The 72,089-nt window shown below is 47.8% G+C and overlaps 1 protein-coding gene across 1 annotated transcript; it reads left to right on the top strand.

Moving 5' to 3' along the window:
• The first annotated feature begins 1,214 nt into the window (after nt 1–1,214).
• Nucleotides 1,215–56,312, top strand: LOC139055765 (nose resistant to fluoxetine protein 6-like). Its single transcript, XM_070533297.1, has 15 exons — nt 1,215–1,422; nt 4,983–5,194; nt 11,134–11,245; nt 14,011–14,095; nt 16,922–17,013; nt 23,062–23,241; nt 25,626–25,719; nt 26,183–26,269; nt 27,812–27,977; nt 31,511–31,593; nt 32,333–32,455; nt 33,429–33,549; nt 41,243–41,432; nt 52,673–52,815; nt 55,295–56,312. Exons 1-15 carry the CDS (start codon nt 1,215–1,217, stop codon nt 55,526–55,528), a joined length of 2,130 nt encoding a protein of 709 aa, XP_070389398.1. The 3' UTR covers nt 55,529–56,312.
• The last annotated feature ends 15,777 nt before the right edge of the window (nt 56,313–72,089 follow it).

The following is a 72,089-nucleotide window of genomic DNA, read 5'->3' on the forward strand; positions in this document are numbered from 1 at the left end:
TTGTAGGACGGACTCATTCAGGACTTGGTCTTTTTCCAGGTTCGCAGAAGAACAGAAGGTATTGCAAAAAAAGAGATGTCTGTATATTCCAAGAAGCTATTTGCGTTAACACTGTGGTGTAGATTTTGCGTTTCGGGACTGCTTGCAGTTTTGTCACGATTGCTTTGATTGCTTTTGATCCGCGTGTATTGATCAATCCCGCCAACGACAAAGTGTAGCTTTCACATGAGGAATTTATTCGAGTCTGCGCAGACCAGACCTATTCTGCAATTTTCGAACTCTTATTTTAGCATTTCGATTACAACACGCGTAATGGGGTCCACGAGCAACGAGCGTTTCACAATATTTTTCTCACCTGATGCTCGTGTGTGCGCCGTTCCCCACCAGTGCTGAAATGCCGTCTCGGCACGATTCCGTTTCACTGCACGAGGTGTAAAAAACAAAAGAAAGAAAGAAGCTGCGTGCAGGCAGCAGGTTTTACCCTGCAGTAGGGGAGACTTGCGTTCGAAAACGAGCGATTCTTGACCCGGCGGTAGTTCTTTCCCTTCGTGCTTATTTTTTTTTATATTCGCTACTCTGCACTAACTATTAATTTCGCCAGTCGTAGAGCGAGCGTCACAAGGTGCTTGAACACCGGAGAGATTACGGAAACCGTGCACATACTTTCTTTCTCAGGAATGCGAAAGGCTCCTCTGAACCACTCTCGTGTCTGCGCGACTTGACTACGCGCAGATTTTTTTTAAGGAAAGAGTTATCCACACCTCTTTCTGGTGTCCACTTACACCGTGACTACCTTCGCTGTGCCCACAAAGAGAAGCTGGCACGGTATTTGGCCACAGTCCTTCTGAATACCTATTGTTAGAGTTAAACTGAAGGGACATCTGCAAACGTTCAGTCCAGCGGCGTTGCTTAGTATCGTTCATTAGTTTCAAGCATAGAGAGAAACGTGCTTTTCTGTCCATGAGTGCCGAAGACATTCTAACAGGCTAGGCTGTCTACGTGGTGTGCCTGATTCAGTTCGAGCATCTATCAAGGCAGTGTTGTATGCTACGATGCTTTCCCTGCGGTTTTCCGAAACTCGCTTGCTGCAGGCGTCAGTCGAGAGACTTTTGCTCGCAGTGCTGTTGCTGTTAGCGTCAACGAGGCTGGCAGAAGCTTCGATAGCACTGCATGAAACAGCGAATGCTTCGAGCGCCGACAGATTGGAGACCACGATGCCGACGTCGACAACTGCTTTTCCGGAGGATCAGGGTAGGACTGACTACGGGCAAGTGATGCGCGGCTTGGTGGCTCGTGCTTTTGCCAGCATACCGACGTCCCTTCGGAGGAAGTTGCTGGAAGCCGACGTCCGGCCGGAGTGCATGGCGGGACTCTTGCGGACTCTGCGTGGCTTCCAGAACCTCGACCCATGGGCGCTGAAATGTGAGTGCTTGCGAAAATGCTACAGTCGCCCTCAATATAAATGGAAACAGGTAATTATCGTGATGCACGGCCTCAAATATAGCAGCTGCACATATATTAAGATTTCTTTCTTGAACAGTTACTCTCATTGGACACTTTTGCGGGGAGGCATGTGCGTTTAGCGGCAACGGGCGCTTAGAAAAATAATAATAAAATAAATTGTGTTTCCTTTCATGTTGGTGACGACTGTACGTTTCTTCATGATCAGGGCCTCCTACAGGCATCCGTGGCTTCTTTAAGTGCGAAGGAAGAAATCAGTTCTTTCGCAGTTTTCACGTTCCCTTGTCCAGTCCGTGCACGCTTGCTCCATTGTGCATGAATTTATATGCTTTCGCAGGTCCCTTTTGAGAAAGCTGGATATTTCAACGATGATATTCGGTTGTTTTTCAGGCTTCGTTTTTATTAGGCGGCAGTGTTGGCTATGTGGATATAGGAACTACCCCCGAAAAGAAACGACACCCAGCTGTCACGCTAGAGAATGAAATTTATTTCCTTAGAGGTTTATTGAATTCGGCTGGGAGAACGTGGAAACTGGAAAAAAATCTAAGTGGGCGAATTTGCTATAGAAAACTAGAGCCAAAGTGTAAAACCGTTCTGGCTATGCAGTTCTGTCACCCTCTCTTTCCATTGGGCTGTTTGATTTCTACGACATTCACCTACCAACTGGCCGAAGCCACCGGTCTGGTAGAAGAGCGAAAGACGGCATTCTCTTATACAACAGAAATTCATAAAACAAAGAAAGATGATGAGTCTTTCAATGCGGATCTTGAGAGACGCACAAGCGGTCCGCAACAAAACGTGTAGGTTTGGAACAAAGCCAGAACGCCCTGCAGGCGTTATACCTCAAAATTAGCATGCATTACAATTATCGTAACCAGTCGCAAATATGTCGATGGAGTCGCAAACATGTCCATAGACATATTTGCTGGGCCGACGTAAAGCTTTATTTGTATTTGTGATAACCTGTGACTATAGCGCCGGACTGGCATTTGGACAAGGACGGCTGGCGATATTGTCTCCTTGTAGAACCATTCGGCGTGAATCAGACACCATTCGGATCTGCTATTTCCAGAAAGGATAACTCTTGTGCGTAGCCGGAATTTCCAGATATTTCCCTAATTCATTGTTTCTTTTCTTTATATGAGTTCATAAATTTTTCTGTGTTAATGTTCGGTGATTCCCCGGCCGTGGTTGTTTAGTGGCTTTGTCGAGCAGCTTTGACTATAGTACTGTTCTTGCACATCTCTTTACCCCCTCTCTCTCTTCCCCTTCTCCCTTCCCCCAGCGTAGCGTAGCCAACCAGATTTTGACCGGTTAACATCCCTGCCTTCCTTTTATCGCTGTCTCTCTCGCTCTCTTTCTTGGAGTTACGCTCCTAAGCACGAGGTCGCGGGACGAAATCCTGGCTGTGGCGGCTGCATTTGGATGGGGGAAAATGCGAACATGCTCATGTGCGGTGCATTGGGTGCACGGTAAGGAACCCCAGATGGTCAAAATTAATTTTGAGTCCCCCACTACCACCTGACTCATAATCATGCCGTGGTTTTGGCACGTAAAACCTTCACTGACTGATTGAATAAACTATTGAAACGAGCAAGATGTGGTGGCTGAGCCTAGGCCTCCCACGTAGGGACGTCAAGATGTTGCCTCTTCGCCGTCTCGCAGGCTTGCTGGGTCACCCAGAGTTGGTCGTCAAGGCTGGAGCTATGCAGGGCAGCGTGCGATCTCGACGAGAGTGTCGTGGGGTTAGTGTCGGGGTATTGTTTTGTACAGTCCCAAAGCATGTGTGCAAGTGTGAGTGGCTGTGTCTTGCAGATATGGCACATGGGATTGGGGTAAATGTCTTGGTAGATCTTGTAACGGTGTAACGAAGGGTAAGTGTTGGTTTCTAGCAGGCGGTAAGTTGGAGCCTGCGCTCGGGATAGACTGTTATGTGCGCCGGGGAATGTTCTACGCTCTAAATAGAAGGATTTCACAGGATCATTGTAGCCTGTCAGGTGATCCCTACCGGTTGGGCAACCTCCCCGTCTCCCGCGCGGTTAAATAGGCCTCGCGCTAGGGACTAGGTAACCTCATGGAGGTTGGGGAGGTGCGGGTGGATGGTGCCTACATGAGCTGGGAACCACACTAGTGTAACCTGATGGTAGGTTGAGCAAGGAGCTTGTTGCAAGATTCGCAAGGCTTGGTGTGAGACGCGCCCGTTGATATAGTTGATAAATGCGAAATGCGAAATGAGAAATGATAAATAATAAATACCCCTCTACCTCTTCTAGTCTATCAACCGGGATTCTCAACATGTAATGCCAGTTAAACTGGCTGCTAAAATTATCCTTGTTGTGCCCACACACGCTGTGACAGTCTGGTGCTTTTTTTTCTTTCTTTCTTAAGGAAGTATTCCAGAATTACTTTTTTTCACGAGCACACAGAAAGAAGTGGCCGGACGGGCCCTACTCACACTATTTTTATTGAAACGTACACGCGTTTCATTTTTAAACCGTTCATGACTGCAGCAACAACAAATTGCACACAAAGAAAACTGCAGATGAAAGGGAGCGGACTGCTTAATGTGCCCTTTGTTTAATAGCGCAAATTCACTGGTACTCAGGAAGTCTCATGTGGTGCTCACGCATGTGTTGCCTCTCTCCGTGATAAAAAAGAAAGGATTCCGATAGCTCGGTTTGTAATCTGTCCTTACTTCTGGTTCGAATTTTTATTCCCTCGAGTCGTGGATCCCAGTTTTGATCGCTAGAATGTTTCCAAGAGCTGCAGTGGGCGAGTACATTTTGGGACGAGGCCGTGAAGTCCACTGATGATGTTTCGTGTTCTCTGGCACGGTCGTTGAAACAGCGCCCAGTTTCACAAGACATGAACTTTGCCAGTTCATTTGGGATATCCTAGGCCACACCCTAGGCACAACGTACGTACGGCTTTGTGTGCCTCCTTCCACAGCCGGAAGTCGGAGGGCCGTCACTGCGACTTGCTGAGAGGCGACACGTGCGTCAGCACCACTTCGGTCTCTCTTAGTGCCAGTGACAATATGCAGTTCGCTCACCTCAATTTACGGTTTTCTTCGTGTGTACTGGGTTTATCCTGCAGTCATGAATGCGCATGTGCTGAGCGCCTTCATTCTTGCTCAATGTAACTTGTGTAGGTTTGAATAAACATATTTAGAGTAGCACCTGCACTGTTATGTCTTTGTGCGTCCTGGTGAAAAATAGCAGCGCTGAATTACTTTCTTAAGAAAAAAAAAACACAAATCACCAACTACCGGCACAACCTGTTTTATTAAGCAAACATTGATAGTGTTTGGGTTAGCGCCGTAGGGGAGACCATCCCACACTCTTTTCTGTGGGGCTTGGGTGGGTTTACGGATGTTTGCAAATACTGTGTAAATAAGATGGCCAAGATTGGTACACCCGGCCCCCTCCCCTTTTCTTTTTTACTTGCCCATGCCAACGGCACAAAGCGTCCCTACAGACAGCTGTGTGTTCTCAGTGTAAATATAATTGTTCAATGCGCAGTGTTCGATGCCTCCGGCAAGTACCCCACGGGCCTCTTCTGGGGCACCCGCGCGGATATGGGAGCATTCGACGAGTGCCTCAGCATTGTACTACGCGACGGCTATGGGAACATGCTGTCGCGAGGGCAGTATTGCAACCTGATAATATACATCACGAACGGCTCAGCCGTGGAGGAGATGGTTCAGTCATTCTCGGATGTGTTGCACCCAAGGGTAAGTGAGACTGAGTTTTCTTTGTAGGATATTCCCCAGGACGACGTTATATGGAGTAATACGTTTTTTTTTAATCCGATGCAATTATTCGTCTAGTTGGAACTAAGGCCACAGCAAGGTCACGTGTAATGACGCGCCAATATTTTCTCCAAAAAACGCTGGCCAATTTGGTAGATATGGCAGCCTGAAATGCCGGCGGGCATAGCATACAAGCTGTACTTAGTGTTCGAATTAGGGCGACGCGCGGCAGCACGTCATGGACATGAGCGCATAAGTAAGATCCATGAGCAATATGTCGTCGTCGCTGTCATCATTTCATTGGCCTCATGACATTGTTTTCATACACTCGGTGTCATGTCGTCGTCATCTTCCCGCCATTTTACGTAATACACGAAACGTTCTTCAGCACGTTAGAGGCAATAGGGCTTGGCGACAAGATCTATTTCTGGATAACTAGCTATCTACAAACGAGAGTCGTTTCCATACTTACTGAGGATGGCCCAAACTCCCTGCATTGCAACAACCGTGTGGTCCCTCAGCGCGGAGTACTAAGCGTGACGCTCTTCAATCTAGCACTCATTGCACTCGCCGGCATCCTTCCATGCGAAGTTAGGCTCTCCATCTATGCCGACCATAATTGCATTTGGACGTCGGTTGTGACGCGACTTCATCTTCGCGAGCCGATTCAGAAAGCAGCCGCTTTAACATCATCCTACCTTCGGAAACAAGGACTTCAAATATCACGGGAAAAGTGCGCTGTGATAGCATTTACCTGGAAACCATTGTCTACTTACGTGACATCCAGCTACGCACAGCTGATCTCGCACAACATAACTGACAAATTTTCTTGTGTGGATATTGACAGAAATCTTTCCTGTACCCCTCATGTGGATGTTAAAAAAACATTTGAAGGGAATTTGCTAAATGTTTAACTTCCTAACAAGAGAGCCCTGGCGAGTGTCAATACACTCTATCTTGCAACTGTACACAGTCCTCTTTATTCTATTCGTGCGGTACAGCCTGCAGTTTATCTCCAACACCGGAAGAAATAACCTGAATACAATCCAAGGTATCCAAGCCCAAACCCTCATGATAGTTTTTGGTCTTCCGCGGAGCGCGTCAGCAACCGAAGTTAGTATAATCGCTCAAGGTTACACTATCAGAACGCACGTTACGTTACCATTGAAAAAATTCGTGTGTACATAAGAAACTTTGCTCGGACTCCTTCCCACCACCTCGGAGTTCTTCCAGTAGAAAAGCGCCAGGCTACAATCAGAACAACTGCCTTCGCGCGCCGTGCCTCTCTTACGTCAGGGCACGCACCTGTCAAAAGACCTTCGATTGCTCCATGGTGTGCAAGCCATACTAAAGTAATGATCACAATCCCAGGACCTCAGAAAAAGTCAGACATACCTTCACATGCACACAAGAAAGTTAGTTTACACTTCTTGTGCGGGAACTTCAGCGCCTGCACATGCGTTCTCATGCTCATGGTCACGCTCACATACTCATGGTTCAACTACATCAACCAGCTCCGGTGGCGCTTTAGTTATACCGACAACGGGAATATCCCAATGGTTGAAGGCTTACCGTATCACTACCTCTACAGCCGCAGAACCCTCAGCTGTCCGCGGTGCGCTTCATGGGATGAATACGAAGGGTCCTGGAAAATATTGCAGGTTGGCCTTGCAAAATACAGAGTCATTCGTCCAACATGGAACTCACAATCAATTGATGTGTAAGATCGGGGGACTATCCACCATTTGAGAGAAGGAGGTCATAATACCTCTTTTCCGTCGATAACGGGCCTTTGCTGTATCACTTGAAACGATAATGTAGACAAGGCAGCTGAGACGCCAAACTACATAGACCACTGCGTCCCCATTCCTCTTTCAAGAATAGATGCTGCGAGACAGCTTCGCATTCTAGCACGGACATTCTCATTAGCTGAGTGGAATACCGCGCATAGAAGGTGCACCTGAATGCACCAACTAAATCCTTGCCAGCAACTCGGACCTCCGGCCAGATTGAACCGACGCGAAGCGTTCAGGAAACTAGACGATCGTCGTATAAGTGAAAAGAAACTACTAGAATTCCATCTCCACCGATCATCGGCGCCGAAGGAAATGAAGGCACTTCTGTGCGTTCTGAGAAAGTCTGCGTAATGCGAGAGCCTTCGAGTATCTAGTGCTATCCGTGCCCGTATCTCTTTCTTTGTCTTCTCTCTCTCTCTCTCTCTCTCTCTCTCTCTCTCTCTCTCTATATATATATATATATATATATATGTTATAATACCGAAACCGATCGAGTTGTCCAGCGCTGTTTATTCCACAAAAGGCAACGCCCCCAGTCCACGCGCGAGGGAGTCGAAGAACAGGGAAGATGATGATGGCTATGTACAAATGAAAACGACGAAGTACGTTAATAGTGCTTACACTAACTTCCCACCGTTATGGAAGCGCCAGCCTGGCCGCAGATTAGAGGTTATCTAAACGGGGAGTGGAGGGCTTCATGCGCGAGGCGTGAACAATTTCGGAATTCCGGCGGCGCCGGTCAGTGACGGAGTGTACTGGGCGGACGAGATAGTTCACTGTAGATGTTTGCTGCACAACGGTGTATGGGCCAATGTAGCGTGGAAGGAACTTCTCACAGAGGCCTGGGGTGCGGACTGGAGTCCAAAGCAGGACTTGGTCTTCAGGGTGAAAACGTAGGTCACGGCGTTTGTTGTCGCAGTAACGCTTGCGCTCAGCTTGGGTAGCGTCTGTGCTTTGCCCGGCGATTTGACGGCAATGTGCAACTCGGGCAGCAAACTCTTCTGGAAGCGACGCGGTAGGCGAAGAAGGTGCGAAAAATAGTTCTCTGTCGAATATGGTGGAAGGAGATCGTCCATACACAAGGAAGAAAGCGCTGTAGCTGGTAGTCCGTTGAATAGCAGTATTATATACGAATGTCACAAAAGGAAGAATTTTATCCCAGTCAGTGTGGTCAGGACGGATGTACGTGGAAATCATGTCAGACAGCGTACGGTGGAAGCGCTCAGTAAGGCCATTGGTTTGCGGATGATAAGTAGAAGTAGATTTGTGGACGGTATTAGTGGCTCGAAGAACTTGCTCGAGAACTTGTGAAATGAACGCCTTGCCACGGTCACTGAGAAGAACGCCAGGAGCCCCATGGTGCAAGACGATGGCGCGCAAAAAAAAGCCGGCGGCCTCAGAAGCGGTGCCGGATCGCAGAGGGGCAGTCTCGGCATATCTTGTTAAATGGTCGACCGAAGTGACAATCCAACGGTGACCGGAGGGTGTCAACGGCAAGGGACCATCTAAATCAATGCCAACAAATTCAAAAGGTGTGTCCGGACAAGGGAGAGGTTGTAGTAAACCGGCAGGAGGGGATGTCGAGCGTTTGCGGTGCTGACATGACGCACAAGAGGCAATGTATTTGGCCACCGTTGAGGATAGGCCAGGCCAGAAGCAGCGGGTGTTTATGCGGTCGTAAGTCTTGTGGAAGCCTAAGTGGCCAGCCGATACATCGTTGTGAAGTGCCTCTAATACCCGCAAACTAAGGCAGCGAGGCAGAACTGGGACCCACCGGTGACCTGTTCGGTGGTAAAAGTAGCGGTGTAGCACGCCACCTTGAAGGCGGAATTGTCGAAGTTGGCGTCGCAAGCGGCTGTTGGGTGGTTCGGCGAGCCCACTAAGGCGATCCATGAGAGCTCGACAGTAGGAGTCGGCCCGCTGAAGTGACACGAAATCAGAGCGTGATGAAAGCGTAACTTGGTCCAGGGGCGTTATCGAGAGTTGGTGAGAGGCAGGCGTAGCATCGGAACGACGTGGTTGGGAAGACGAGGGCGAGTTACCTGGAGAGAGTGAGAGTGGGCAGCGAGACAATGCGTCTGCATCATGATGCCGTTTTCCAGACTTGTACGTCATAGTGAAGTCATATTCCTGCAAGCGGAGTATCCAGCGTCCTAAGCGTCCTGACATGTTTTTCATTGATGACAGCCAACACAGAGCATGATGGTCAGTGACGATGGTGAAGTGGCGGCCGTAAAGGTATGGGCGAAATTTCTGAATCGACCAAACGATAGCCAGGCACTCTTGCTCTGTAATGGTGTAGTTCTGCTCAGCTGGAGAAAGTGTTCGGCTGGCATATGCTATGATTTGCTCTTTAGATGCTGTATTACGTTGCAGAAGTACTGCGCCAATACCTTGTGCGCTTGCGTCAGTATGGAGTATGGTGGGGGCACGATTATCGAAGTGGCGAAGCACTGGTCCGGAAGTAAGATGCCGCTTAAGAGCTTGAAAAGCCAACTCGCAGTCGCTAGTCCACGTGAAAGAGGCACCGGTAACCAGTAGCTTGTGTAGAGGAGCTGCTATTGCTGCGAAGTTGCGTATAAACCTACGAAAATATGATGCCAAGCCGAGGAAACTACGTAGATCTTTCTGTTGCTGGGGGCGAGGAAAGTGAAGAACGGCACTAATCTTTTCAAGAGTGCTTACAATAGATATATTTATCCTCCCTTTTTTTATTCCCCTTCTCCTTTCCTCAACGTAGGGTACCCAACCGGACCTTTGACTGGTCAACGTCACTACAGTCCATTGATATTTCTCTTACTCTTTTGCTGTCACTGCGTTGTTATTTCGTCGTCGTCACTCCATCATGAAGCCATCGTCATTGTTCCAACATCGTCATGCTATTGTTGACAGCGGCTCGTCAGCAAAATGTCAGCGTCATGCTGTCGTGGTCGTTAACTAGTAGTCATTTTGTCGCAGCGATTGCCCTGTCGCCAGCCCTTTGCCGTCGTATCTTTGTTTTGGCACCGTCCTCATGATTCAACATTCGTCATCCCTTTGTCTTGATGCCGTGTTCACCACGCCTTCACCGTCGTACCGGTGTAATCATTTTAACAGCGTCATCCTACGGCATTGCTCCAGCGTCGGCATCATGGTGTCGTCACACTATCGTAGTCACTGAAGTTTGGTCATCTCATGGTTGTCCTAAAGTCGTTGTCGCAACATTGCGATCATACCTGAGTTGTAACCCCGCCATCATCACACCATCTTCATCACACCATCGTTGTCACTCCAGTGTAATTATTGCACTGGTCGTCATGCAATGGTGGTCACACCGTCGTCATGTACCATCACCGCCCCTCCTTGCACACATTTGCGTCGTCGATTAGTTGCATTAGTTTCTTGAGAGACATAAGTGCCAGGTTCTAGCGAATAGATGAAAATTATCTAGCATTTCCGCGCATAAAGTTACCATGTACAAAAAGATAATTTGTTTTTTTTTTCAGTGCGGGTTACTGATTGTTCAAAATGCTTCATTTTTTGTTGTGTAAATACGCATTCTATTGCACCGAAGATTCACGTGAAAATTTTTGCTAGCCAAGATACGCTCAGGTACAATTCCGCCCTCTCCTGAGTGGCCCCTTGGTTCGGTTTACAGAACCACATTCTGAGGCATTTAAGAACCATCTTTAAACTGAGAATAGCAGGTGGAGTTCAGGTAACATCTCATAAGGGGTGATGTGAGAGTAATATAAAAAACAGAAGCAGGTAAAATCTACGTCACCAGGATTTTTACAGACGAAATGTGAGATATCGGGAAGACTTGCCACAATGTTTAGACGACAGGCTGTAAGACAGGCGGCAGCATGAGTGAAAATGTTGTGCTACCTGATCGAGCTAAGTCTAACAACATATTGTCGGAGCTAGCTTCTCAGTTAAGAATATTAGATTAGAATAAATACCTCAACTAAGACATGAAACTTGTTTCTTCATCTTTTACCGTTGCTTCGGAGGTGATCGGTAATGTATAAGCCCACTTACTTTGTGCATCTATAATATATGGAAGCATGCGTCCATGCCGCACCAAGGTCCTGCCTTCATGTATGGGCCCTTGTTTGTCACAATAATTTTCTACCTTTTTTGCAGCTGCTATATTTCAAGAACTATTTTTCCTACACGAAGCTTCCTCTTGGACGCCTGGCAGTGTGCTCTTTAAACGACTGCAACCAACAAGACATGCAAGCCTTAGTGGCCATGGGTGCGTACAATACGTTGTCCTCTACGCGTCGATTATAAATGGGTGCTCATTTCGTTATCATCTCGCGCATCATTTCGTTAAATGTCCATAGCGACTGCTTCAGCGCGTCTTAGACATGGCTGAAGGAAGCCACAAACTAACGTTTTGTTTCATGCAGCAATAAATGCAGTCTGGGGTATATAATAGTTTCAGAAAAGTCATGAGTGAAAACAAAGAGACAGCATAGGTATGTCCATGCACTGCACAAGGGGCGTAGAAAGGTACAAGCGCCGCCAACCATATAAGTCGGCTGCTGCAAGGCGGGGTGACTCTACACTTGCCAGAGGGAAAAATTCATATGTGCGCCACGTTCATGTGTTTCCGTAAAGAGTGCACCACACTGTACATATGCCCTGTACTGACCGCAGCGTTCGCTGAATTAATGCTCAAGTTATGCCATGAGCATGAAAAAAAAAACATACGCTACGAGAAATGCGCTGCCGAATTTCAGAGCCCATACATATGTACCTATTACTGTGACCTGAACAGCCAAGTCTATCTTTGGTAGTTCCTTCAAGGTCAAGGTTTGTTATTACGAGCCTAGGGATTCTGCTGTTCTTTAGGCAACGGCAACGCTGAGGTAATGATAGCGAGCTGGCACAGATCTTCAATCTAGGAATCATAACGTTAGAATTTCTTTTAGCATCCACTGAAGCACCTATGCCCGGGCATATAAAATAAATGCTTGCAAAAAAAAAGAGAAAGAAAAAAGAATAGAAAAAACACGGGCCGCTTGCGTTAAGCGTTCTCTCCGTGGGCACATTGACCGACCAATGAAACATGAAGGCACTCCGTGCTTCTATAATTTGGCACAAAGCTTCCTTGAGACACGCCCGCTGCAAGTTTGTGTCGGGCACTGAACGTGACATTGTACTAATCGCTTGAGAATTGGCATGTTGACAAAAAATATAAATAAAAAGACCATTCAGACGTCCCCGGTGGGTGAAAATCTCAGAGGGGCATTCTCTAGCTGTGCACATGCACTTGAGTCTGCGACGCCAGCGTGAAATTATATACCCTCCTCAAGCGTTGGCCTCTAGAGCCTGTTTCGCTTCTACCGTGACGGCGTTGTTTTCATCGCCGAGCTGCTGCGAGAGCAGCGACAGCCGCGTACATGGTGTATCATGGTACAAGTAGGAGAATTTCATTACGGAAAATTTTCTCTTTCGGAGTCGGACGTGTAAGGAAGAGCACGAGAACCCATCTGATTTTATTACGATGCAATTCGGAGAACTGCATCGCGAACGCTCTGCGCGCCCTTCCTGTCACTGGTGCCTTTTTTGAAACGGTTCGTCACGCTGCCTCATTGTCCCAATTCGTAGCGTCGTTGCCATATTGTCACGTGGTGGTGACGTTAAGAACACAGTAGCAATACTGTGAAAGACAAAACTAACTTTCATTGGGCGAACCTGTGCCCACAAAACAGGCTACACTAATAGCACAACGATAGCGGCGAACACGGTCGGCGATCGTCGAAAATCTGATCAGTGGGTCAAGCGCGTCGGCTTTTATAGATCAGTCGTGGAATGTTCCAGACCAACCGATGGGACCCGCGTGCCTTCCACAAAGTTCTGCACTATTCGCGTCGCGCACACATGCAATCAGATTACACAAGTTGCCGTGAAAGACAGTGGAGGGAACCATCGATAACATTCCAGAAACCTCTTTTACATGTAGGCGCGTCCTGCGCTGCACGTTAACATTTGTTAGGCAGCCAAACGTGGTCGCCCGATAAAGATAAGTACACGTGTCAATATGGTGCCGGTGCCTCACCTCGCCCCTGTGCAGCGTCTTAAGCCCTACCATGACCCTCTGCCTCCATTTACATCGTAAGCCGTAAGGATGGCTGTAATATTGCCGGGAATAAATGCACGGAATTCTTTCACTTTAAGTATTTCTGGAATGTTTGCTCCGTTTTTATTAAAACGGAATAAGTTTTCATTTCATGTATGTCCGTTTCACGACGAAAGGCATGGAATATTTGTGAATAGTGAATTGTGAATTTTTGTTTGTTTCTTTACACTCGGCAAATATTAGAGGAAGAAGAGTATGACGTGGGCTAGTGCGTTAGCGCAAGTGGCGCACTCGTGTTTCGCGATTCGTGTTTGATTCAAACAGCCGCTACACGGACGCGTGTTAACTATTCTCGGAGTAATAAACTCCCTTTCCCACCCTTCTATCGCGAAGACTTTATTTCACAACTATCCTCACTTAGCAGTTGAGTGCAGCTACATCAGCTCAATGTAAGTGTATGCCGACATACCTTCATATGCGCAAGGCAATTACCCTTTGTTTAAAAAAAAAAGCCGTAGACCTGCTTTGTGGATGAGTCCATGTAACTCCGAGAATGGCTATATATACTTGTTGAGCTGACTCTATTGAGCTGAATTTATTCCCCATGTAGTGTGGTTATGCGTTATCGATGCATCTGTTTGAACAGAATTTGTAGCAACCATGAACTTTCGAAGCAGCAAGGTGACCTGTGTGCATGTCTGCTTGGTAAATTACGCAATGAGCCAGTATTGCTGAGTACCGGTGCTGTGTGATATTAACAGACTTTCCATTTCACGAAGTGTGTTTTCATACGCCTGAGGTTTTATAAATATGGACATGGAGTATGGCAGTATTAGTGGCGTGTTTGTCCCTAAGGTGGGGGTTTTCCAGTGCACAGCAATTCTCACAGTGCGTGGGATCGGCATAATTCTTTCTTTTTGTCAACGTTTTAGTGAAGCTCCGTTTCCTACGCCTCGAAGTGTCTGATTGCGTAACAGGGGAACCGGAACCATGGAGCAGAAGAGAAATAGGAATTTGGTAAGTCACTTTGACTGAACTTTACTTCATGTTATGCCCACATGGGGAGGGGGGGGGGCGGTTATAGAACACATAAGAATTGAATTAGGACTAAGTAACAGGAACTGGTTTGGTCGCCGCAGCTCTGAACTTATAAGCAAGTCAAGAAATAGCATTCAACTAAGTAGCCAATAAAATAATTCTCGTATAACTACAATATAATTTTAACGGTCGTTTGTGTGGGTACTCCGATCACTGGCAGTCTGTCATAGAGAAATTAGTGGCTTTGAGTGTGTCACGAAGTGCGTGTACCCCTCGGCGTCACCGCACCGCGGCCAAGAGATCCCGCCGCGGCGTGCGCGACTGTGGGGTCGGCATTACTTAGACCTCGCGGGCGACCGGTTCCTCACGCGGTAGCCGGTGCGGCGAGGGAGACAGAGAGTGTGTGCGTATCTGATGAACCGCGGCAAGCGGGCAGATTTTGTTGAACCGGCGAGGCGAGTGGCAGAAGTATCGGAGGCCAGCAAGTCCTGTCGCGGACACCAGTTGTGAAACATTGGTGGCTAACTTACCGCACTCTCCGTTCCGGAGGTGACGGGCTGCCAAAAAACCACCGCGCTAGCCTTTACGGATTGGTTCAACTTGCTGACCTGCCATAATGGCAGGTCAGGACTTCCTCATTCCTCTGGGCCATCTGCCTAGCGCAAGTGCCTTATCGAACGAATTGAAATTTTCGAAGTATATTACCTCAGGAAATTCGTGAAGGACGACTTGTCACAAGCTGCAAACATGATAGATTCGGATTGTAATTCGAATATACGATAAAACATATTTCTGCTAGGCAGTAACGCAAGGACAAGACCCTTTTCTAGCTACCGTTTGATGTCTGTCTGATTGGCAGTGACCGCTAGGTGGCGGTGCTGTTTTTTTAGTGCAGAACGAGCCCACGAAAAATTACGACCATCTAGAGGCTAACAGATTCGCGGTAAAAAAAAAAATCAGCGTTAGCATGAAAGCAATACACCGGGGCGGAAACGCGAATCGCCATGTCTGTGTGGCACCTGGTGGCGCAGTGCTCAAACAAAGATGTACCGGAACATTGTTCTGCCTGTGAGGAAATGTGTTGCATGAGGAAGGTGTTGATGGCCACTTACATCAGCTAAGTACCTTACATCAGCTAAGGTGAGCACTCTGCTACACCAGAGAGCAGTAGGATACCTACATGGTTCTTTCGAGCACCGGGCACCCAGCTCTGCGGTTGGCGAGCCCATCGCAAGCAAGCTATTATTCTAAAATGGCAACTATTTAGTGTATAGGGAGAGAAATACGCTCCCCAGCAACCATCGCGTCACACTAGTCGTGTTGTGCCGTAGCTGCTTAATATGACACCACTGTTTCTGGGACACCTATTTTGTTAATTACTTTTTTTCTTTATTATTCTTGCCTTACCAGTGTATCTCGGTTTTGGAACAGCTGTTCCTTGAGAGACCAACGTTTCCATTTTTCTACATTTTGGAGAACACGAATAATTCTACCACCGAACACAACAGTGTGCGAAAACATATTTTTCTTCGGATTTGATGTTCTTTCGTAACAAGTGAACGCTTTTTGTAACTCGTTAAACATTTCAATAAATTTATCTTTCCCAAACTAAACAGCGATCGGCCGTCGCCTGCAAAAATGTACAAGCCTTCACTACGCACCGCCCTTGATTCCAGATGAAAACGTAGAAGGTTAAATGAATTTTATTTGGAAATGAGAAAGGCAGCTACACACATGAGCTCGATAAACAAGCTGCGTTTCTTATAACGCCCGGTATCGAGAACACGCACCTACCAGTAAGTTGAGGGAACAAGAGAGAGAGAGAGAAGGGAAGACGGAAAGGCAGGGAGGTTAACCAGACTGAGTCCAGTTTGCTACCCTACACGTGGGGAGGGGAATGGGGAGTGAAAGAGAAAGAGAGAGAACTTAAGTGTAGGATGTCTATAGTCGGGTACTCAAGTCTGTTGCCCTCAGGTAGCGAAAAAGCGCTCGAACGGCTTTCTGGGCCAAATACTTCTGTATTCTTGGGACATTTCCGCTCCGAATGCGTGCGATTGGTAGATTTCTGGGGTCGGAAGCACATTGCTACCATTGTTTCACCCTCGTCTTTGGAAAATTGCAAATTACCGGTGTGTCAGAAGTAGCCACATTAAAGCACTTATATAGCCAAATGAGGGGGACACTCTTGATAGCTGTTTGCACGCGTTTTGTACTTTGACGTTGAGCTAGAGGGACAGGTAAATGTACTTACGTTCTTGAAGAACTATTTACAAGCAAACTGTGCCGAGAACAATGTGTGTAGTTGAAATAGTAGCTATCACTACAACTACAAATCTAGTTGATAGTGTAGCTGTATAGGCTGTGAAAGTGTCGGGGTGCTTTCGCTTTCAAAGTACGAGAAGCTGGTGGGTTTGCCTCAAAACAGTCTATACAGGGAATGAGTGCCGGGTAATCTAATTGCTCATCTTTTTCTTCTCAGAATAAATAAAATTACAATTGTACATCCTTCAAATGTTGTGTTTCACCACTCAAATGTTCAAGTCGTGTGGCATAGCACACGTAGTAACAGATAACATTTTTTAAGGACATGAAATACCATACATGCTGGCCATTATTTCCAACAACCACTCTGACTCAACTAGTTATTGCGGCTATAATGTTGCCTAATTTAGTTCCTTTATTTGAACTTTGTTACATTGTCCCAGCATAAAAGCTTCACTTCTTTGTTTTCGCTTACATCACGCTTTAAGAATCAAGCTGTCGTTTTCAAGCATTTAATTAAATATAGGATGCTTCCACTTGCAGGGTGTTTTTATGTATCCTACTCATCGCCGTCGCCGCTGGTACCTATGTCGACTGCTTCATGAACCAAGAGCCAAAGGGCAAGAAAAGCCGCAGTACGTGGAATCCATGTTTGTATATTTCACGATACAGTAGCGTGTGAGCACCTAAAAACACGTTTAAACGATGATGTTGCCGAACCTGATGCTTTCTTCTTGTGCGCTGTTTCCTCTACTGGATAGAAGGTTATTATAGTACCGTACAATAGAAGCCGGTTTGTATCGGTGCAACGATCGATTGTTCTCAACCTGGTCGTGCTGTAGGCAATGCCTCGAAGGAGGGAGAGGTGTAATAAGCGACATGATCAGATTCGGTTGTTTCAAGACATGACGCGCCCCCAGTGTCGGGTTTTTCTCTCGGATACTGTATAACAAACACAACTGTTTGTAATTGCTTATGAAGAAATTAAAAGAAAAATGACATGGAAATTGACAAGTGCTTTGTTTGTGTTGCCGTTACATTACTGTCTGGCAAAAGGAATGTCAAAACGAATATGGCGGGGTCGAAACGCGGATTAGTGCCGCTACGTCAGTGGCGCTCAAAGGGTTACTGAATCTAAGAGACCGGATGGATCTACAGGAGCCGTGAGTAAATTGATTCGTCCATCGGTTCATATTGTTACGTGTAGCTGTAGCCCAATGCTATATACAATTTTTTCAGAGGAAGCTAATGGAAGGCCAGAATGGCGTCGCTATATCAAGCGGGCCCACGTCATCTTCCTCCTCTTCAGTGCAGCCGCACTGTGGTGGCTGTTTCGTAGCATCTGCCCGGCAGTAGAAGCACCGTACCGGTGCTTAATCTACACATCCGCGGTGAAAAGTGTATGGTATGGCTTTAGTCTCGCCACGTGAACGATGTCACTTGCGGCCGACGCTGACGCTGAGAGGTCGGCGGTGACTTCATACGTGACATCGGTCACTTATCGCACCACGTGGTATGGGCCAGTGTAGCGCAACAGCAGCTTTTCAGAAAGGCCCACACATCGAATGAGTGACCAGAGAAGCACAAGAGAACCCGGAGGAAAGTGCACGTCGCGATGGTGGCAATCACAGAGGCGTCTCTGATGCTCCTGTGAGGCCTCGAGACGGGTTCGGGCGAGCTGGCACGCGTGGTCGGCGTTTGCGATCGCGTCGCGGGCGTATTCAGTGGCTGCACGTGTGGTCGAGGGCAACAAAGTGTCTAAGGGCAACGCGGGTTCTCGGCCATATAGGAGATAGAATGGTGAATAGCCGGCGGCGTCGTGACGCGATGAATTATACGCGAACGTCACATATGGTAGGTGAAGATCCCAGTCATGGTGGTCGGTCGCAACGTACTTCGAAAGCATGTCGGTGATGGTCCGGTTGAGGCGCTCCGTGAGGCCGTTGGTCTGTGGGTGGTAGGACGTGTTAACTTGTGCTTTGTCGAGCAGGAGCGGAGGATGTCCTCGACTACTGCCGACAGAAAGCTGCGGCCACGGTCAGTGAGTAATTGGCGCAGAGCACCGTGCACTAAAATGATGTCATAGAGCAGACAGGCAGCAACGTCAGTGCCACAACTTGTCGGAAGGGCTCTGGTGATTGCGTACCGTGTAGCATAATCAGTAGCGACGGCGACCCATTTATTTCCGGAGCCGAGAGAGGAAACGGTCCAAGCAGGTCTAGACCAATACGGAAAAAGGATTCCGGTGGGATGTCGATGGGCTGGAGACATCCAGCTGGAGGTGTGGAGGGCTTCTTCCGGCGCTGACAAGGCTCACAAGCACGGAGCGGACGAGACCCGGCCAAAAGAATCGACGTCGTACACGGTCGTATGTGCGCGAGACGCCCAAGTGTCCAGCCAAGGGAGCGCTGTGAAGTTGTTGGAGGACAGTCGAACGCAGGTGCGATGGAATTACGAGCAGAAGGTCAAGGCCGTGTGGATCGAGATCGCGGCGGTATAATGCCCCCTCCTTAAGGAGAAACATCCGGAGAGAGGCGTCGCCAGGCGTTGACTCCAGATGGCCGATGAGGGCTTGTAATGAGGGATCGCGGCATTGCTCGTTGCCAATTTCAAGCAATTGGGACACAGAGAAAACGCAAGCGATGGCGTCCGCATCAGCCGGTTCATCGACGGGGTAGCGGGACAAACAATCGGCATCCTGGTGCAAGCGTCCCGTCTTATATACAACGGAGAAGATATATTCTTGCAGGCGTAACGCCCAGCGAGCGAGTCGTCCCGTGGGGTCCTGAAGCGAGGATAACCAGCAGAGCGCGTGGTGATCAGTGATGACACAGAAGGGGCGTCCGTACAAGTATGGACGAAATTTCGCAACAGCCCATACAAGAGCGAGGCACTCGCGCTCTGTGATTGAAGAATTGCGCTCGGCGGGTGATAGAACTCGGCTGGAATAGGCTATAACACGATCATGTCCGCGCTGGCGTTGTGCTAACACTGCTCTTATGCCATGATTAGTGGCATCAGTTCTAACTTCCATTGAGGCACACGGGTCAAAGTGGGCCAGAATTGGAGGCGTGGTAAGGGGAGTAGTGAGCTGCGAAAAAGGTGCGGCATGGTCAGGTCCCCAAGAAAATGGAGCATCTTTTTTCAAGAAGTCGGTAAGAGGACGTGCGACGGTCGCAAAATCCTTCACAAAGCATCGGAAATAAGAGCACAACCCTACGAAACTTCGAACGTCCTTGGTAGACTTCGGAACAGGAAAGTTCGTAACGGCGCGAATTTTGTCCGGATCAGGTCTCACGCCTCGGGCGTCCACGAGGTGTCCAAGGACGGTGATTTGGCGGCGAGCGAAATCACATTTTGACGAGTTCAGCTGGTGACCGGCACGCCGGAACACGTAAACAATCGCTGAAAGACGGTCTAGATGTGTGTCAAAAGGGGGCGAATAAACGATGACGTCGTCGAGATAGCACAAACAGGTGGACCACTTGAACCCCTGAAGTAAAGAGATCCATCATTCGTTCGAAGGTTGCGGGCGCGTTACAGAGACCGAAAGGCATCACCTTGAACTGATAAAGGCCGTCAGGGGTAACAAATGCAGTGTTCTCTCTGTCCATGTCGTCGACGGATATCTGCCAGTAGCCGGACCATAAGTCGATAGACAGAAAATAGGTGACACCATACAGGCAGTCTAGAGCGTCATCAATACGTGGCAAAGGGTACACGTCCTTTTTTGTGATTTTGTTGAGGTGGCGATAATCTACGCAAAAACGCCACGTTCCATCCTTCTTCTTGACAAGTACGACGGGAGAAGCGCAGGGACTACAGGAAGGCTCGATAACGTCCTTTGCAAGCACCTTTTTGACTTCCTGTTGGATAACAGCTCGTTCGAACGCAGAAACACGATTTGGACGTCGGTGAATAGGGTTGTCATCGCCAGTGTTTATGCAATGGGTCACAACGGACGTTTGTCCTAAGGGTCGATTGTCAAAGTTAAAAATGTCACGATAGCCTTCAAGAACGCGGCAATGAGCTTCAGCTTAATCAGGTGTAAGGTCAAAGGAAACCATCTTCTCAATGTCGACGTCAGTAACGTGCGATGACGTCACGGCATGGGCTGAGCTTTAACGATTTCGCACTGTGAATGGCTCGACCTCATGATCCTGCAAAGCGCTAATTATAGCCAAGGAGAACCCCTGAGGCAGAACTTGCGCGGTTAGCGCGATATTGACAAGTGGAAGGCAGGTGCGGTTGCCAGTAATTGTCAGCTCAGTGTGCGGCACGGTAACACCATGTGTAAGTGTAACTGCCGGAATTGGTGCGACCACATAATTACCGTCAGGTACAGCTGGTGAGGACAACAAGTCGACGTGTGTTACAGAGTGGGGCGGTAGGCGAAAAAAATCCATGCAGCTCAAACTGCTTGGAGGCGGGTCCACAGGGTCGGCAAGAAGAGGCAAGTCAAGGCGATGTGAGCCGGCCGAACTGTCAATGAGGGCAGAATGATCGGCAAGGAAGTACAGACCGAGAATGAGTTCGTGAGGGCAATGCTCGATGATGGTGAAGAGAACGACGGTTTGTTTCTCAGCAATGGTGAGTCGGGCAAAGCACATGCCAACACTGGCGACAGTCCCTCCGTCGGCGACTCGTACAACTCGGTTTAGGGCGGGCGTCAGAACCTTCTTGAGCCGACGGCGGAGAGCAGCACTCATAATGGACACATGCGCCCCGGTGTCAATCAACGCGCACACAGGGACATTGTCGACGAGAATGTCCAAAAGATTCTTGTTCGTGGGTAATGTGAAGCGAGGATTTCGTGCCAATGTCGTCATTGCAGCTTCACCTCCAGAAGCTGCACTATCTAGTTTTCCGGTCGGGGGTGCGCCGAGTAGGTCGGAGAAGGAGCACGGCGTGACGACGGCGAACGAGATTGATGACGGGAGGGAGAAGGTGAGCGGGAGTAGGGGGGTCGTGTCAAAGGTGTCGCAGGGTCAGATGATGGAGCGGGCATAGAAGGGGTGAAGGAAAAGGATGTGCTAGAGGGGCGAAGGTGGTAATCAGAAGAATAGAGCGTCGGAGAAGTCCAGCGGCTGCGGCAATGGCGAGCGACTTGTCCAATGCGTTGGCAGTAAAAGCAGATCGGCTTGTCGTCCACGGTTCGCCATTCGGAGGGGTTGCGCTGTCCATAAGAGTAAGAAGAGCCTGGTGTGGAAGTGCATGGAGAGAGAGATTCCGAGCATACGGAACGAATGGATTGCAGGCCGACGTTGGACAACTCTTGACGGACGACGGCCTGTATCAAGGAGATTGTCACCGGGTAATCATCAGGTGATGGGAACGAAGGGGCCGCCGATTGTGCCGCTTCGACCTCACGACGAATGATGTGGGTCAAATTGTCACATCGCGACGGCTGGTGGAAGAGGTCGTCACAGGATGACGTAGCAGCTGTGTCGGGAAGTCACGTGATGTGCTGGTATACCCGGTGGCGTTTAGCCTGCTCGAGACGGCGGCACTCCTTGAGGATCGTATCGGTGCTGGCGACGTTCGGAAACACCAGTAAAGTGAAGGTGTCATCAGCAATGCATTTGAAGACGTGATTAACCATCTCGTCCTCAGACATGGTCGGGTCAGCCTTGGCACAAAGGGCCAAGTAGTCGAGAATGTACGACACGTAGGACTCGGTCCACGTCTGTTCACGTGTGGCAAGGGCTTTTTTGGCATTGACTTGGGGGCCGAACGGATTGCCAAAAAGGTCGCGCAGCTTCTCTTTGAAGAGATCCCAGCTCGAGATCTCGTCTTCGTGAGTCTGGAACCATGCAAGTGGAGCTCCGTCGAGGTAGAAAAGAACGTTCGCAAGCAAAATTGTCGGATCCCACCTGTGACTGGTGCTGACGCGTTCGTATAAGCGGAGCCAGTCGTCAACATCACGACTGCCGACTCCGTTGAAAACACCAGGATACCGAGGGGGGGAAATGGCGACGTAGGTCGGGGCTGCAGGCGGAGATGGTTGTGCAGATGAAGTGCTGCCAGCAGGAGCCGAAGTTGCACTGTCGCCGTTGCGACCGCTGCAAAGCTCCATGACGGCTACGGGGAACGTCCACCTCCACTAAATTAATGTTACGTGTAGCTGTAGCCCAATGCTATATAACATTTATTCAGAGGAAGCTAACGGAAGGCCACAATGGCGAGGCTTCTCTTGTCTTGCCTTGTGTCCCAGACAGTGGCGCGTACCCACTATGGGGGATTGGCCAAGAAGCAGGCGGTTTTCCATAAGGCTAGAAATATAGTGAAACTAGATTTGAATAGTGGAGCGTGGGATGATAGCTATATCAAGCGGGCCCACGTCGTCTTCCTCCTCTTCAGTGCAGCCACACTGAGGTGGCTGTTTCGTAGCAACATTTTGGTTCAGTCGTCTCTGTGGTACTAAGCGGTGTTAAAGCGACAGGAATTATCCAGTGAACGAGCATCATGTATCGCTCACTGCCGCCGAATCGCGATTCATTGCCGCTTGTGACGCGATTCTACAAACTCATCGGCCGGGCCACCCCTGCCTCGTGAATCCTGTTTTACTACCTCAAACCGATGGCTCGCGAAAGCATATATATGGCGCTGATCTGATTGTACAGTTACAAATGCATTTCGGTGCCGGCCTTGATGGAAATGTGCGCGCGCTACATTCTTTTCAGGTGCTCTGTTCGAATGCATCGCGGCTTTTTCAGCGACGTCCAACACCCGCATGCTGCTCAAGGTTGCCGACAAGAATAAGCCAGACCACTACGCCCTGCAGTTTCTGCACGGCATGCGCTTTTACGCAATCGTCCACGTAGCCCTCGGCCACTGCGCCTCGGTAGTGACAGACACGTGGTGTGAGTAGGCCATGCGTTCTTCGCTTTTGCTATCGTTTCTCTCTTCTGGTATTATTTACTTTATTTACGCTCCTACCAACGTCAGCCAGACAGCGTTGGCAACTGGTGACGTTGGTTGTTGATCGTAACTCGACTGAACCCTCGCTGAAGAAATGCTCGCGCTCCTGACGACTACGAACCCGCATGCGTGCGAGTGCATCTGCAGAGTGAGCAAGCGCGTTGTTATGGAAACTATCGCGCAATAAATCTATATCTATGCGGCTAATGCTGCAACGAGCGCATGTTTTGAAGTAATCCAATTTTCTGGGCTTCACCGACGATGATGGTGCTGTTCGCAAACGAGCTTGACAAGAATGATCGCGTGCGGAAGCACCCGGAACGCGTAGTTCAAGGTAGTAAACGAGAAGAGGGGCATATAAATAAAGGCCGGGAATTCCGCACTCTGAAAAAAGTCTGTGTTGGCGAGTTACAGCTTTTCCGCATCGGATATGCTTCAATCTCGCTTTCGTTGACCGATTCCGGAGCTTTTGCAAAATAAAGGCATAGGCCGAAATGTGACTGGGTACATGCCCCTGGCTGCCCTAATGTTTTTTGAATATATACATTCAATACGCTCCGACGAAGGCCGGCCCTCGGACCTAAATGTCAGTAAGACAGGTATGCCGTGACGTTCGTCTGTTTTCCTTTTTGAAAGTTATACCTTCGGGACTGGCGCGACATCCTTCGTTTTGTATGTATATATGAAAAACAAGGCGTGGGTTTACCCCAGGCGCCCGATTTAATTAATCATATTAGAATAAACCAGTAAACAAAGGCACCACGGACAAAATGCGGGAATAAATGAATAAAAGAAATTAAAAATAATGGCAGTGGAAGGGGAAAAAGGAACAGCTTGCTGCAAGGGGGGAACGACTTTACATCTTCGCATTACGAGTGCGATGCTTCTTATATCAGGCACGCACACAAAGGGGGCCCCGGCGCGGCCTCATTTGCATAGAAAGGTTACCTTGGGTTGCGCCCCCTGCCCTTCCCGGAAAGAGATACACACACACACACGCACGCACGCACGCACACACACACACACACACACACACACACACACACACACGCACGCACACACGCGCGCGCACGCACGCACGCACACACACACACACACACACGCACGCACGCATGCGCACGCATGCACGCGCACGCGATCCACGCAATCTCGCGCAGAAGTCCATAATTACAATAAAGTTTAATAATTTCTTTGGTTTTATTACGCTTTATGAATAACAGCGCTCACATTAAACGTAGGTTTTTTTCCTTTGCGCCAGAATTGAAACACCAGACGGCGAAACACATCTCGGCGTGTTCGCGCACAGCAGAGGTCAGTGTTTTCGCGTTCCAAGCACCCCGACAAGTGCACAAAAGAAGCTGTATTGCAAGACCTCAATTCAGGCAGCTTTTCTGGCGGGAACAAAATGCAACACCACTTCTGCAAGCCTCGCCGTATCTCTCACTCCAGCGTCCTGACAGCGAGTGTGCGCAGTCATCGAGTGAGGTATATTCGGCTTTGCTCGTGCGCGCGTGGCACCGTGCTTGTTAATTTAGTTCGTAAAGGAATCTTTACAAGTCTATACGACTGATGAAACTAATATCAGTACTTCGTATAGCTGCCTAATAATTGGCTATTGCATTCGATGCTTCGCCTTCGTGGTGGGACTGCGAGTTCCTTTCTTTTTAAGTTCGTATTGCAGCCAAGGACAACTGGGTGATGGTCGACAGTTGGAAAGCAGCTCATTTTTTCGAAAACGGATGCAACCGTAGACAATTTATCAGAGCTCGTAAAAGTTACTCAACCCTACGCGACTTCCAAGTTAAGTTAGCCTCGCTCAATAATAGGGGTTTCTTTCCTGGGGCTCCATCTTTGTGCTAGACCAATAGTCCTCTTTAAGAAATTGTGAGCTGACTTTGAAGTACGAGATGAAGTCGTGACGAAGATTATTTGCATTGACTTAAACTAAACTTCAATGCTACATTGTCAAGGCCTCGAGGAATACGTGGACAGATAAAAAAATAGCGCTGGGTGCCTTTTTGCACATGCGTGCGTCTGTTTCGAGTTCGGATGCCATTTTGCTCATAGCACCGAAGTTGCGGACGGCGCGTGAATGCGTTAAGTGTTTTCGGAATTATCTATAGGTGTGTAATGTTGTTTTTCATGATCAGCGTGAACAAATTTATTAGCTTTGGTACGCCCTTCTAACCGACTATAGCTGTGTTACTCCGCCGTTTTGAAGATGCAGTGACCATTTCAATGTGGGCCACTTTGCTTGTTCTGCAGATGAAGCTATTTCTCAGTTTTATCGAGTGACGCCGTGGAAACTGTTTCTAACTCTTTTCAGCCGGGCTGCTGAACGTGTTCATCCTATCAGACAGGTGGTCATTTATGATCATAACCGCTGGGTTCAGCAGCGTCGACACATTCTTTTTTCTGAGGTAAGTGCAGAAACATCTAATGCATAGAGTACATGCTAGTAACACAGCCGAATTTCACCTTAGCTATAGTGAAGATTGCCTAAATGTCCCAGTAACCTAATAGAAAGGCCATCTTGCGGCAGAAGCGTATATTTTTTGGGGGGGAGGGGTGGAAGCGGGGGTATTGTGCTTTGTTGCTTTTTCTAAAGAAAAAAAGACATCATGACTATTTTAAGTATACCGAATATAAGAAATAGGCAAGGAAAGCATGTCGCTTATAATTATGGTGGTGTTCTTAGTTATATGGTTGGTTGTGGTATCCAGATCTATATTTCTGTGAAACTGCGAATTTAGACGGAACAGTTTGGTGAATTGGTCGCTTGATCAATATTTCTGACATTGCTTATTTGTTTATGATATCGCATACATTCTATTCTTGTGTTCGGATTCTCGAAGACAACATTATTCTGTTTCATTTTTACAGCGGATTCTTCTTATGCTTTACTATCACAAGGCAGAAAAGAAAGGGACCAATCGTCTTCGTAATCGGCGTTATCAGACGGCTTATAAGGTAGGAAGCACATTTAATTGCTCTGCATATTGAGGAGGCAAATATGCGTAGCCATTCAATGTTAATTTTAGAGCGAACAGGACCACACTACAATGAGACAGGACGAGGCAATACTCTCATCGGAAATAGTTATCACGCCATACCTCCGCTTGTTAGGAAAAAGAAAAAAAAAACTACACCTGAGGAGCATATGCAGAGAGAAGTCTTCATGCGAGACATATAGACATATCGACAGAGCGAATGATACAAAGGATTCCAAGGGACACGCATGTTCCTTAGGCCTGCTTTCTTATAAGTAGAGGTGTGACGTAATAAATATGTCAGTTGAGCACAGCGTCTTGTGGTTTCGCCTTATTGGGTCGTCCTGTTCGCGCTGAATTTTATGATAAATGCGCACCAACTCGCCCGTGAATGAATTTCGATATGTAACCACGATATGCATATTTATCATGCATCCTAGGAATGCACACAATAAATGGGAAGTTACAATCAACTTTGCGGAGAGTTCATACAGACTACACACACATAGAAATCACACACAAACTACCTCAAACTTCCTCCTTGCGCATCACAGAAAAACTTGCCTAAGTCTTCCATAGTTAGCGGATCTGCTTGGTCAAACTAGAAAAACTTATATTATATAGTGCTCGTAACATTCCCATTTTTGTAGAATATAGGTAACTTGAGGCTGTGAAATTGAGACAGCCTAGGTTTCAGAGATATGGTTTATTAGAGAAAATTGTTGGGAATAGCTTAGGCAGGGAGAGTAGGTGAAGAGAAAAGGCAGTTTCGGACGGACCGACGGATGGACAGACGGGTGGGCGGGACTTTATTTACTTCCGAGTTTTGGCGCCATGGCCTAAACTCTTCTAATCACCACTAATTCAACTTCTAAGCTTCCGTCACAATGATATATCTATAATGATTAGTCATTTCGCATCGAGTGATGTTAGGAAAAAGCAATGAGGGCAGGGTTGATAAACACAGCCAGTCCTTAATCTCTCGCGTAATGAACTATGATGGATTTGTAATAAACGTGTCAATGTTATTTTATTTCAAAGTGTTGTAGACTATGAAGGGAAAAATGCGAACGTGGTAGGATTATCTTTTGTTAACCTCTAGGTTACTTCTTGTAGTTTTGTAGTAACTAAATCCTCATTTAATTTACTGTCAGCTTCTTAAGGCTTAGCTATAGCAACAAACGAAAAAGGAAAATTAAAGAAAAAACTATACCTACACCGCTGCTGATTAAAAACGGCGCGTCACACAGACATGGCTGCGCCTACAATAAAGAGATCCTATTTAGAAATTATCTCCGCATCGATGTGAATATGATGCCCATTTGTTAAGCATAGGGTTCGGTTAACCCGCAGCCTTAATACCGATGTTCTTGTTTTTCATACCACTACTAAAGTGTATTAATAAAAGAGAGTTCTCTACCCGTAAACGCACATCCTAGCTGAAGAGGTCAAATTCAAGGAGAGGTGACGACATTCTCCTGTTTTCACTTAAAGGAGACTAATTATATCATTCTCTCTACAGGACTTGCATTCCACCGTTTTTCATCATCATGTGCCTGTACGCGCTTCAGCCCTTCGTCACTGGTCCCAACACGAAGGCGTTCTTCCAAGACCTGCACAAGGAGGTCGCCTCTCATTGGTGGCACTGGCTTCTACAGATCCGAAATTTCTATAGACTCAGCGAACGAGTAAGTGTAACCTCTTTATGAGAACGTCTTTACGAAAGGCATCTACGTACTGCATGGTGCATTTCGTCGTCGCATTATACTTTCACTAGAAATGCCGGCGGCCTACACTTCAGCGCTGCGTTATTTGGACTACTCGCTTGCTGCAACATGAGCTTTATTCCAATACACGTGGAAGTCATGTAAGCGGGTCAGGTCTGCACAAAAAAGAATGGGTACCTTCCGCGAGTATGTGCCGAAGGTGAATTCCACAATCTTGGACTCCCTCTTGCAAATCATTGATGGTTGCTCGCCATTACAATGTTTTCCATGTGCGTTGGCAGCGGTTGGGACCAGCAAGTAAGGTCAATTAAGTTTTAAAAGCTTCGCAATAACTATGGTGCCATGGATAAACTCAACACGTACAGCGAGAAAGAGCGATAGCTGTTGAAAGCTGAAATGGCGCGCAGAAAGGGCAATGCGAACTGTCTGCAGCAGGTGTGATATTGCGAGAACATTGCCATATGCTTGAACACTAAATAGAAAGTTGTTAGGTTCTTCTATGTAATGTCAACGAAAATTAGCACAGTGAACTCCAGAATGATAATGCTTTCGGCAGACGTGCTATTATTGTTCAAAACGACTTGAGCTTAAAAAATAACACAAAAATGTAGCTTGTTCAGGCACGGCAAGGAATTGTCTTGCCGGTACATATTCTCTTGTCCCGTGTTTTTCGCACTTTATTATTATTTATTTATTAATTAATCTTCAATCAACCCAGCTCAATTCGCTAATAAATCACCATATTAGAAATCGTGAAGTAAATATTAAACGTGTCCGTTTAACTGTGTTTACTTCAGACGATTTAGAAGTGATTAAAATGACTGCGTATAGATTCAGGCACTTTATGAAATTTTATACACATCCAGTACGGGCTCTTGGAATGTCACCAAATACAACATTCTGGATTGGTTAAATCAATCGTTCTTGTGCATGCGTTTCCGTAACCCGATTGCATTGCGCTTCGCTATTCTTGCAAGTACAATCTGAAAGGGAGCCTAAAGCTTCGTCGGTGTGCATCCCTGTGTAGATTTTAGTATATGGCGACTATTTTATTCTGGTGCCTGAGGTTTAGTATGGCTCGTATTTTTTCTGGGAATATCTAAATGACGGACATTTCTGGTGCCTAGCATGAGGAATTCGAAAGAGCCGAATATTTGCTAGTTCTTAGCACTGTCTTCATACAGCGCAACCTCCTTTTACTACTAAAACAAATCCACAGTATTAAACATGTGCCTTTTCCTTACCCTGCCCTTGCCCTACTCTTTTTGAAACACTCTCTTCTTCGCCTAATGCATACAGTAGACTTTGCCAACGCTGTATTAGGAACATCCTACTGCAACAATGTTTGAAGTACTGCGCACTGATGCATGGAAAATGCACACGGAAACATTTCATTAAACATTTTATGAAGGCCACATTGGCAAAACAAGTCGTGCACCACTGACGCTGACAAGCACATTACATCCAATGCCTTGCCCTTCCTTTATGAACAGCGTAAGCTCTTGGACTTGTTTCCTTAAATCCAGGAGATCAGCTTGCTTGGCAAGCTTTAAGAAATTTTCTTCAAAGGGAAAACTGTCATCCCCTCAACTGCAGCACAAAGCTACAAAGGAAAACCAGATGATTTTTATTTCAGAAACAGGATTTCACAGCTGGAACAAAAATTTATCCTGAGGCCCTACAACGTGAAACTATTCCAATATGTTTTTATTATAATCTCCCGACGTCAAATTTGCGTAACCGCCGACGCAAGCATCGGGCGGTCAGCCGCCGGGATGTCTGAACAGATCAATCAAACGCTCCCTTTGTTCATAGGAGGTCCTTTTGTTTGCTTGAATAAAGAATAATATTGCTTACACTGAGCGGCTTGTCTAATTTAATTTGCTAACAAGAGGAGAGGAGCACGCTCAAGTGGAGAGGGATTCGATAGGGCCCAGCCACTGCACTGAAAATTGATAACCGGATGAAGAGGGTGGTGCCGGCGTCTGCGATTGGTCCGCTTTCCCTCACTTAGCTTGCGGTGGCTCGTCGACAATTGCGGCGGCATGCAACGGAAGCTTAATAATGACGCTAAAACGGATCTTCAGCAAAGAATAGTTGGCAGAAAAAGGTCGTAAACGGCCGAAATTGCTCGAAAATGTTACACGGCCACGCAAAAAGTGTTATTACACGCAAATAAAGCCATGCTCTTCGACAGGTGCGAGTAGCCAGTGCCTGAGCGATCGGCGGCAGCCATCTCTTATTCCTTTCGGAACGGGGCAGCCTACGGCTATTCAGAAGAAAATTCAGTTTTGTTCGGCGTATTTATGCATCTTTATTGCGTACACGTCACTTGGACGCGGTGAGTTTTTGCGGTTTTGTGAAGTCGCGTGAGAGGCAAATGAAGAGGGCGCAGTCCAAAAACTTTTTACGAATAGCCGAGGGCTAATGGCAAAGAGGCGTCGAATCAGAAATAACTATTTTTCCTTTGTTCGGTCAAATCATGCATAATCCATGTGTACACGTTATATCAGGTGGGGAGCTATCGCAGTTTTCGTGACGTCACGGGACACACAGGTGAAAGGGGGGTGGTCCAAAAGTTTTTGCCCAATCGCGGAGGGCTGAGTGCAGAATCGGAATAGAAAATTTGGAACAGTGTCCCGTTATAGCGCCCCTGGTCAACGATTATAACTTGGGACCACCGCCTTACCGGCGTGGTATTGATACCTCGGCCAGGCGAGTTGCCAAATATTTCACCGTCTCTCTGCCATCCTCCAAGCTCCTGATTAACTCAGAGGGTAGAGCGACCGTCCCGGTAAGGCTTTGGCAATAGGTTCAAGTTGTCCGGGACAAGAATGAATTCTGTTTCAACTTCGACGCTTTCTTTCTTAGAAAGTCATATGGCCTGGTGGTGGTATTGGTGGTGATGGATTGTTGCAACAGGCGGGTTTAGCCTGGCGAACAAGGCCGGCAATATGGCCTTCCTTTGTAGCGTCGTGCTAAAGTCGGGTAGATGACAATTTTTCCGTTTCGTGAACTTTCCTCGACCTTTCGCCCTTCTGCAGAACTGATTTGCCAGACACTTGGCAATTTCGAATGACCGAACTTGATTTTTACATCACCTGTATGTGCCTCGTAGTCCAGCGAACTTTATTTCGGATGTAAATAACAATCTTATCTTTTTCGTACCGGGTCATTTTCAATGTACCGGTCCCCTACCCCCCCTGCCTCTCTCTCTTGATTCCATTCAATCACCCTCAGTAGCATGTAGGTGACTACACAGACGCCAGAAGAAATTTCTCTGTTTCGTTAGAAAGCTTTCTGTGTCCATATGATACCTATTGCTGGCTTAGGGGGTTCCTATTGGCTGGTTAACAAGCGCGTACCTTAGACGGGCCAGGCGAGTAGACATAAGCCAAGCGCTTCCCGCCCCCCCCCCCCACTCTCTCTCTCTCTCTTCCTTAACAACAGTGAACTTTGTTTATGTGCAATAACTGTTTTTTTTCTCGTGCCAGGATGTTATACCGCACATATGGTACCTGTCGACGGATTTCCAGCTATTTGTCGTCTCTCTTGTTACACTGCTGATATTCAAACGGTGAGCTCATTCTAAAAAGAAACATCATAATGAGAAGGACCGCATGAAGGAAATGAGCATTCCAAATAGTTTACATGCTACAGTGCATAGAATTATTTATTAAAAGATGTATAATACGACTACTTGCTACGTGTGCAAATTAAGAAAGTGACTCAAAAGCACTGCGGTATCTGTTGTCAGATTCAAATGAAAACGACTTTACACTATCATGCCAGTAATTTTTTTTTAATTTCGGTTAATTGCTTGTACAGCGGCGATAAATGCTCATACAGCAGTACAATCCTCTCGCGCAGATGCCTAGTACACAAGTGTTTTAACCATATGAGGGCTTTTGTTTGCAGCTTGCAGAGTGTATTGTTGGTGTTGTTGGATACGTAAAGATATAATTGCAGTGCTATTCATGAACAATTGCTTTACTTCCAAAAGTAAGCTGGAAATATAAGTATACCTACAACGGATCTTGCACAAACTGACTGACAGTTTTAATCCAACATACAAGATTACGAGTAGTTATCAAATAAGTTCATCTGTGCAAAAAGCTGCGACATAGATAAGCTTCACGCAATTAGGCTGATTTGCCGTGCAGACACCGTTGGCCATTTCGTTTACATTAATAAATAGCGGATTAGATATTCAAGGCCCATGCATTCCTTGAAGTACTCATTTATTGTTTGCTAGGAAAGTTCCACAATTAGAACAATCCTGCCGATCTTGTTTGACAAGGACACTTGATACACAGGCGCAGGACACTTACAGTCGGAGCATTCGCCCTTCTATCTCTATTGGGCTGCATTGCTGGAACGTGCGTCGTTGCTGTCTTTCAGCTGTCGCCGTTTATGATCTTCCCAGGAGCGGTTGCGGAGTAAGTATTGAAGATCACTGCCAATTAAAAGTAAATGCGGCCACTGCATGCAGTGCGGGGAACATGCACCAAACCCTCTGATAGCATCGCAGCAATCTTTTTGTTTTGTTTTCATGAGACTATATTCACGGACAACTTTCTGTGGCTATGGAGGGAAAGCTACGGACGCGTGGGCTGCTGCACACGTGTTACGGCGCCAAGCAGTCCGGCAGCGTTTAACAGTTTTTTTCGGTTTCTCGGAACAGACGCTGAAGCGACGCAGCTTCCACGTGCGCCGGTAGACGGGGAAGGGAAACGCCGCATAATAAGTAAACCATCACACTCGGTGGTGTGTTCTGTCTTATTTAACTGTTGGTAATAAGGTGCTTCTGTTTTGTCTTCCCCAGCCTTAACTAACATGGATTAAAATGCGGGCCTCTTTTCAGAAGCGTTCTCACTTGTGCGCGCTTTGCCTTCGTAGCTTTCCCTTCATAGCAACAGAAAGTAGTCCGCGAATATAGGTAACTGGGCACGATAACAGCAGCAAGAGTGCGGCGCGAGGATACTTCCGTCCACGGACCTTATCAGTCTACTGCACCGGAGCACAAAGCGCGTTTATAAGCTGTTTCACTATGCCTGAAGTCAATTTGTTTTTAAGTTTTGAGATAAAAGACATGCACATCACGCCTCCAAACTAACATACAGAACGTTTGTACATTGCGGCAACGTTGACTTGTAAAATAGTCGTTATATGTACACAAGGGAAGTCATGAAAGTCTGTAGGCTTAGACTTTAACGCAGTCCTGCTACGCGACAAGCCGATAATGCCTTTCGGGCTCGCTACATTTAGCGGGCTACGTCAGTGAGCGAAACCAGGGCCAGTGTTTGTAAATAGCGAACCGGGTCTACACCCCTTCGCTAATTGCAGTAAATGTCTTCCCCATGCTGTAGCGTTGTACTTTTATTCTTTCCTAATTTTTTAAAATCGTTTCAGCGTCATGGTGCGAACTCTCAACGAATACTACATCCAGCCCTACTACCACGCCGTGTGCTACTTCGGCGGCTGCATGACATACCTAGTCTTAGACGACTTCAAGGAGCGGAAGATATCCAAGGTATCACTTAAGCAACCCTGACATGCCAAGACGCTACGCACGCTTAAAAAAGCTATCTTGATAATTTATTTTTAATGTCTTAGTTATTGAAAATATAGTAAGAGTACATGATGACCAATTACTAGTTGCACTGCATGAATTATGAGTCGGAATTCAAAGCGCTGCCATGGTAGCGTGAAGTCCCGAGTATCAACGTACCTTTTTTTGGTAATATGGCCCTTTTGGTTTAGTGAAAATTTTTGAAACTTGAGAAGTTCAGTCGTTGGCTCTTCTAGAACACAAGGTAGGGTCCAATAAATGTTCAAGCTACTCAGGTGCCCACTGATTTTCAAATTTTCAATGGTGTTCCCAAATGAGTCTCTTTTTGTCATACAATAACAAATTAGGAACTAATAACTGTGCTGCTTTTTAAAATATTTTTAAGCTCCGTTGGCCATCCAGTTAAGCCTGCCGAGCGAGGGTGCTATACGTCTCGCGCTCATTATGTTCCGCATTTCCGGACATCATCATCATCATGATAATAACAACCATCATCATCAGCAGCAGCAGCAACAGCAAGCAACTAGCAGCTAGCAGCTAGCGCCAAGCAGCAGCTCAATTTTAGGTTTACTGCACGACGAAGGCCTTTCCCTGCGATCTTCGATTGCCCCTGTCTTGCGCTAGGTGATTCCAACTTGCGCCTGCTAATTTCCCAATTTCATCGCAAAACTTAGTTTTCTGCCCTGCTCCACTTCGCTTTCTTCCCTTGGCACCCATTCTGTGTAACTATATAGGAGCACCGGTTCTCTACCCAACGCAACATGTCCTGCCCAGCTCCATTTCGTTCTCTTAATGTCAACTAGAATATCGGCATTTCTCGTTTGCTTTCCGATCAAAACCGCTCTTTTAGTTTTCCTAAACGTTAGGCCTAAGATTCTTCGTTCCATCGCTCTTTGCGCAATCCTAACCTTCATTGTTCTTCAGCTTTGTTGACCTCCAAGTTCCTGGCCCAAATGCTAGCACCGGTAGAATGCAACGACTGTACACTTCTTTGCAATGACGGTGGTATGCTGCCACTAACATTTAGTAATGCCTGCCGTATGTACTCCAACCCATTTTTTTTTTCTGCAAGTTTCCTACTCAGCATCAGTGTCCCTTGTGAGCAATTGACCTAGATAAACGTACTCCTGTACAGACTATAAAGGCTGACTAGCTATCCTTAATTCTTGTCCATTGCCATACTATGGAACATTATGTTCGTCTTCTGCATACTTATCTTAAGTCCCACCCTTACACTTTTTCAAGTTCCTAAACCATTTATTGTAACATGTCCACAATGTTGCTGAAGAGGGCAATGTCGTCTCAAAAGCGACGGTTAGTGAGATATTCGTCATTGAGCCTCCCTCCTAAGCCTTCCCAGTCTAATAATATTGCTACGGCACAATATGTGCGATCACGAAAGGCCAGCAGTGTAAAGACGACGACGACGATTTTAGAAGCTAGCGCGGGCTGTTGCCTCTTGGCCAAGCGCAGCGTATTTTCCTTGTAAATATATTTGTACATAGCTTGTCATCTGCGTCTTTCTACGTAACATATTTGGTGGAGGTGGACGTTCCCTGTACCTCGTCACGGAGCTTCGCAGTGGACGGTACGTCAAGCCTACCTTCATGGCTCCCGGTGACGCCAACCCGACTCCACCGGCTCCGACACCTGCTGCCACTTCGACGACCTACATCACCCTCTCCGCTCCCCGTGATCCTGGCGTATTCTCGGCAAAAGATGGGGAAGACGTCGAGGACTGGATCAGCCTTTACGAACACGTCAGCCGCAATAACCGGTGGGACCCAACTATCATGCTCGCCAACGTTGTCTTTTACCTCGGTGGCACACCTCGAGTTTGGTATCGGACGCACGAAGATGAGCTGACCAGTTGGGATTCGCTTAAGCAAAAGCTTCGAGACTTGTTCGGCAACCCCTACGGTCACCAACTTGCCGCGCAGAAGGCGCTTTCCGGTCGTGTGCAGACGTCAACGGAGCCCTACGTCACGTACATTCAGGACGTCTTGGCTCTGTGCCGCAAAGTTGACACCCACATGACTGAGTCAGACAAGGTTTCCCACATCCTCAAAGGCATTGCCGATGACGCCTTCAACTTGCTCGTTTGCAACAACGTAGCCACGGTGGATGCTGTTATGAAAGAGTGCCGCCGCCTGGAACTCGCCAAAAGCCGACGTATTGACCAGCAGTTTGCCCGTCTGCCCAACACCCCAGCGACATCTTCCTGTGCCGACGCTCCTCGTCCCAACAACACTGCCGATGTTACCAGGATCGTCCGGCGTGAGATCGAGGCCGCCTATCCGGCTGCCTTCGACTCCAGTCCCACCACCAGATCTGCAGTCACGGTCTCACTGATCCAGGCTGTTGTCCGCCAGGAGTTTGAAAACATGGGTCTTCACACCATCTGCTCGGCCCATCGCCCTGATACCCGCCCGGCTTCTTCGATTTCGCCCCGTCCCGCGTCTTCTTACCCACCATGTTTCCGCAACCCATCTGATTGGCGCACTGCTGACGACAGGCCTATTTGTTTCCACTGCCATCGCATCGGACACATTTCTCGGCACTGTCGTAGTCGCTGGAGTTCCCCGATCCGGTCTCCCTATACTGCTTACTCTCGCCCCTCAGGTGGCCCTTCTCGTCCCTATGCCGCACGCTCCGATAATGCCGCCACTGATTCTCCTGCAACGCACCGCCCCTATTCTCGTTCGCCTTCGCCCCAACGACGACAATCTCGCTCTCCCCAGCCCCATCGCTCCTATTCGCCGACTCCCTTAGGACGCCGCTCCCAGCCGGAAAACTAGACGATGCAGCGCCTCGAGGTGACGCTGCATTGCCCCCTACGCCGCCAAATCCTCTACTGACTTTGCCCACTCATCTGAACCTTCTTGACGTGCAAGTCGACGGTGTTTCTGTGTCTGCTCTCATAGACACTGGGGCGCATTTGTCCGTCATGAGCGCTGACCTTCGTAACCGGCTCAGGAAAATTATCACGCCCGCCACGACGCCTGTTGTCCGTGTCGCCGATGGCGGAACAGCCCCCGTCATTGGTATGTGTACCGCCCGCGTCTCCTTCGCCGATCGCTCAACAATCGTGCTATTCACAGTCATCGCCCACTGTCCCCACGACATCATCCTCGGCTTAGACTTCCTCTCCGCACATTCTGCTCTCATCGATTGTTCCTCCAGTACTTTCCGCCTTGACCTGCCTGTTCTGGATCCTGCTGAACCACACCCCAGTCGCCTCAGTTCCGCCGACTTCGTTCGCTTGCCACCTTCGGCACTGACCTACGTTGACCTAGTGTCATCCCCACCAGTCCCCGACGGTCACTACATCGCGGCTCCTATGCCAGACGTCCTCCTTACACACGGGATCACAGTACCCCATACAGTTTTATCTATTACGGCGAATTGCGTCTGCCTGCCAGTGGTCAACTTTGGCTTGACGACACAAGTGCTGCCACGTGGGATGTCTTTGGCCCAGCTTTGTTCATTCGAGGATCACTTAGTAGCATCCATTGCAGTAGACGACACTTCATCCGATCCTCCTCTCCCATCGCAGTCGACAAATTGTACCATCGCTGACTTACGGAAAATGATTGCCCCCGACTTGCCCTCCGAGCACGCTCGTGACCTCTACCGCGTTCTGTTTTCCTACCACGATATTTTTGACTTTAACGATCGTCCTTTAGCCCAAACTACAGCTGTCAAACATCGCATTAATACCGGCGATGCCCCTCCAATTCATCGCCGCCCGTATCGAGTGTCACCAGCTGAGCGTCAAGTTATTCACGCAGAAGTTCGCCAAATGCTTGCCAAGAACATTATTCAACCGTCATGTAGTCCTTGGGCGTCACCGGTTGTGCTGGTAAAAAAGAAGGATGGCTCATGGCGCTTTTGCGTGGATTATCGGCACCTTAACAGGGTTACCAAAAAGGACGTGTATCCCCTACCTCGGATTGATGACGCCCTTGACTGCCTCCACGGTGCTCGCTATTTCTCCTCTATTGACCTTCGCTCCGGCTATTGGCAGATTGCCGTAGACGATCTTGACCGCGAGAAGAGTGCCTTTGTAACACCCGACGGTCTTTATCAATTCAAGGTGATGCCGTTCGGCCTATGTAACGCTCCTGCCACTTTTGAACGCGTGATGGACTCCCTTCTTCACGGTTTCAAATGGTCCACGTGCTTGTGCTACTTGGACGACGTTATCGTATTCTCCCCAACGTTCGCTACGCACCTCGAGCGCCTCTCAGCAGTCCTGGACGTTTTTCGGCGAGCCGGTCTGCAACTCAACGCATCGAAGTGCCAATTTGGCCGTCGCCAGATTACCGTCCTTGGACATCTCGTTGACGCGAACGGAGTGCAACCGGACCCAGGCAAGATCCATGCTGTTACGCACTTCCCTGTTCCGAAGTGTGTCAAGGATGTGCGCAGCTTCATCGGCCTTTGTTCGTACTTCCGCCGTTTCGTGAGGAATTTCGCCGCCATAGCACGACCACTAACCGACCTTTTGAAGAAAGACGCTCCTTTCCAGTGGGGCGATAACGAGGCCTCTGCATTCTCTCATCTAATCGACATTCTCACAACGCCTCCCGTTCTGGCCCATTTCGATCCTTCTGCGCCTACCGAAGTCCGTACTGATGCCAGCGGTCACGGAATTGGAGCAGTACTGGCACAACGCCAGCGTGGCCACGACCGTGTTATCGCTTACGCCAGCAGGCTCCTCTCACCCGCGGAGCGCAACTATTCCATCACTGAGCGTGAGTGTCTGGCCCTCGTTTGGGCGGTTGCGAAATTCCGCCCATACTTATATGGCCGATCCTTTTCCGTTGTCACAGACCATCACGCGCTTTGTTGGTTATGCTCATTGAAAGACCCTTCAGGAAGACTTGGTAGCTGGGCCTTACGCCTCCAAGAATATTCGTTCTCTGTCACCTACAAATCTGGCCAACTCCACAAGGACGCTGACTGCCTGTCTCGCTACCCGGTAGACGAGCCTGACGACGCCGACAGTAGTACCGCCGACGGCATTTTCTCTGTGTCTGCCTTCGCTAACATCGCCGATGAGCAGTACCGAGACCTATCGCTGCGAGTACTCATCGAGCGTCTGCGCTCTACACCTACCGACGCATCCGTTCGCCGATATGTCCTCCAGGGCGGCATTCTGTACCGAAGGAGCTTCCTCCCTGATGGCCCTGATCTTCTTCTTGTCGTGCCAAAACATCTACGACAGACTGTGCTCTTTGAGATGCATGACGCACCCACTGCAGGACATCTTGGGGTAACCCGCACGTACGACCGCGTCCGCCGCCGCTTCTATTGGCCTGGTCTCGCTCGCTCCGTTCGACGCTATGTTGCTACCTGTGATCCCTGCCAGCGTCGGAAGACACCTCAGGTGCTACCTGCCGGTCATCTGCAGCCGATCACCGTCCCTGTGGAACCGTTCTTTCGTGTTGGATTAGACTTGCTCGGTCCCTTTCCCACGTCATCCTCTGGGAACAAATGGGTAGCCGTCGCGACTGATTACGCCACCCGATACGCTATCACTCGGGCTCTCCCTACCAGCTGCGCCACTGACGTCGCGGACTTTCTCTTGCGTGACATTATCTTGCTTCATGGCGCCCCGCGACAGCTGCTTACTGACCGTGGTCGAAACTTCCTCTCGAAAGTTATCGCTGACATTGTGCGTTCCTGCTCCATTCAGCACAAACTGACTACTTCATACCATCCTCAAACCAATGGCCTGACAGAGCGGTTAAACTGTACTCTTACCGATATGCTGGCCAAGTACGTCTCCAAGGACCACCTCGACTGGGACATTGCCCTTCCTTACGTAACATTTGCGTACAATTCTTCCCGGCACGACACCGCCGGATTTTCTGCCTTTTATCTACTGTACGGTCGCGAACCTACCTTGCCCCTAGACACGGCACTTCCTCCTGCTGCGGTCTCAACAAGCGAGTATGCGCGCGACGCCATCGCCCTCGCCGACCATGCACGCCAGCTTGCCCGTGCTCGACTTACGGCCTCACAGACCACTCAGCAGTGTCAGTACAACGCCCGCCATCGTGACGTACAGTTTTCACCTGGTGCGCTCGTGCTCCTGTGGTCGCCCTCTCGTCACGTCGGACTTTCAGAGAAGCTTCTTTCGCGATACACAGGGCCCTACCGCGTGCTGCGCCAGGTGACGCCTGTGACTTACGAAATTGCTCCTGTGGGCTCAAGCTCGTCCTCTCCTGTGGCATCTAGTGATGTCGTACACGTCAGTAGGCTCAAGGCCTACTACACTGCTTCCGAGTCCGATCTTTAGTCGCTCCGGGACGGCGCTTTTGCAGCCGGGGGTAGTGCTACGGCACAATATGTGCGATCACGAAAGGCCAGCAGTGTAAAGACGACGACGACGATTTTAGAAGCTAGCGCGGGCTGTTGCCTCTTGGCCAAGCACAGCGTATTTTCCTTGTAAATATATTTGTACATAGCTTGTCATCTGCGTCTTTCTACGTAACAATATGAATAGTTTTTTAAGCATGCTGTGAATAGTATTGGAGAGATTCTGCCTCCTTGCCTGACCCCTTTCTTGATAAGTAACTTTCTATTTTTCTTGTGGAGAAGCGAGGTAGCTGTGGTATCTTTGTAGATATTTCGCAAGATATCCACATATGCCTTCTCTACTACTTGATTACGCAATGTATTTGTGACTGCTGGTAACTAAAATGAATCAAATTGATTTTCATAGTCCATGAAAGGCAATATAAAGAGGTTTACTATAGTCCGTAAATTCGTCAATTACCTGATTGGTGACATGGATGTGATGTAGAATATCTCTTTTTGTAGCCAGCGTGTGCTCTTGGTTGATTGATGTCACGTGTTGCCCTGATTCTAGTGAAAATTATCTTGATGAATATTTTATACAATACTGAAAACATTTCATACATTGCACTTATGGTTACGCGAAGCGTAACGAAATCGGCCTAAGCTGAGCCGGGCCGCGAACTGAGCCCCCGATTTTGCGTTCACAAGAAAAACGACGTAGCCATCAAGCGATGACGCTCCCTGTGACTTCATGATGGTATGCTATTTCTCAGCACCTATAAGGTGCTAGTACTCGCTTCAAGCTTTCTTAGTGCGTAAGCGTACGTCCAGGTGTAGTTGCCAGGTTTTACATATCCTTTTGCTCTTTTTTTTATTTTGCTCCGCCTCCTTCGTGTATCGGCAGCTTTTGGTTGCATTAATTTGCCCCTGCTGTTGTTACTGTACCCAATATTAACAACAGATATCTTCTTCTTGGTTGTGCTCGCTCCGTAAGTATTAGCATGGGAAATGGCTGCCTTTCCGATAATTATTGTATTCTTTTTATGACATGCCTTTTTAGTGATTTCTCGATGTAATGACCTGCAAAAGGCGCTTAAGGGTAAAATAAATAACAATAATGATGAATCCGTAGCTGCCCCTTTTCGCACAAGTAGTGCTCCAGCAGCTCGAGCCGGTGGGTAATTCTCGCTTTGTTTACAAGAGGGACAACATGCGACACAAATTCCTGACAGAGAGAAACCATGTGTTGCAAGAAAGTTTATTCCTCCTGTCCCCCTGGCATGAATATTTGTGAGATTCCGCACTGAGTCTGTGTGTGATGTGTGTTTCGCTTTCCTTTCTACAGTGGTTCCAGCAGGTTTGCTGGTACGGGTCCGTGGCCTGCTGTCTGTTCTGCGTATTTGTGAAGGTCGCCTGGTACAGAAGTCCAGACCCCGTGTCGACGGGCGTGGCACTCCTTGCGGCATTTTTGGACCGCATCCTCTGGACGCTGTTCCTAGTATGGATGACGCTGGCGTGCTCCACGGGACGAGGTGGTGAGGAGGAAATTTTTTTTTGTCTTTGTGTCACATTAAGATATCCAAATTCGAAGCATTATTTAGCTACTTCTCCGTATTTTTTCGCGCCGTCGTCAGCAGCCGCAGTGAACTCAGGGATGCACCTCCATACGCGCTACAGCCGGTCTGGTTAGGAACAGTTCCTTCGCCATGACATCATGCAGTCTCTTTACTTGTACACTCCATGGTGGCCCGCCTAGATTATTGTTCTTGGGCAGCCTAATCTTTGCACCTCCTACGCCACTTAATACGGGAAAATGCGAAATATAATTTGCCCTCTGCAGACGCTTTGCGATCGGTTGATAGGTAATTAGGTTTTTGGCTGGGCTCGCTTGAGGCGTAGCTAAAGAAAAAGAAGAGGGCTACATGACCGGTGGTCATGCGTGAGCCAGGTTCTCGTAGCGCAGTTGCCCCGTATTCGGCCCATTAAGACGAGCACGAATGTATAGCACGAGAGTATATAACAGTTTTAGCGATCATTTGCTCTTGGAAGTCGGTGCTTTATAGCGCTTGGGCACACGTGTTTATCGCCAATTGCAAGAGTGACAGACTTACAAGAGTCAGAGCGCGCTTTATCAATACTTAGAGAAAGAGACAGGAAATATAAGGAAAAACAGGGAGCTTAAGCACATTGACGTCCTGTTAGCTACCCTGCGACACGTAGAAAAGGGGACGAAGGATTGAAAGGAAGAAATGACCACGCATAAAACTTACAGAGAAAGCGCATACATTCCGTGCTTTGCTTTCTCTACCGTATTTCTATATCGCCTCTCTTGCGGTTTGCCTACACAGAGTAGGGCTCAAGTCATCTAAATAAGGAAAGTTGAAGATTTAGAAAGATATTGATTACTTTCTTTTGAACATGTCTAGATCAATAAATGAAGCCCTTCGAAGCACAGAAAGCTTACTGGCGGGGTGGATAAATTTTGTCGACTCTTTAGGTGTGCAAGGTAACACTATGGAGAACAAGACACATCCAATTAATATTCCAGCGGCCTCAGCGCGGTGTTTGTGGTTTCTCTTGCGAAGGGGAGGGAGAAATAATTATAGTGGATTTATTAGCCATTATATGTTTACCCCTAAAATCCTTTAATGGTTCTACTGGGGAGTGATGAGTTGTGGGTTAGCACGCCCCATGCGTGATACGTGCCACGCCCTTTTACCTTAAATCTACGCAACCACGTGCCGGTGTTCGCATGGTTTATTAGTCTGCTGCCACTGCGTGAGAAGGAATATCGTGTTTACAACGCCAATATTATTTTCGCTTACGAGCTAAGTGCGTTCTGAAAGCCAATATGAAGCGTCCTGCTTGGCAGGCAGGTATTCGCGATATTATAAGTTTTCGTAAAGAAGGCGTGTAACAAGCATGTGATGCCCTTAGGGCATAATCTGCATTGGCCCGCCAGGCTCGGTGGCCTCACGGGCTCAGTAGGTAACATTGGTCACTGCATCAATAAACAACCACGAGCAAAGCTGCTCGGCGGTCAGTCATATTTCAGCACCGCCTCGCTGCGGAGCGTCTAACGGAGGGTGCCTCAAGCCCTCCCCGCCCCCACCCACGCCGCTGGGGGCGGGGAAACACCTCCCCCCCTCTTTGCTGCCGCCATACCACTTTGTGGAAGGCTCGAGCCGTGTGAGGGAGAAACGACACATCCGAGGCCAAACAGCGGGACATTTTCCTGGCCAGCTGCGATACCCGCGTCTTCAGTCTCCTGCTCGGCCTTCTCATGCCAGCCACGCCGCATGTTAAGGCGCAGGGTGAGCTGCTCGCCATACTGCGCTCGCATTTGAACCCAGCACCGTCCACACAAATGAAGCGTTTCCGCTTCAACAACCGGAGCCGCCAGGAAGGAGAGACGCTCGGGCAGTTCATTGCTGCGCTACGAGGGGTAGCGAGTGCCTGCATTTTCCGGCAGCACCTGAACTCGCTGCTCCAGGGCCGTTTCGTCTGCGGCGTCAGCAACCCCGTCATGCAGACGCGACTTCTGGGGCTTCCCGACTTCTCGCTGGATGATACCGTTAAGGCAGCGCTGGCAATGGCAGCTGCCGCCTGAGACGCCGGCGAGATTGCCCGTGCGACTGGCTCACTGTCGGCGGAAGCGGCGGTCTACAAGTTGGCGAAAAAGAGCTGTACCTACGGTTGCTGTGGTGGTGCCCACTCCCTCTCACAGTGCCAGTTCTCTCAAGCACAATGCTTCACGTTCGGGAAAACTGAGCACCTAGCACGGGTATGCCGAAAGGGGAGGACGAACAGTAAACAGCAGCAGAAGTCTGGTTCAATCCCAGGTGCTACACAAGCCCAAGGCCGGGGTACCCGTCGCAAGGGTGCGCGGCGGGGCGTGTGGCAGCAGGCTCGAGTTAGTCCGCGGCCAGGCTCCACATCATGGCCGAGGAGCCGGCGACTTTCGGCATGTGGCACACAGGCCTTGTACCGTCAACATGTACATTACTGTACATGTTGACTGTCGAAATTTGCGGGCTCCCCATTTCTATGAAGCTGGACACAGGGTTCGGTGTGTCAGTCATGGCCGGGAAACTGTTCAAGCGTACCTTCCCCGTCGTGTCCGTCGAGGCTTCGGGCGTGATGCTACGCAGCTACTCTGGGCAGCTCTTCCAGGTCCAGACTCAGGCACAGGTCAGCGTTCGATTGGTGACAAGGAGGCAACCTTTTCCCTTTCCTCAACCAAGGGGTCGTTGCCGACGCTTCTGGGCCGGAACTAGATTGACGCACTGGGCTTTCGTATGCCAGAGTACCAGGAAGCCAGCCTGCATGTGGCGAAAGATGTCCGGAGCCTTCTGATTGAGTTCAAGTCCCTGTTCCAGCCAGGGATGGGCACATTCGCCGGTACGACATGTGGCATCTATGTACATGAGGGAGCCCGGCCACGTCTTTTCAAACCTCGCCCACTGCCGTTCGCCCTGAAGGACGGGGTCACCAAGGAGCTGCAATGGTTACAGCGAGAGGGTATCCTGGTGCCAGTCAAGACATCTGAATGGGCCGCTCTCATCGTACGAGTCCTCAAGCGAGACGGCAGTGTCAGCATCTGCGGGATTTCAATGTTACCATCAACGCAGGTAATACTGCCGAGGAGTACCCGTTGCCCCGGATTGAAGATCTCTAGTGAGCGTTGTCTGGTGGGCAGAAATGTACAAAGCTCGACTTCAGAGAGGCTTACCAGCAGCTGGTGTTCCAGGATGCCTCCCTGGAAGTATGTCACAATATCGACAACACTGGGGCTCTTCCACTACACGCGCTTACGGTTTGGCATGGCCTCAGCCCCAGCCATATCTCAGAGAGAATGGACAAGCTCTTCAGGGCCATGAGGCATGTGGTGTTGTACTTCGATGACATCCTTGTTACTGGCAGTGACGACGGTAACCACCTTTAGAACGTGCGCAACGTCCTGGCACGACTGCAGGAGGCAGGTCTCTAGCTCAAGCTGAAAAAGTGCATTTTCCTGGCCCCCAGTATTGAGTACTTGAGACATGTCAATTTCCAGGCTGGCCTATCCCCGGCTCCTCGCAAAGTTGATGCTGTGCTCAAGGCTTCTAAGCCCCAGAACAAGAAGGAGCTTCAGAGCTACCTCGGCCTCACCAACGTCTGCAGGAGTTTCCTGCCGAACCTGTTGAAGCATCTACAGCCGCTCCATCTTCTGCTTCGAGATGGTCAGCAATGGATCTGGAAGATGGAGCAACACCGGGCTTTCCAGCGCAGAAACGAGCTAATCACCAAGGCTCCAGTGCTGGTACACTTCGATCCTGCCAAGCATGCCGTCCTGACCGTAGTTGCGTCGCCGTACGGCATGGGAGCCGTCCTGGCCCTCCGGGACAAGGATGGCTAGGAACGCCCTGTGTCGTTTGCTTTTCGTCAGCTTCATGCTGCAGAGCAACGCTACAGCCAGCTGGACAAGTGAGGCCTGGCACTCATGCTCAGTGTCGAACGCTTCCACCAGTATCTGTGGGGCTGGAAGTTGGAGGCCGTCAAGGACCACAAATCACTGTTGGGGCAGCTGGGGCCTGACAAGGCAGGACCCGTGCAGGCATCACCTCGACTGGTACGCTGGGCCTTGAGGCTGGCAGCTTACAGTTAACAGCTGGTTTACCGTACGGGAAAGGACCTGGGACCTGCTGATGGCCTGAGCTGCCTGCCTCTGCCAGCGGTGCCTGATGCGGTTACAGAACATGCTGAAATGTTCATGCTGGAGCAGATGTACCCGAAGGTGCTTTCCTGATCTGCGGTATTGCACATGACCAGCCGGGACTCACTCCTGTCTCAGGTGGTCAAGGTGGCGTCCCATGGGGAAGAATTGTTCTGCAGGCCTATAGCTACAAGGACGGTGAGCTGAGCTTGCAGCAGGGCTGCCTACTGTGGGGCTACAGGGTGGTCATTCCACAAGGTCTCAGGTCCATGGTCCTGCAGTTGCTGCACGTAGTTCATCCTGGCATGGAAAATGCCAAAATGGTGGCCCGGTCCATGTTTGGTGGCCTGGCCTGTACCAGGACATTGCTCACATGGTGCAAACCTGCCCAATCTGCCAGGAGCATCAGCGGCCTTCACTTCATGTGGAAATCACACCCTGGCCGTTCCCACAGAAAATGTGGCCCCGCCTGCATGTGGAGTTTTGGGGGCCCTTCAAGGGAGATTACTTCTTGATAGTGGTGGACGCCTTTTCAAAGTGGGTGGAGGTTCTACCTGTCAGCACTCCATCGGCAGGTGCGCCCATTGCAGCGCTACGACAGGTGTTCGCCGCCCAGGGGTTGCCGGACGTCATCGTGTCCGACAACGGCCCTGCTTTCACCAGCACAGAGTACCTGGCCTGGCTGACGAAGAACGGAATGCTCTGGATGAATGTGGCGTCCTGCCATCGTACGGGCCCACGTGGCACATTACTTCCTGGTAGTGGTGGACACCTTTTCAAAGGGGGTGGAGGTTCTACTAGTCAGCACTCTATTAGCAGGTGCGCCCATTGTAGCGCTACGACAGGTGTTCGCCGCCCAGGGGTTGCCGGACGTCATCGTGTCCGACAACGGCCCTGCTTTCTCCAGCACAGAGTACCTGGTCTGGCTGACGAAGAACGCAATCCGCCGGGTGAAGGTGGCGTCCTACCTCAAACGGTGCAGCCGAGCGGGTGGTGCAAACCATCAAGGACAAGCTCAAAAAGAGCCAGACTGGAGATTTCCGGACGCAGATTGCCCGGATTGCAGTTACGAGCTGGGTTACCTTCAGTACCGGATCACGCCCCACGATGTCACTGGCCGTGCCCCTTTTGTGTTCCCGCTGGTCGGATGCTCAAGACACCTTTGGACCTCTTGCAGCTGGACCTCCGAGCCACAGTGCTCCTGGAGCAGCTGAAGCAGTATCTGGCTGCTGACCGAGGGTGCCGTCCCGGACGTTTGCCGGAGTCGGGAGCTCCAATTTTCGCCAGGAACTTCCGTCCTGATCCACGCTGATCCGCTGGACATGTGGTATCTCCTGCCAGCGTCTCATCACTGCTAGTCCGCATGCCAGACGGGCCCACGTGGCACAGATACCCTGACCATGTTAGGCCTCGCCTCTGGACCTAGCTAGCACCCTCGACTCCCACTTCAGAGTTCCAGCCCACAGGAGGACTAGCGGCAACACCAGCCGCTTCCAGCGGAGCACCACCCACTTCGAAAGCGGCAAGCATTCTCAGCTATGCGGCGCCCGTTGGGCCGGTGTGAAGTCCGGCACCGTTCACGAGGCCGACCAGCATGGACCCACCGGACGGAGCGTGGCTGGCTCAGGCAGCACCCGGCGTTGCCACACCCTGCGCGTCAACACCGGTCCCCAGGCGGCGTACTCGAACGCGGAGGCCACCGGGCCGTTACTCGTCTGAGTAGCAGACACCGTCGACCCGGCTTGCACGGAGGCAGAGCCTCATACATTGAACTTGGATATTTTTTGTTGTCGACAAACAAGCTGGGGCTAAAGGGGTGTAACAAGCATGTGACCCCCCTCGGGCATAATCTTCGTTGGCCCGCCAGGCTAGGTGGCCTGCCAGACTCGGCAGACAGCATTGGTCACCGCACCAATGAGCAGAGCTGCTCGGCGATCAGTCACCATTCATCACCACCATGGTGCGGAGCGCCTGTCTAAAGGAAGTTTCTTTGAGCCCTCCCTCGTTCACGAACCTGGGCGTATCGTGACAGGAGCTTTACCGCGCAGCGAGAAAGTCCCTAACTCCTGCGATGGGAGAAGAAAGCGAACAGTTTGGCGTGCGTGCTTGGAAGAAAATTTCCACATCATGAATCTGCTCCTTTGCACAACATTTAACTGGAACGTCAACAGTAAGAAAATTCACGCATTCCCCATTCGCAATTCCCACTTCCTGCGCCTTGTCCTGTCGTCTTTCTTGGGTCCTTTGTTTTGCGCTAAGAAAATAATTATGGTTAGCAGTAAGTTCGCGAAGTGTAGATTACGAGTGAGTTTAGTCTGCTGTCTTTTTCTATATTTGTATTGCGAGAAAACCGAAGCGCAGTTTTCAGTAAGAATGAAAAACAAAAGCACGATTGTGCTGTTCTTTATCGGAATATTTACTCCACTCTATTAGGAGACGGCAAAGTGCGACAGATTTACAAATTGGGTAAAATAATTGCGAACTTTAAAATATTTATCTTTGTTTCATGAGCGCTCTTCATCTTTAATATCAGGTTACAATTTGAGTCAATAAAGTTGGTCAAAAAAATTGATTGCGGCTTTGCAGTGCCTGTCAAGCACTCCCACTCTGAACATTTGTTGCTTTGACGGGTATGAGTATTAATGCTCGCCGTTCTTGGCTCGATATAGCATTACTAAACTCTCCGAAAAATACAAGATAACAAAACAACACTAAATAACAACACGGTCTAGCAGAATACGAGAATTTCTTCCTTGCCACATTTGAATGTCGTAATAAAACGACGCTCAGGAGCACGGATAGCATGATTTTACAGAGGGAGGAGGGGAGCTACAAGAGCAATTGTGTGGGTAGCAAATGATGCGCAACCATGAAGAACACCTACAATTTAAACACAGTCGCAATAGTTGCACGTGGCAGAGCGAGTAATTTTGACTGTAGCAAAACCCAAGTAGATGTACACTTCATAAGGTGATAAGCATGAAATATATAATAGAGCCTTGTGACGTCGCCGCCCCTTCATAGTGCGTGTCTTAAGTCCTAATGCTGCAGCCACTAACGTATCTCAACTTGCCAATTTCTCTGTCCTAAAGAAAATATTTGATAACATTTGAGATTGCGTGACAGCGTTCCTTTTTCTTTTTACAAAAAAGACTGTCACAATTTCGATATAATTGTGATCTGAGGTTCGTACTTGTGCTGAAAATTACAGTTCAGTTTGCTCTATTTGAACTCTAGTGTTGGCGCTAAATTCTTAGTGTAACAGAATGGGGAATAGTCGGGAAGCGGCAGATGGTCTGGCTGCAGGTACGGTGCGATAGAACGTGACCCGGAAACGCTTTTTTTCTGGACTTGACGCGTCATCTACTGGCGCTGCTGAGAAGCCCGCTTGTGCCCTCCGAGACGACAAGCGTGGCGCACCGGTGCATGCGAACGCTGAGAGTTGTTCGTACGCTCGCTGAACCCTCGGTGATCCTTGAGTACTCAATGATCCAAGTTGGCGAGAGTTTCATTGAAGAGCGCACATACCCATGGTATTTGTGGCACAGCTTGCTAGTGCGTTGTCTATCTGTACTTAAGGAACACTTGGGACGTGGGTTCCATTTAAATTTAAGGGATCCCTTTTTTCATTATATAACTATAACATTGAGCTATGACGATGCGAAATTAGCGCAGAAGCACATTGCAGAACGTGGCAGTGCGTCTCACGAAAGGGCTTTTAGTAGACGGGAGTGCTCACATGCGTAAACGTACGGAAACATGCTGTGTCGTGTGGGAGACAAAAATGAAGCGCTTGTTGCTTACAGTCAAGCGATTCCAAGCGTCCAAGTACGATCCGTAGTCAGAATATGGTACAGTAGTCTCCATTCTGGACAAAAACGATGAGTATCGCTGACGTCGGATCCGTAGCCATATTACGGCACAGTAGCCACCATTTCCGAAACAACCAAGAGTCACGCGCTATCCCGAAGAAACTAGGACTACGATAAGAGCACGCGAGGTCCCTTACGTACGCGCCCAAGAATGGGATGCATGTGTACGCTGTGGGCCCGTACGCATCACGTACGGCTCGTGTTGCGCTCCGCACATGCTCGTCATGCAGAACGTAACGCTCTTGCAGAGGCAACAGCGTTGGTTACGCAGCGCATGCAGTGCTAGAAGTGTGTACTGTAAGATTGCACATTTCTTGTGACAAATACCTGGTTAATAATTTTGGGGTCAAAGACGTTCACTGAGAAACGCACAGACCTAGGGACGCAAGTTGGTATCAAATGTGTTCACTGCAGACCAGCACCAACCGAGTGGCAAATATCCAAGCCTTTAAGTCGGCGTCAAAGAGGTTCTTTCAACAGTGGTACCCACTCAGTTCAGCATCTACAGTGACCGATGTCGGCGTGGAAGATGTTCTATGAATAGCGTTGAACACAATGCCACACACTCCGTAATCCCAGTTGGCAGGATGATTGGTTTGGAACCCTGTTCCCTCAGCACAGCAGCCCGATGCGCTGCACATTAAACCGCGGCCTATCCTTCGGCTCCCCCCAACCAACTTCCTCAGGACATTCGAATAAAGTTCTTGCCACTGCCACCTATTTACTAAGGTATGCGGGGAAGCGGCCAGTTTGAAACATATGTACAAGCATAGCTCCAGTAAAGTGCCTGAAGTGCCCCGAAGAATGCTACCGGATTAGGAAGCGCTTACGTCAAGACACGGAGCAAGGAGAGAAACACCGTTGTTTTTGAATACGATGTAGATACGTTGGTGTCTCGAACCGCTTTCCGTCCAAATTGTATCACTGGGTAGTAGTTCATGTTATATAGGCTACGGCATTGCGCTGCTGTGATGAGGGAACCGGATTCGAAGCCAGTTGTTCGTTCAAGCTGTGTCACGGATATGTGACATCGCGTATATGCCCCTCATGAGGTAATCCGTTGCATGCCAACTTGTTTTGCAGGGTATTCGATACTGCTTAGCAAACCTGTGTACCTTGGGTTACTTGGGTCACAAGGAAGGAAGGAAGAAGTAGAGAAGGAAAGGCAGGGAGGTTAGCCAGTTGAGCTCAACCGGTTTGCTACCCTACGCATGGGAGCGGGATGGGGGATGAAAGATGGGGAGGAGAGAGAGAGAAGCATATAGCACAGCATACATCGTCAGTTACAGCCCGTCACTCTTGCGTGGTACGTGACATCACTGTCACAGCAGCTTGTCCAAGCCCATCTCTTTCAAAAAGCGAAGTAGTCCCTTCGGCGCCGTCAGCTGTGATGTCTTCTGTCGGCGACATGTGAAAATCGTTTCAGACGACAATGGTCTATTGTCAAGGCGCGCTAGAACGGACGCTACGAACTGTCTCTGAACATTAAATACAAGACAGTCGCACAGAATGTGTTCTAGCGTCTCCCCGCAAAGAGAGGCATTGCAGAGAGCGTTGTCGGCCATTTCAATGCGAAATGAGTAAGATTTTGTGAATGCCACCCCTAGCCATAAGCGATAAAGCAGAGCGGCCTCTCTTCGGCGGAGTACAGTTAGCATAGAGATATGCATCAAAGAGGGCAGGTGGTATTGAAGATTGCTCCGGCTGGTCTGGCTGCTTGGTATGCACCATAGAGAGAGCGTGATCTAGCTCCTGTGCAAGCACTCGAAGTCTTCTGGCTGCGTCGGTCCGTGAAAGTGGTATGGCCTCTTCCTATGTGTCTTCAAAAGCTGCCCAAGCGGCATTATCGGCGTCTTCGTTTCCTATCACACCGCAGTGACTTAGTAGCCATTGAAACGTCACGTGGTGTCCTTTCTCATGTGATGTATGGAGTAGGCATCTAATATCGAATACGAGCTGTTCGTATGGCCCGCGACGCAGAACTGGTAGCACAGATTATAGAGCTGCCTTTGAGTCAGTGAAGATTGACCGTTGTCGAGGTGGTTCCCCATTAAGCATGAACCGACTAGCCCAAGCAAGAGTTGTTCTTGACGAAACAAAGTGCAGCGTGAAGAGCAGCTGGTTCCGCAGATGTCGATGTCATTGTGTGGTCAGTCCTAAAGCTCATGTTAAGAGCTCTTCCTGGGACAAACACAGCACCTGTCGAACACTAGACGTTTCTGGAACTATCAGTACGAACATGTACACTGTCCGCATACCTCTCACACAGAAGAAGCAGAGACAGTTGTTTCAGCACAGGCGACGACAGCTAAGACTTGTTCCCGATGCCTGGTCCACTGAGATTTACTGTGGGGCTGATAAGACACCAGGGGGGTATCGATGGTTTAGATGCAGTGGTGAAGCCAGAGGGAAGTTTGTCGTTATACTTGATGATAACTTGTGTCACAAGCTGGCCATTGATGTAAGCAGCTCGAAGATGGGGGAGATGAGGCAGTACCATCCCCTAGTGTGCCGAACCGATTGACACATCGATGTAAATTGGATAGATGTATATTGCAGGCACACCATGTGTATATGTGTAAATGTATTGAAAGTGTAGCTAAAGGCAACGTGGACACGTAAAACACGGACACGGACACGCTTGAGCATATTGCAAAGTACTGTCTATGCTTACTTAGTTTCACCATGACTAGAATTCATCACGTATAATGAGTAATGAAAAAACTGGCATAGGGAAAGATGCTAATCGCATTACCGTCACTAATGATCTCCAGAAGATGAACGCACTAACAATTTATTGTTGTCTTCTTGGCGCCGCTTTGTAAGCGGTGATTCATAGTATCGCTGCTTGGGATACTCCTTCACAAGGCGTTCTGCGACCGGGACGATTGTATTTCTCTTTATTTTCTGTTTATGTCCTCCTCCGCTCCTCCAGGTGCTGAGACATGCTCCCACAGTAGGTGCAGAAAAGAGCACCTCTTCCTCTCTACAATCATTCTCTCCCCCTACCTGTCATAGTTTTTGCTTTAGCACATGTACCAAAAATTCACATCAGTTGGTATGGGCGCTCATGTGAGCCCAGATCAGCTAGATAGGACTTTCGTAAAACATATGGCGTCCATTTATGCCCATCCAAAGTCTGGCTAAGCTCACAAGCTGAGGCAATAGTGAAGAAAACCGACAATTTTCTTGTTGTTTGTCTTTGCAGGGGCTCTGTCGAAGCTCCTATCCTGGAACGCTTACGTGCCGCTGAGCAAGCTCTCCTTCAGCGTCTACCTCATCCACGTGCCTTTCCTCCACCTTTTCTTTCACGCGTCCAGGGAACGAATGTTCTGGTCGCTCTTCAATCAGGTAAGTGAAAAAAAAAACTGGCTTACCGGATTTATTTACATGGGATGAACGAGGAATGCCTCACGATGTCAAGTGCTGATGTCCAAACGCTGGTTCTGACCTGAGACAGTTTTTCTGCGCACTGTCGATGGCCTCAAGCCTGCATCTCTTTAACTCGCCGCCGTAATTCAGTGGCTATGACGTTGCGCTGCTCAGCACGTGGGCGCGGGTGCGACAATTTGCCGTGGCGGCCGCATTTCAATGAGAGCAAAAAAAAAAGAAACTCATGCTCCGTGCATTTGGTGGACAGTAAACAACACTAGGTGGTGAAAACTTATCAAGAGTCGCCCACTATGGCACGCCTTATAACCAGATTGTGGTTTCGACACGTAAAATCCCAGAAGTCAATTTTTTGTCTATCTCTCCGTGACCACATTGTCGGCTTTAGATTTCTGACCGCAAAGCTTGTTAACCCACGGTGAACGGAACCGTTCCTTATAGTGCGGATTCTTACGTACTAAATTCCCCTCGCGCAGCTGAACACTAAACGCTTCGTGGATGCTCTGCGCAAGTGCATGTAGAGGTCGCTTAGGGCGAAGGGACAGTTTCAACAGTTCCTCGTTCCTTAAGGAGGCAAATATGAATGATAACGTTTAAGCGTTCACGAAAACGCATAGATCTTCAGTGCGACCTGCATTTTGACACAAGTGTATGCGATAGAGCTTAAAACAAAAATTGCTCATGCGCAAAGGCTTTGAAAGGAAACAGGGTCACAGAGCGTGTTACGAGTAAACAGAGAATAGTGCCATCACAAAATTGATCAACTATCTGAAAAATACCTATCGCGAGCAAACGTATTGACGAGGTACTCTTAGAAATGTAGTCTGAAGTGTGGTGGTAACGCAGTTCCCAGGCCAGCTCCGAAATGAGCATGATACAAATAATCATGAAAAGTATTCCTTTATATTTAGTTTTGTTATCATTGTACTTACAACAAATAAATGCAGCAAGGACCCAGCATAACAAGCTGGTCAAAGGAGGATAATTGGCCGCATAAAAAATAAACAGAAGAGCCAACAATTATTTGAAGATACAAATAACAACAAATGTGCACGTTTCAGTGCGGTCACCACTACAGGAAATTATAGTTGTGCGCGACCAGAATGACGTTCATTGTTTCGAGCAAAAGAAAGGGCTACATAGCAACAAAGTTGGCCTGGACAGAGCTTATCGCACTGTCCTACCTATAGGCGCAATCGTTTACATTTAACGTAAATTTTTAGTTCACTGAGCATAAGCATGCAATCTATTGCGCATGAACATGTAATGCCTTGAGCGCAAACATCGTCACCGTTCAGAAAACTGGGTGCCCATAGAAGGGTAGCACTGCAAAATTTTGCGATGAGACTAGGAAATATACGAGGTATTGCATGCAGTCAACCTATAGAAATCGCTTGGTCATACCTTTGTCCACCTCTGGACCTCTATGAACTTTTCGTGTAGCTGAACGTCCCGCCTGAACTGCTCAGTGGGTTATAAGGAATGTTTAAGTTTGGGACTCCCGAATAAGTTTGACCAACTGGGGTTCTTTGACACGCAGCCAAAGCACGGTACACGAGCGTTTTCCTCCGTCCGCTCCAATCAGATCCGCTCGGATCACGTGGCTGGCGAAACAAATCCCGGACGTCGTGCTTAGCAGCGCGGCAGCATGGTTACTGAATCATCGTGGCGGGTACTGAACATAAGTACTGGCCGATAACGACTATGATGGTGTAGCATGGTGATTGCTAAGTGTCACTAACACAAGCAGTATCAGCAATGGCTAGGAGATGACCAAGCTGTACTGAGGTTATTATTGTGGCTAGCGGCTAATTGTTCCAAGACAGCGTGGAAGACGGGAGACAAAGAAGGAAACGACCATACAAGTCCTGGCTGCTGTTTTTATGAGCAGCCACACAAGTGGTTGTAGCAGCCGCAACAGTGGAGAGAGTAGGGAACAAATAGGGTAGCCATATGCCTCCTTGTGAAAACTTGTGCCAAGGGAAGGGAAGAAAGGAGCAATAAAAAAGGGATTGGAGAAACAGCACTAGCTGAATGAGGAGGCGCGCATCGTAAAAAATTACAAGTGTAACGGTTAAAACAAGGTACTGTACGAGCAACATTAGTAATATTGGTCGTCAGCTATTGCTTGTCTGCTACTCACACACGAATAAGCAGTGATTTATGACTCCGGAAATAATCGGCGGCATAACTGGGAGAACTACGAGTAACAGCTCTGCAACAGCCGTACTATATATACCATTATAGTCTCTCGAAAAATCAGTAAGGTGCGTTAGATTTGTGTAAAATAACATTTGAAACTGATCCATCATCAGGCCTTACACCAATACGCCAATTCCCGTAGGCTTGTTGGAATGGGAATTCCGCGCAGAAATGTTCCTTTCGGGTGTTTTTGCAAAGATAGTGAACAACCTGTTTTTTTTTCTCACTTCCCTTTCAGCTCACGTTGCTGTTTCTTCTGCTCGTCTGGAGCTTCTTGCTCTCCTATTTATCTTTTCTGATTTGCGAGGCACCGACAGCTGCTCTCGACAAGTTGTTGTTTACCAGGCTAATTGGAGGAGGAGGACGAGGAGGAGGAGGAAACCCGGAAAAGGCACAACCTGAAAACAATCACGATGGTAGCGACTTGAAGAAACCGGAGAATTCAGAAGACAGCGTCTGCTCTCGCTGCTAAACGGACAGCAAGCAGGAGACGTGACGCCTGCTTCTCCAATTATTGCGAGCCTCAATTCCTGCGCGGAATATTGCGCCATAGCAAGCAGGTGATGTCCTAAATGGCAAAAATCGAAACAGTGCAGATATTCCTCGAAATTGGCCATTTAATAGCGCCATTGACCTGGCCACTTTGGCGCGAATGCTGCTGAGGACGACGTTAAGGTCGTACTGCCACCTAGTTGTGACGGCATGGTAGGTAGCCACAACGGAAGAGGAGGAGTTGAGAAAGGAGGAGTTCAGTGTACCTTTTTTTGCCTAGTTAATAGGGGACTCTAAAGGGAATACAAGCTACGCGTGTTGGTCGTGTTCACTCTAACTGTTGCTGGACTTCAGGCAACACAGTGAAGAATCATGCACGATTTTGCCGACCTAATGAACTATATCTTTGTAAGCATCTATTTTGTTATCAGCGGTAGAACAAAGCGCTAGTGGTTTGTGTGATATTGAGATGCTCAAGTGCTGCAGTCCTTACCCAGCACGTTAAATAAGCACAAGTCAAAATAATCCACAGCATTCCACTACACCGTGGGTCTCCTTATTTCATTTCTCGTTTTCTATACTTTTGCCTCCTACTAGTCCATGATCATCAACATTTTTTCCATTTTATCGATTGTTATGCGCTGATCTTTGTTGAAACTGTTCTTGTTCGCACTTACGTGCAGTGTTTTCTGTTTATCTCGAATAAGCTTTTACGGTGCGATTGAGAGTGATTGATTTTTGCTAACTTCTACCTTTTACCGCGGTGTTACTCCCCCATCTGTACCTCATGTTTTCGTTTCACTGTTAACTACAGCCCCTTTGGCTGCCAAAGGGCGGTTGGTAGTATGGAGTATTTATAAACAAATAAACAAATCAAAAATAAATAAATGAGAACATAAGATATAATTAAATAAAGAAAGCATATAAACTTATCCAATTATTTACTTGTCTTCGGTTCCCGCAGGCTTCTGGATTGAAATGTTTTGGAAGCGTAGATATTTTTGCCGTTCTATATCGTCATTACTGTCCATGTCAAGTAAATGTTAAGGCGCATTGTACTTAGCGCTGGGTGAAGAGCCGTGCTCCCTGCAGGCAAGCAGAAATAGCACATCTTTCTTCTAGACAACCTCTCGTGCTCCCTCAAGGATTGACTCATAGGGCGCTATTTCCATTACAAGCGCCTGCATTGCAACACTTCTGCGAGACGCGTCGTAGTCCATCATGTTCACGTATCGAGGCCGCCTCACTTTCCGTGATATCCGTGGATATTTCCTGGCCATCTTCCACGAACGCTGTTTGTGTGGACGATAGCGGCTTTTATAGTTTTAATGATTACTGCTCTGTAGACCACTGCTGGTGAGTTACTACAAACATATATGATGTGCCTGCAGACATGAGCGAAGTTGTTAATCGTACAGGCTACGCTTTTGTGACCATAAAATTCACAACAGCTACGTAATGGTGCGGTGCACTGTGTCTTGTAGGTCACTGGAGCCGCATCTACAAAACACGCTATACAAACCACGGTAGTAAAATGGCACTCGTTGACCAGATACCGCAGGCAACTCTGCTCATCTCCGTTCAATAGAAGCAGGTGCCTGTGTGAGCAGCCCACGTTTTCCGATCATAATGCCCAGACATAAGGCTCATAAGGGCCGGTTCCCAGTGAGAACCTTGCTGTATGGTGACACGGCCTGGAATGGAACTCTGTTTAACACTTTCGTGACTGCGGGAAAATCGGTAGTTTTAAGGTAGTCTGGTAATTATTTTTTTTCCTGCCACAGGAAATGATTCATGTTGAAGTGTATAATATCAAATTGTAGAAGAAGAAATTATCTTTCCAACGGTATTAATTTCCAACAACATTTTTATTAATAATAGTACGAAAAAATTAAGCAAAACGAAAAAATTGCAACAAAAATGAGAAACATCGATAAAAACATCAATGCTGCTTTGCACAAAAAAAATATTTACAAAAATCGAAATATACATTTTCAACAAAAGGGCCATATGAAATCAGCCTGCAAATTTTAGCTCTGTATCTACAAAAGTTCTTCAGGTACACAAGAAAACATTAGACCTAGTGTCGTCTATCATGCCACCGTGCGAAGCAGTTTCTCGATGAAGTGAAACAGAGGTTAGCTGCACGTTTCGCAGATTTGTTTTCTGCGCAACTTTTCTTTCTTCATAGCACAGTTTACACTTTTGAACCTAAGGTGCGCTCCGAGAGGGAACAATAGGCGCAACTAGGGGGTCCACAAAATGTGGCTCATCATATCCCAGCAGCTGGTCGATTAGTTCTAACCTGAAGGCAAACTGGTTGAAGTGCAAACTTCGCGATAATTCTGGGACTTCTGAATGCTGCTGATGATGCTCGTCAAACATCATAAAGCTATTTACTACAGCTATATCGATACAGTGGAAAAACAGTGTCTTCCACCAACGCACGGACTTCATAAGAATGTTGTAGGATCCGATGAGCTGGTCAGATTTATCCACTCCAAGCATGCCCACATTGTATTTCTTGATCAGCACCGGCTTCTTCACGGACACTTCTGTCCTCATACTCCCAACTTTCTTTCTTCGCTTTGTAAGGACGAGTTTATTCGCTGTCTGCGCGGTAGACATATTCACAACCCGCCTGTCTTTCCATTGCAAGTACAAAACATCCTGCTCCCGCAGCCATTGAACTCTGCCTTCTCTTTTCGCTTCTTTTCCCACTGTGTGCCTTTGAGTTCACTTAGAAAGCCACGCCGATCTTTCCACATTATCCCACATGGAAGTGTCTTGCGCTCCAGTAAATGAACAAGCAAAGATGTGGAAGTGTAGGAATTGGCCAAGGAAATGATGCAACCCTGACCAAGATAATTTTTGCACAGCCGCGTCACACCATCGAATGCCAAACCTTGCACGCTAGCCTCTTCGCGCTTTCCCGTGTAGACGCTGAACTGAACAGTGTACCCCGTTTCTGAATCTGCCAAAACGCATAATTTGTAACACTTTATCCCTCATGCACTGGCGAATTCCAGACCGACCTTTTGATTTCACCATTTTCTCCCCGACGGATAGGTTCCGACGCGGTTGAAAAAATAACGTGGAAATATCGTTGATGTGCTGAAGCAGAGAGGATATGCGGTGAAGCTTGCCATGGGATGCGACGGTCGTCTTCCCTGGATCAGACACCCTCAGGAAGGAAAGCAACGCCTTGAACCATTTCCTTGGCATCACTGTAGGCAGAAGAAGCCCGGAGAATAATCTGCATGTGCTCCAATAACAATGCAAGCATGGGACTTGCACGATTCCCATGTATACGACAAGTCCGATGAACTTGAGCATCTCCTCTTGAGTGACTTCCTTCCGCGATCTATCTCTCGCTGTACGTGGGCTTCTCGAAAATATGCATCCACGCATACTTATTTGTGTTGTTGCATATATCCCTGATGATTTCGGCGGCGAAAAACAACAAGAAATTGACGGCTCTTACGAACCGCCGCGCAGCACTCTGGAGCGCGATACCAAGGTCCACTCCCGGCGGTCTTCATATACAAAACTCCACTCTCTGCGTGGCCGCCGGCAAATGGTCCTGTCTGAATGACATTGATACCCTGCAGCTAGGAACTGTAACCCTTAGAACACGGCGGAAATCCTTACGATGCGATAACTTTTTTCCGAGAAGAAAGCAAAACTCACCGGCGGATACCTGTCGATGTTCCACGGCAGTTTGCTGCACTGTCGTCGTCCGTACTGAAGTCCGACGAATTGAAGTCGTCTTCCGAGTTTGTGGTGCTGTGATCATCCACAAATTCGAGCCCAGATGCGTCGGAATCCGTCGAAACTCACCGTTTCCCTGGAGCGGACGCGCACGACGTAAATGCCATCTCGAAAACAACGAGTGCTCGTCACCCCGACCATGCAGGCGCTTTAAAAATCCCTACACGGTGGAAAAGAGAAACACATATCTGAACCTGATAAAGTAGTCTCTCTTTAACCTGTTCGATGGTGCTAGCTGTCCTAAGCGCTTGGAGAGGCACCAAAATTCGAACTTGTACCATCGAGAACATACTGTCGACGGGAATAGGTGCGGTCACGAAAGTGTTAAAAAAGACTAAATAAATGCAGGCAACGTCAGTCACCTGCGGGCCAACGGGAACGATAGGAACTCACTCGCCACCGGTCGGGATATGAAAAGCAGGAGTGTTTGAAGCCGTAGAAGTCATGATATTTGCGGTTACCTTGAAGTTCAGACCACGAACTTGCTGAGCGCAGTATACGTCAAAGAGGCCAACTATTTAGGCCATCGCTTCAGCGAAGGTCTCGGGATCGCTCGTGGTAGAAACCCTGCACGCTCCATGCATAGCGTGAAGAGGTGGAAGTCCATGGCGTGTAAAACGCAGGGACGTCAAGGGTTCACTATCTTTTCCAGCTTCGTCGGATTTATCTCTTTAGTTTAGAATAAGTTTATCCCGATAACTTACGATACGAACATAGCGAGTCAAGATGACCGCACAATACCACGACGACGATAACATACCAGCAGCATTGTACCACGTTCCAAAGTTTGACGAAATCTCGTCAGGCGAGGGAGAGACACCGTCAAGTAAACCAGAAATCTCCTAAGGTTCAATAGGAAATAAGACATATAATGATGTTTCGACACCCCTGCACGCCCCTTGTTCAGAAATATTGTGAGCAAAGGACCAGTAGTGTCTCTTAATGCCATTACGTGTTCCATTTTCCTTTTGAACCTTTGGCGAGTGCCGGTTTCTTTGACAGTGCCCCATATACACGACACATGGTTACGGAAATATCCCGGTTCACACATTTTTGCTATGCATTGCTGGTTCAATAAATGAAGAACACAAACACACTTGCAAATGATCGCATTGTCACATGCACAAACACAATAAAATGTTGACAGTCGCCACTAAGCAACTACGGGGGGTGACGAAACATTAATTAAATTACTTGGCATTCTTATTCGAATGCATTGTTACTTTCTCTTACTTGTTATCTACAGCCAAAAGTGGTGGGTTCAAGGCCCTTGTTCATCTCTATCTTAAGTGCGCCTTAATTAACTTTTCTAATTATCACCAAAGGTCATGGGTTGGGCTCCTACCAAAGGTCGTGGCTTTGAGTGCCTTAATTACCTCTAATTTATGTACCTGTGCAGGAATTACCTTCGCCTTAACATCAAAGTTTGTGGGTTGGAATGGTGGCGCCATCAATTTCGGTGCCATTGAATTTTAGTCGCATCAAGGCCGTGTATTCGACTCCCACCAAAGGCCGTGGGCGGCACCATCGATTTCAGTGCCATTGAATTTTGGTGCCATAACACCGGACGGTGAATTTTCCGATAACGCCGGGCCACGGAGTTTTCGACCCATGGGGCACTTCAGACTTTTGGCTTAAAAACAGCACAGATGACCGTAACCTGAGAAACCGTGTACACTAATTAGTTAATACAAATCTCGAAAGCCAGTGCTTCAGACGGCTCATGGGACAAACAATCTGACCTCCGGCGTTACGGCACCAAAATGCATTCGAACTTTCGACCTTGGCTGGGAGTCTGACCCACTATCCTGGTGTTTGTTAAGGCACATTTAATTAAGACCTACGACCTTTGGTGGACTCGGGCAACTTAGATCATTATTTTTTATCAGAAAGCGTGTGTAGCCGAGCCAAAGAAGCAGCGTCAGCACGACCAGCGGAGGAAATGAAGGCATATATCATTAAGGCCCAGTTAATAAAGGTAGAGTTTAGGCATCCATACCCACTGCTTTCATGGGTGTCAAACTGACTTCCATATATCGGACTTCTACTGATTATTGTGGCTAAATTATTTAAGACACCAATAATTAGGGTAGAGTTAATTAGGACACTTGAACAAACGACCCTTGGTGGGGGAAAGCAAGAAATGGGAAGTAACAACTACTACAAGACACAACATTCTTGCATACTGCACCCAACAACAAAAAAGACAAGTAAAAATACTTCCTCTAATTTTCTCTACGGCGTATACTTTTAAGCAAAAGTATGTATGCGCACACGCGAACACTCACTGGGGCAAATTTTAACGCGATAGCGGTAAGGACTCCTTGTCGCAGAAAATCCGGAGCCTTTGTCAGATGGGAAGAAGATTTGGCACCCGAGGTGCTGCGTCCCAGAGCTTACATGTATTCATCAACACATCATTCGGTACACTGGCCCCGGCGCTCCCTCTCTATCCGGGATGACTGGGCGGCTTTGCTTCGGGCCACCTGTCCTTTCCGGACAAGGGGGCTGCTTTGGTGCCGCACAACTCAGTTAATGCACTCCATGTCGGTCTTACAGGACACAAGCCTGACTGACCCTCAGACTGCCTTGTCGCAAAATAATTCAAGGCATACAGCCATGGAGACCATGAAAGCCATCCGCGGAGCAGCGCGACCACATGAGGGTATGCCACGACCGGTTCCGGCTCTGGGTTCCACTGAGCCAAATAAAACCCCGTATATCAACTGGCACACACGGCCGAGTCGAGCGACTGTAGGAGCATGCATCATAACTTATTAGAGAGCTTTCGACCTTACTCGTCAAAGATCACAGCAGGACGAGCCCAAACTTCGAGAAACTTCTTCTCGCCGAAGCGCTGCCGCTCCCGGGTGAGATGGAACCAGACCTCCTTCCATGCTTTCGCAAGCACTTCGTAAAGGTCAGGCGTCCGCCCCAGGAAATTGCATCACAGCGGTCCAACCAAACTTGGTACGAGTAATCGGCGAGAAGAAGCACGAACTGGTTGATCACCTGCTTAGGCAAAGGGTCCAAAAATCGGACACTCTGATGTGGAACAGGTGGGAGCTGAAAGCGACTAGCACTCCTTTGGAGAAGAGCTGTAGGAAGAAAACACTGCGTAAAGATATGAACAGGCGTCCGCGTCAGCGTCCACCGCCCGGCGTGGGAGGTCGTTTCGCCAAAAAGATTTTCGCAACCCACTTACTCGTGCCGTTCATGTGACCTAAGGAATTCACTGAAATAATTGAATTTCTCAAGAAAAATGCGTAGGAAAATTCTAGGCTATGACATACACACAACCTACAGGCCTAACAGCTCTCGGATTGTAATTTGAATATACGATAAAACATTTTTCTGCTGCGCGAAAACTGAAACAAACCCCATTTTCAGCGTTTCTACAAAGCACAGACCGGAGATGGCATCCACCATTTGCGCACGCCTGCGCGTAAACATCTCCGAGTCCATGGAACGGTGCGCCCGCTTCCTTGAAACACTTGCAGATGGCACTCGCCTCGCATTGGGCGCTCGCGGGAATACTAGAAATGAAACAATGCAGGGTGATATGGCCAGGATAAGTTTTGAAGTGAGGGAAGGTCATAGTAAAATTGATTATTGAAAACGACTGAGGAATAGAGAAGATAGTATATGAGCTAGGAGACTGTTCAGGTATGCGTACAGGAAAAACATTGATTCGCAGTGGAGGAAAATAACTACGAGGCTCTTTAGCAAGTATATGGCTTGTGGGGTGAGCAACACAGCAAGAAAGAATGTCAATCGGAAAGTCAGCGAGGCTGAAATAATCTCATGGGTGGCGGCAAATAATATATAATGTAAAATTCATATTTGCTGCTTCAAGCTCTAACTTTGCACAACGCTCATGCCAACTCTTGAGGAAGTAGAACTTTATGGCTTATGGTATTGTACGTCTAGTAACTCACTCCAAAAGGTTTATCGTAAATAAATGTGCAATGTTTATTAAACATAAATCAACTTGCTGCACCGTCAAAAACACGAAAATAGCAGACAATTTATCACAGCAAATTTGTAAGAGGCAGATACATGAAAATGGGAAGAAACAGTGAAATGGAAACAATATGGGAAGCACTTTTACACGCGATCAAGCCCAATCTGATTTGAATTTCTCGGTCGTGATTGGTTATTTTGCGCAAGCTGCGCGATGGAGCCAATAGCACTCGAGAATTTCAATCGGATCAGACTTGATCGCTATTGAAAGTGGTCGTGTGACATCGGTACAAGGGAGTAGAGTCAGAAATGAATGGCTTGATGGCAATAACTTTGCACATGAAAAACAGATAGAAGACGTGTTGCAACTATCCAGATAATGAAAAAAAAACGCTGCACATACGCGCCAGCACATAATTTGCTCGAAATGTGATTGTTTTAGAAGGAAAAGAAATATGACGTTGTTTCTTGTACTTCTGCGAAGGAGGGTGAATTAGGGTAGCAAAATTGTGTGAATGGTTGCGTGCCGAAATAAAATGGATGCCACCAGCGTGCTCATCTCGAATGTTTTAGCTAGTGTGTCCGTCATTAAAGAGCTTCAATTAAGCAGTTTGCGTTGGGGGTCTTCACCTGCTGTCTTCGAAGCCTTTCAATCATCTTCTGACACTTGGAATTTTGCCCTTAAGTATGCATGATGTCATTTGGCTGTGCAGTGTATGTTTAGGAAATTGTGGAGATTCCTAGAATTTGTACAATGACAGAGAGAAGGTAAGCAATACTGCACGCTTCAAAGCTATTGAATGCAAACGCTACGTTCCTTCGTATAAGCAATACTAGAGCCTGCAAAGCTTTGTAATGGAGATGCTGCGTTCCTTTATGTAATGCGTATTTTTTGGGTTAAGGACGCATTGTTATCAATGCTAAGAAAAAAGGAACTTTCTACGGTAACGGCTCCATACACAAATAAAACACGAAAACACGCATCATCAGCCCAATGCCGAACAGCTAACAACGCTCGGGCGCACATAGCCTGCTACAGAGGTTCAGAGAAAGCGCATTATTGCCATACTGCAAATATAGCACGTTGCACCGCTTTAGAAATAGCTACATTTCTTTTGCAAAAGTAGAGCAATAGACTTTTTCAGCAGTTGCTGCGCATAACATAAAGCTCTCTGCCCCGAACGGCGTGTATTCAAAGGCCGCATTTCTTAACGAACCATTTAATTTTCTAACTTTCTCATTGTATCCAACGTGCCTCGCAGCTCGGACGCTGCCGCGTCACTGTTATCATTAGCATCACCGCTCATTACTGCGCACAAAAAAGAAAGAACGCGAAATGAAATTTAGCGTAGCAAATGAGCAGCACCTGTTCATGGTTACAAGGCTGCCGTCACTCGTTCATGCGGCTAACAAAGACATAACGAAATGCAAATAAGTCGTTAACAATGCGTAAAAGAACGTGCTCTGGCCTTGTCATGAAACGACGACGAAGCAGACTCTGGCAGAAGAACCCAACAACGACTCAGGTGCATTTCTGAGAAAGAGCCCAGCGACGCGGCCTGACTAGGCTTCACATGTGTTGGGTCGTGCCCAGTGATCGTGCCGCCTGTCAAGCTGCTAGTCGCAGCCGTAGGCACCGCCGCATTTTTCTTGATGTGCTCTGCTACCTAGCGGAAATTTTCGTAATTGTTTGGCGACGTTAAATGTGGAATTCGCAGCCCATTGTACCTCCTGTAGACGTATTCGCCTGATTCTGGGAGCGGCTTCGCGCTAAAATAAGCCAAACTAGATATCTTTGGCTTTCGTCCTCCGCTCTCCAACAGGGCGGGCGCCATATCGTGAGCACATTTTCCTTCTGTCATGCTTGCACAATTTGAATCTCTCTGACGCAGATGCACAAAGTGCGTGCACCTCAAGAAAGTAATCCTGACAAGGGGTCGAATAAGTGATGTCCTTGGAGTCAAATTTCAGACAAGGAAACTTCTCGTCGACAAGGTACCCATGCAGACAAGTTCCTTTGTCGGGGCACTGACCACAGACTGAGTCATCGATTCTTACCTCCTTTCATCACTTTAAGTCTAATCGTTCCTTGTACGTTCGCCTCATGGAGACACACGAGTCACATGGAGACGCAGCACAACAAACCAAATTGCATTCGCTTCAACACCGGTGAAGCCTTCACCGGACGGCTTTACAATCACGGCGCGCAAGCGGGTATGGGTTGTGGTATTTTTTTTTTGTATTTCGCGGGCATCCGCGGTAAGCTGAAAAACACTAATACTTGACAGAACGTCCGAAACTGTTTATTCGGGCATCTTGCAATCCGCTCTTTAACTTTATAACTGAATTTTTTTCTTAGCATCCTGACTTCAGAAGTTAGTTCATTAATCTTGACTATCTAGCGAATTACGCAAAATAAATAAAAATTGCGTGACACACTATATGTATTCATATATACCAACCCATTCGCATTTTTTCCCAGGTGAGCAAACGTTATGCAATACCATTCCGAAGTAACAATGCCTGCTTAATTTTGCTGCCGTGAACACAGCAGCTTTGTGAAGTGCTATCGAATGTGATTGTTTCGCTTAGAAATTTGCTTCTGCTTGGCGGTGACGTTGAGGAGAATCCCGGCCCCATTGAGCCAGTGATTGCTGATAAGCTGAAAACGATGGCTGAAGACATTCAGGAAATTAAATTAAGACGGGAAAAGCTGTAACCAATCAGAAACTGACTGCAATAGAAAAGAAGCTTTAAAAAAGTAATGGCTCAAAAAAGAAGTCACGGAGTGCGCCAAGAAAGTCTCAGACCTAGAACGTAACCTCGCTACCATGACAAGCAAGGTCGACGAGCTTGAGAACAGAAGCCGTTGCTCTAATCTAATCATTTATTGTATTAAGGAGCAGTAGGGTGAATCTGCAGACAGCATGATACCATCCCAAAATCAGTTTGTGAGGATATAATGGGAGTTACTACGATGAAAGAATTCACCGGCTGGGCAGAGCTAGCAAAAACAACGAATCTAGATCTGGGCCGATAATCATGAAGTTTTTTGATCACCGAGACAAGATTGGTATTCTTAAGCATTCTTTCAAACTAAATGATTCCACTTAGTCCATCTGGGAAGATTTTTTACTTACTGTCAGGAATACTAGGAAAAAATTATGGGAACGAACTAAAGAACACAGGTACAGAAAGGAAAATGTCTTTCTTGTATACGACAAAATAGCAATAAACGGACGCCTAATCACATGGGACCATGAATGCAAGGACATAGTTGAAGTAGTCAGAAAACGAAGACCAAAACAGTGTTGGAAAGCGAATCACCTGAAGTGAATGCCGTTAACTGTTACCGATTTAAACGCACGCAGTATTATAAACAAAGCACATGAACTTGAAGGTATCCTGCTGGCATTCAAACCCGGCATTGTCGCAATTACGGAGACATGGTTACACAAAAACATTTCAAAATGTGAAATCATGCTGCCGGCCTACACAATTGTAAGAAAAGACAGAGAATCAAGGGGCGGGGGCGTGGCTCTACTTTTTAAAAGAGACATAATATACTCGGTCATGCCAGACGTCCCAACAGTCGAAGCGGTCTGGTGCAAGATTTATCTGACAAATGGTGCCGCTCACGCTGGCGCTGTTTACCAGCCTCCAAGCGCAGAAAACACGTACCTAGATCTCTGGTTTGATTACATGTTAAAGCACATGTCCGGCGGCAGGATACTAATGATAGGAGGCTTTAACTTTCCGGATATAAACTGGAGCTCTCCGGATGCGGTGGGTGTGGCTTGCCGTGCAATGCTTGATTTTTTATCTACGTTTAATCTCAATCAACTTGCTTGCAAGGCAACTCGTACCCAGAGAGCGCCTGGTACAGTTATTGACCTATTTATTACTGAAAACGTGCTCCGTAGTACTGTTGACATTCATACAAACGAAGGCCTTTCTGACCATGAAATGGTGATGCGCCCTTTGCATTTGCCAAATATCATTCGATATCGACGTCCCCCCAAAACTCTACACGCCTTCAATAGAGCAGATGGCACAGCCATAATTACGCACCTTGCGCACGAATACCCAGATTTCTATAACCTGTGCACAAATTATCAATCTAGCATAGACGACGTATGGCTGCAATTCACAACGCATATGAGACACTGAATATACAATTTTGTACCCTCAATCCAAGAGGTCATTCGGGAGCAGAATCCTTCAATCACGAGTAACATAATACACATGAAGCGCAAAATAAAAAGGCTACGCAAATATAACAAGTCACGACTTGCCCGATCTTGCCAGTTACGGATAATTGAATCAACAGAATCACTGAAGCATAAATTCGGTGTGGCAAAGAACTCTCCTGTAAAACAACATTGAACAATTTTATCAAAACTGCGCTGCATAAGTTTTGGCAGTATCTAAATGAACATCCCAGCCCTCATCTCTAAATATTCCCCCGGAAAGGTACAGAAAAAGCAAACTTATTTAACCAGCGCTTTCAGTGCATTTTAACACCAGACAATTGTCAGCTCGCTGAGTACGGGTGGATTGGGGATAAGAGATAATGGAGAATACATTAGCAACTTGCTATTCGGTGATGATATTGCATTGCTTAGTAACTCAGTGGACCAATTGCAATGCATGCTCACTGACCTGGCGAGACAAAGCAGAAGGGTGGGTCCAAAAATTATTCTCCAGAAAACTAAAGTAATGTTTAACAGTCTCGGAAGAGAACAACAGTTTACGATAGGCAGCGAGGCACTGGAAGTTGTAAAAAAATACATCTACTTAGGACAGGTAGTGACTGCGGATCCGGATCATGAGGCTGAAATAATCAGAAGCAGAAGAATGGGCTGGGGTGAGTTTGGTAGGCATTCTAAGATCATGAACAGCAGGTTGCCATTATCTCTCAAGAGAAAAGTGTATATCAGCTGCGTCTTACCAGTACTTACGTACAGGGCAGAAACGTGGGGCTTACTAAGAGGGTTCTACTTAAATCGAGGACGACGAAACGAGCTATGGAAAGAAGAATGATAGGTGTAAGGTTAAGGGATAAGAAAAGAGCAGATTGGGTGAGGGAACAAACGCGAGTTAATGACATCCTAGTTGAAATCAAGAAAAAGAAATGGGCATGGGCAGGACATGTAATGAGGAGGGAAGATAACCGATGGTTATGAAGGGTTACGAACTAGATTCAAAAGGAAGGGAAGCGTAGTAGGGGACGGCAGAAAGTTAGTTGGGCGGATGAGATTAAGAAGTTTGCTGGGACAACATGGCCACAATTAGTTCATGACCGGGGTAATTGGAGAAGTATGAGAGAGGCTTTTGCCCTGCAGTGGGTGTAACCAGGTTTGTGATGATGATGATGAGTACGGGTCCAGCTCTACTAGTCAGGTCCCACTGTCAGGCGTTCATGTTATATCTCAGGCTGCACTGATATCGCTGCTGTTGAACCTAGATAAGAAGAAAAGCAATGGACCAGACGTCCTACCAAACTGTCTTACGAAACGTACACTGGGCCAGTAAAGAAATTCCTTTCCCCATTTTTTCAAAGTCACTACTCGAAGGCCGCTTACATCAAAATGGAAACTCGCCAAAGTGGTCCACATGCTCAAATCTGGAAAGCCATCCACACCAGCTAACCTTCATCCCATATTCCTCACCTGCAAATGTTGTAAATTACTAGAGTATGTCGTATTAAAGTACATCACAGAGTTTGTAGAAGAACGCAGCCTACCTAATTCAAATCAACATGGTTCTCAATCCGACCTGTCCACCATTAATTACCCAGCTAATTGAAACTCTTCATGACCTTGCGTCAGGTGTAAACAACCAATCACAGATCGGTGTTATTCTTTTAGATCCGTCAAAAGCTTTCGACTGTGTGTCTCACAGCAAACCGCTCTTTAAACTGCAGAAACCAATTGGATACGGACCGGTTCTTTATTGGATTAGAGATTACCTGACAGAGCGGTATCAGTTTGTACAGCTTGGTGACTGTCACGCCTAAAGAAAGAGCAGAAATTTTGAGAAAAATGTCCAGAGACGGATCATCACACGGGGATGCTTCTGCGGCGATAAGGCGACATCGCTCCCGAAACGAAAGTCTACGAAATCCTCTTCCGGTTCAAGGGAAATGTCTCTTCCAGCAACGCCGCCTCCTGTTCCATCTGTCTCCAATAAGAGCATGAATGTGAACGAAAAAAGCGGTCATGCTATTCATGCTTCATCAAGTGAGGTGTGGCCAGCACTGCCGAAGACACGCCAAGCGCCAGAGCCACAGCACATGATTCGCCACTCAAAGTCAAATGTCACTTCAGTTGACAAAATGCGAGACAAGGATTCACAAGTTATTGTTATGCTCAAATTGCTCGCAAATGTCATGCGTCTACTACTGACAAACATGGACACTCCAGCTTCTCGAAGTGCACTTCAAGTGCTGGACGCGCTGGCTCCAGTACTTGAAAGCATCGCATAACACCGTGGCCTGTCCCTCGCTGCCCTTCCACAAGGAAGTCAAGAAAGCATCTCTATTGCGGTGGAATGCCCATGGTTTAAAATCGAGAATTTCATATTTTAGGCACTTTGTCATCGAAAACGGTTTTCCCATCCTCGTGATTTGCGAAACGAACGTGCAGAATGTTATACGCATTTCCGGCTATGAGGCATTCATGTCTCCTACTTGTGGTGATGTGAGCAAGGTAATTCTATATATTAGATGTGATCTGACACGTGTTGCATCCAGCCCCACCTCACGATGACAACCAGTACGTTTGTTATATTGTGAAAACGAATAAGCTTACGTTCACACTCGTGGTGTTTACACTGCTCCTTCAAGTGGCTGCGACTCTAAACGACTGTACGACGTGCTATCAGCGGCACCCGGCCCTACGATTGTCACCGGAGATTTTAATGCTCACCATCCGCTTTGGGGGAGTTCAAGGATGGACTCCAGGGGAAGGAGACTAGCATCCTTTGCCGCAGAGCATGACCTTTACTGCTTCAACGATGGTAATCCGACATTTTTACGCGGGCTTATACACACAGCAGCTGCCCAGACTTGACCCTGGTTTCTCGGCTCTTGAAAGAAACGTGCAATGGTTTCTAGACATCGAATCACATGGAAGTGACCATAGTCCGACGTGCCTGAAGATCAAGGGACTACCTGAATGCTCCTCCACGACCCTCCGGCTAATTGACTGGTAGGCGTTTCGGTTGCACATGGTGGAAGTATGTCAGCAAGGGAACCATTCAAGTCTGGAACACGAAATTCAAAAAGCGATGTAGGAGGCTACGCGTGGTTTTCAGCCTTTTCTGAAATATAAAGGATTTGAAGCCGAACTGCCGCGACTACGAGCAATTCGCCGGCAGGCTGACAGAAGCTACAGGAGAACTAAATCAATCCGTGATATCAGAGAGGCAAGGCGGATGCAAAAGAAGATTCAACGCCGCATTGACGTACTACAATCTCAAAGATGGAAACGTTCCTGTGAGTTGTTGGATCCACGTCAGCGATTTCCTCAGATATGGAGAACCGTGCGTGGACTTCGCGTATTACCGCAACAGCATGTTCCTCTCAAATCCCTCGCTTTGAACCAAGATCGCAGCGAAAGTAACATTGCTGAATAATTTTGCTCAAGACGTCCCAGCTTGCAGCTCCAACGCGTACATACACTATGTGCCATTCGTGCGCCACGGAATTTCCGCATGGATGTAATGTTTACGGTAGAGGAGCTTGAAGCGGCACTGGCGACTTGCAGGTGCTCTTCGTTATCTGGACGGGACGGCGTTACCTATGCAGCGCTCGCCAATCTTGGGCACAAAGCACGACTCATGCTGCTAAACCATTACAACGACTCTTGGCGCAACTGTTTGGTTCCACTAAGATGGCAATGCAGCCGCTTGGTTCCCCATCTCAAACATCACCGTTAGATTTGTCATCGTACCGCCCCATCGATCTGGCCAATTGCATAGGAAAAATAATGGAAAGAATGATTTTGACATGCCTAGAATGGTGCCTGGAAAAATTCAACGTGTACCCAGATGCTATGGATGGCCTCCGGCGTGGGCGTTCGCATAGACAATGTCATCAATTTGGTCACGTTTGTTCAACATCAAAAATGTGTGAACGACTCACTGCGGAATTATTCCTTGACATAAAAGTCGCCTACGATAATATAGCACATTATGCCATTATAGAGGCTCTGATTGAAGCCGGAATCGGTGGCCGCACTTTTCAGTGGCTCTGCAGTTATTTGACCAACAAGCATTTCTTCGTGATGACCGAGGATGGCGCCACGACTCAACACCAAACGTTCCATTCAGTACCGCAAGGTGGAGTGACGCCTTGCGGTACTCCGCAAGGCGTCACTTCGAGCCTGACGTTTAGCCTGACGTTCAATAGCGTCACGTTGAGCCTGGCGCTATCCAACCTAGAGCACATTAGCCTTGACAGATGCTTGCCCAACACAGTTCAAGTATCAATCTATGCAGACGATATCTGCATTTGAGCATCTGCTGTGACTCCACTGAAGGTACGGGCATGGTTACCAAAGGCAGCTGCGTTAACATCACTTTACTTGCGAAAACAAAACATACAGCTATCTTCGGAGAAATGCTGTCTTGTTAGATTCACTCGGAAGGCACGCGTTACTCTGTAAGTGTCAATAGGCAAGCAGTTGCAAATGCACGGAAACACCGCTTCTTAGGGGTAATTATCGACCACGACCTATCATGGAGCCCGTACGTTTCATACCTAAAAAGAGGTTAATGACAATAATACATTTCATAAAATTTTT

This window comes from Dermacentor albipictus, chromosome 2 (assembly GCF_038994185.2).
Source record: "Dermacentor albipictus isolate Rhodes 1998 colony chromosome 2, USDA_Dalb.pri_finalv2, whole genome shotgun sequence".
In the NCBI taxonomy this organism is placed as follows: domain Eukaryota; kingdom Metazoa; phylum Arthropoda; class Arachnida; order Ixodida; family Ixodidae; genus Dermacentor; species Dermacentor albipictus.

What these genes read in the sequence shown, in the direction of transcription:
- LOC139055765 (XM_070533297.1), top strand. Translation starts at nt 1,215, where the DNA reads ATGCCGACGTCGACAACTGCTTTTCCGGAGGATCAGGGTAGGACTGAC. An exon ending in GGTAGTGACAGACACGTGGT is followed by an intron (nt 23,242 to 25,625) that starts GTGAGTAGGCCA and finishes AACTCTTTTCAG; the next exon opens with CCGGGCTGCTGAACGTGTTC. An exon ending in TCTATAGACTCAGCGAACGA is followed by an intron (nt 27,978 to 31,510) that starts GTAAGTGTAACC and finishes TTCTCGTGCCAG; the next exon opens with GATGTTATACCGCACATATG.